This window comes from Mugil cephalus, chromosome 3 (genome assembly GCF_022458985.1).
Source record: "Mugil cephalus isolate CIBA_MC_2020 chromosome 3, CIBA_Mcephalus_1.1, whole genome shotgun sequence".
NCBI classification, from domain to species: Eukaryota; Metazoa; Chordata; class Actinopteri; order Mugiliformes; family Mugilidae; genus Mugil; species Mugil cephalus.
Genome location: NC_061772.1, coordinates 17,638,279 through 17,709,632, shown reverse-complemented (window position 1 = coordinate 17,709,632; position 71,354 = coordinate 17,638,279). Strand labels below are relative to the sequence as shown.

Below are 71,354 nucleotides of genomic sequence, written 5' to 3'. Positions count from 1 at the left end.
GTAGGGATGTAACGATTCATCCAATGCATCCATGAATCGATTTATTTTCCTACGATCCAACTACAACGATCTGTGCTCGGCAAGTTGGCCTTTTCGGACGACATACGTCGATCCAATATCGTTTTAAAAGGTAATCAGTCTATTGTATCGATAGTAGGAAATAACGCATTGGATTTAAGCGCGTCAGACTTTATAATGATGTGTTTTTTAGCACTTTTTAATGACGTTAAACGTCACCCGATTCAGTCTGCCTGTCTGTGACGTCAGCGTCACGCGCAAATCAAAACGTAGCATGATGGCGGATAGCGGAGGAGAAGCCGGCGAGCGGGAAATTATCAAACCAGCATTACGGTCCAGTGTGTGCAAACACTTCGGATTGTGCATGGACGGAGATGTCCTAAATAAGTCACCCGCTGTATGTAGACTATGTAAAGCTCAAGTTAAGTACCACGGCAACACCACGAATGTTTCCACCCACCTACTGAGGCGCCATGGGATTTAACGACAAACACCTACAGTCCCGGCACCTCTGGCAGTGCGATTCATTTAAGAAGAGAAGAGAAACTGGTGTACTACTGCTGTTTGTTTAGTAGTAGCAGCACTATTTTTGATGTTGTATTTGTATCATTTCTATATTTAAAAAAATGTTGGTTGCACTTTGTTTTCTATTTTAAAATTGTATTTATTATATCTGTGTTAAAAAAACAACAACAGGTAAACCTACTGTAAATTATATTTTATAATATTGTAATATTTTTGTGTTGGAAAAACAAAAGCAGACGTTTTAGAAGTATTATTATTATTATTTCAACCTAAAGTGTTGGTGACACTTAATTCAAGTAAAATGTCAATGCATTTGACACTAATGTTGTTTACTTGTTTGTTTATATCCATAATTATACCTGATTCCCTTACAAGAAACAACAGGAATCTAGAAAGCTTCACCTGCACTGTCCAGTATCCACGTATTTATTTAAGTCACACTGGTTTAGTTTTTAGCCTAAAAGTTACTGAATCAATTTCAAGTCACTGAATCGTTTTGCATCACATCATTCTAAATGAACCAAAATCGTCTTTGAATCGTATCGGCAACCACTAATCGTGATTCGAATCGAATCGTTTAAACGAATCGTTACACCCCTACGTGTAGGTGATATCAATTAAAGTCTTCTGTCCCCTACATTACTATAAAGCTCTTGGCTTGTACACAAACACATTTAGAATGACATTGTAATGGAGACAGGTCCCATTCAACACACATTGATTTGTTTTATTGAGTTGAATATAAATTTACAGTTTTTGCAGCATAGTTACGGTTTACATACAAAGGAAATTGAGAAAACAGGGAGACTGGCTGTCCTGCCTGTGTAAGGAAAAAGAAACCTTTATCAGTACAATTTGGTATATTCTTTGGTAAAAGTATTGTGGTTCTTAAGTTTAAATTCATTATTTAACTTTTCATTCAGCATCACTACTCTCCTTCTTCAGTAGTCTCCTCAGTGTGGTGCAAAACAGTTTGATGTGGCTAATCACCTGCTTTTAAACTCCAGGGTTAAACTATTTCCGCAAGAGAGGTCGCAATACATTTAACTGCTTGAGACCTGAGCTTTTATTTGGTATGCATTTTTAATTTCTCCAAGGTATTTTGACATTATTAGGACCTCAGGAGTATAAAAACTATGCATCATCTATGAACAGGAAGTAGTTTTTGGAAAAAATTATGCCCTCATATGTGGACATGGGGATTATTTCACTGTATATTATAATAAAGTCACCAATATGTAACAAAATATAAAACTGAACATAGTTGTGCAAAGACTGAAATGCAAATAATGAATTCCCAATATCCTCAAACTAGTACTTGTTAATTAGTGAAGCTATAGCTTGTTAGTCTTGATAGAATTCGTTAGGTTTGTGCGTCATATTAAACGAAAAAAGTTTTACACATGTTTGCACTTTTGTCATGTGATCAGCTGTAGAATGAATCCACTGAAATGCTTGCTAACATGTTTTTACACCAACTACTAACTAGTTATGAGGATAAAAGTCTAAATGAAGCAGAAGTAGCTGCCACAAACCTATAATTTAATGTCCCCATATGAGGACACAGGGTCTCAGGAGGATAATTAGTGTTGATTTAAGTATTTAGTTTGTATGATTTATGCTATTGCTATGTAAATATTAAGTGTTTAATTATAGGACGTCCCCTGTAAATAGACCAGTTCTGTTAAGCACCTGGAACAGGAGGATATAAAAGGCGCCTAGTTGCCTCTGTCAGTGTGTGTATGAGTGGTAGTTGATGTAATTGGTGGCGCTTGGGAAATTGTATGGTGTTTCACTGGGAGGAAATAAACAGAAAAAAAAATCTATGGAATTGACCTCTGTCTCAAGCCTCTTTTGTAAAAAAAACATCCAGCCTCCGCCAGTCAAAGTGACAGACATTAACGTTCCCATAGCGTTTTAATTGTAGAGTTAAGATTTTCTTTTGTTTGTCAGCATCACTGTTGAAGATAAGTAAGAACTGCAATTTTTCCTACACTTGATTTATCATTTACCTGATGGCTCTTGTTTGAGTTTTTTCCCCTGCTGAGCATCGCAGCTGCTGGTCAACCTGCACCCCAAATTTTCACCTCAGCCTATTAATAGAGACCTTCAGTTCTATCACTGATCTGCCTCTATCCAGATAAGGAGCCCTTTGTGCCGCGGAGGGAACGCATCAAGCCATTTGACGTAAGAATCCCACTTGTGTCCTTGTGGTCTGTTTATCTCGGAGCTGAGGTGCATGCAAAATTCCTTCCCTTTCTTTGCCTGAGCCTTCTCCTGCTTTTATTCATCTTATTTTCTCCATCCCTGTTCTATTGACCAACCGACGGCTAGATTATCTGACCATTGACCAGCAGATGACTTCCTGCTATGACTAACGGGCACTGCATTGACTTTACAGCGCAGTCTCCACTCTCTGTCATCATTAAACTCCTTAGATGCAACGGGCCATCATGGGACAGTGATGGAGAAATATATTTATTCAATCATTTGCTCACGAGTTCAAGCTGATGTGGCCATCATGGTGTGGCTTTTAGAGGCCCATAAATCAGCCATTGTGGTGGAGGCGGGATTGAAGCCTAATTGGCTCCAGCCTCAATATCTTCTGGTGAATGAAGCCAGTGGTGATGGACAGTGCAACAAAAACTAGTTGTCGTCACAGTGGGCATCAGTCAAGGCCAAGAGATTAGGCGAACACCTCCTCTTGTGTGGTGCCGCTTTGATGTCACGAAGTGATCAGGTGAATTGATCCCTGTTTGGCAGGAATAAAGATCATTTGGAAAGGAATACAGAAATAGCTCTGGAGAAAATGGAGCTGAACTGTTTAGCAAACATAACAAAAGACAGGTCTGTAAACGTTTGGCTTTCTACATGTACTGACACTGCGTCCACGGAGATGCAGTAGGAAAGACTGATAGTTGATTAGCTTTTTCTAAACAACAACAACAAGCTCCAGAGTTAATCTGTAACAAATGGATTTATCTTTACGTTCACCTGTTGTAACATATGCTTCAATTTACCGTATGATAGCTAGCTGGCCAAGGGGCATGCTAGGGTTAAGCTAAAATGCCTTGTTAGCGACTAGCACATGCACTCTTTAGTATTTCAAAAGTCGGATGCGTAGGAGTAGGTTGTGGTACAGTGATGTTAAGAATAAACAGTACAGCTAAATCACAGCTTGCAGCGTTCCCAGATACAGCTGAGGGTTTACGGACCATGTAATTGAAGCTGTTCAAAAAAAAAAAAAACTGCAAAAATGCACACAAACCCAGCAGCAAAAATATTAGATCAATATTTCGATCAGTAACCACCTGGAAAAACAATGCAGCTGAAGCACAGAAATCTTCAAGCATTACAAAGCAGCAGCCAACAGCCCCAGTCACTCACATCTATAGTAACTACTAAACCATTTGATGGTGTCATGTAGTCCTTTATAAATCTATGGGGCTTCTCGTGCACATCCAGCACGGTCTGGGTAAATGCACGCTCGGTTTCTTCCAATCAAGCATTGCAAAGTTATAAGAAAAATGTAACTCAGCTGGAAATGAAACTGCCAAATCTGTCAACAAAATGCCTGACGATAAACCAAGCACTAATTTGGGCTGACACTGGCTCCTATTCTTCAGGTAGAATACTAATATTAACTGTCTGTCAGTGACAGTACTCTCAGCTCTCTGGACTGACTGTGTAGTCAGTACTTGGCACTTTGTACCTTTGTCAGCATGAAATTAAAGTTTAATTCAATTTGACTGTTGTGTTCTCAAACTCTTCTTGCTTTGATTGTCAACCTGCCGAATGATAAATGATAAAATGTCATCCAGTGAGTTTTGAACCCTTAGACTGAGGCTGAGCGAAAAGAACAATCTGTACAACCCTTCATTCATCCTAGTGCTTCCATCAGCAGAGAAGTCATCACTAAAGGGCCTGTCATTTTTTTACGAAATGTTTGCATCTCGTGTTGAGGTTCTGCTCATGAAGTCTTGATAAGACTGGTCTTCCTCTGACTTTCAGCTCCTTTGCCATTTGCAAGTTTTTAATATACCTACTTTTATATTCTCTCTTAAGAGTTTTGTACTTTTTGGAATCTCAATCACTTCTTCATATTGACAGACTACTCCAGGTCAGTCTAAATGACAAGTCTCCAATTATAAACTAACTTTGAAACAACAGAAAACTACCCAAGTGTCCAATTACTTCTGAACCCTTGCAATTGATGCAGTATGGGTTAAAACAATGCTGGTCTTTCTGCATTGACATGAACCCACTCAAATGAAGTCTGTGAGTTGTTGCTTTAATACAGAGTTCATCATTTGAAATTGAATCTCATTAATCACAGACCCTGAAAAACTAATTATGTGAAAATATCCAAATGCCTGGGCTATATAGCTGAAGTTATGAAGTTATGAAGGCACTAAATACAAATCAGGGACAGTTGAAAGGTGCGAACCGCATGACATGGCTGAGAATGAAAATTTAGCCGTGACTGTTAACCTTTCAAAACTTTTTAAAATTTTCCTGCGTCGAAAGATGTTAATGAGTCCAATCTTTTCATAGGAGAACTGACTTTGAAAACCAAAATTGATTTCAGTCACCAATGATTTTTTTTTTTTTACAATGTTTATAGTTTTACATATGAAAAGAATCTAAAATTTCAGCTGTAAATTTTAGCAAACTTACTCAATATGAAAAAAAGTCGAGCTGTTTTGTTTTCTATTGATGACTGCATGCTATATATGATCAACAGAGACGATTTAGTGTCTCTGCAGCGAACAAACAATTGATCAGACGTGACGGCAGTAGTGGCAGGAGGACCATTAGCCTTAATAGGTAGTGCCTCAATTAGACAGGAAAGAATGGCAACAGTCTGCAGCAGAGAGGAAGGGGCAGTCACAGTAACCTTTTTGGCGTCTTGGAGGGTTCCTAATGACATGGTCTGACGCCTTAGCACATGAATCACATCAGTGACATTTGGTCCATAGAGAGGTTTTCACACATGGTCTGGTGGCCAGCAACACCCCCGTACCGGCAACTAAACAACAACATGTCTCTGGACAGAAAAGTTCAAGATTGTAGAGCGCAGAACAGTTATTCGCCCCCTGAAGCACTCAGAAACAATGGCTCCTTACTTTACATGCTCTCTGGTGCTTCATTCGGTTCAGGAATTTTTGTCATGTCAAATAGAGACGTGCATTTCCTCATTCATACTTGCAAAAAGTAAAACTTGAGCCCGTTTAAGGTTATGCCCCCTACCCCACAAAAAAATCTCTCCCTTCAATCAGCTCCTTGAAGACATGGGACGTGACACGCGTCCATCAGTTTCCCTTTTCCACCCCAGAACCTATTTCTTATTGAGGCTTTGGTGTAAAAGTCAATGAATTGTTTTAGCCAGGTCTCGATTGGATCAGGTCTCTCAGCGTCTGGCGGGGAGAAGATAAGACCCGTTATCTCTTTTCCAACAAATCTGCAACCTCTCTCCATCCTCCCCATGACTGCAGCAAAGGAAGGGAAAAGAGAATGAAAGCGAGAAAAGACAGAATTTGTTAGCATATATAAATAAAAATAATAATAGTCATGAGAATTTATAAAGTATAAAGTGCTTAAAAAAACCTAAATGGCAAAACTCTCCAGCAAATGTAACGTGAACTTAGCAATTAAATGAGAGAATAAAGTTTTTAGGATTTCTTCTTTTGAAAACAGCACGTGCTTTGGGGACCATTCATTGTAGTTTGTTGTAAAAAAAAAATAAAAAATTGATTGAATTTAATAAGGAAAATGAACTGCAGCCAACAGAACAGAGCAGATAGCAGAGCACTGTTGGTGGCTTGCTAACCTGTCAACTGCTTTGAATTTCTGGAAATACTGGTCTATGGGATATTTTTGAAAATTTGAAAAACAGCTTGTATGTTAATGAAATGCTTCAAGGAGTGGTACAGGGTGAAGTGCTTAAAGCTGGAGGCTGTAAAGTGTCACGGATTGTTTCTCAATGCTCCTTAAGGCTCCTGCTGCTTTTGGTGAGGTTTAATAAAGTGTGCATTAACACATTTTTTTGCGTCTCTCGGGCACAACAAAGAAGAAACTGTAAACACACAGTAACATACTAACAACTTCTCCTGTTTTAATGTTTCTCCTCTCTCATTTGAGCAGGGGGTTGTAGGAGTCGTTTGTGGATTAGGAACTTGCTTGGACATAGGTCCACAGCTTCCCCTGCTAGTTCTGTTGTCAGCTACTGGATTGAATCTGGAAAAATACTGATGAGCTAAAGGTGACATACTGTGGTGAGATGTAACCAGAACGGTTAAGGTCAATTTGTTGTTCAAGTTTATTGTAAATGTCATCATCTCTCAGGTAGCTGTGGATCTGATCAGCGCAACATGCAGCAGCACATATGACTCATTAGAGCTGCCTCAGTGTCTGCTTGGGGATCCGACCCCGGCCCACTAGAAAAGACTGTTTTTCATTCTGCATTTTTACTTCAATGTCCAAGGTACTTTTTCTCCTCAGCGTGAGAGCCACAATGACATTATCCTGTAAGATGCCTTGATAAGCTTGGGATTTCATGTTCCCTTTTATGACAGCATGCTGCCCAGGCCCAGAGGCAGTAAAACAGCCCTGAATCACGACGCTGCCTTCACATTTTCCCAGCAGCACTGTGGAGTATAAAAATGCTCTTTGGCATACTTCATACTTCTCTTTTTCTACATTTTCTTCTTCCTTGTCTTTGAGAAAACTGTTTTTCATGGACTATAGTCTCCATGCAGCCAAGCACCTTAACTTGTTAACCCGATTCAATAATTCCTTTAAGCTTTTAGCTGTTACCCCAGTCTTCTTTTTCGCTTGATTGAACAGTCTGCCTTGTGGACTCATCTCAGCTGTTCATTCACTTCTAGAGAGAGTGGGCACAGAGCTAAGTCCTCTCATTTTAAAGACAATATTTCTGTAACTGTGGATTGATGAATATCTCAACTCTCTGAAATTACTTTCCAGCTTTATGCTAATTAAAATTGCTTGAATTGTCAGTCTTCTGAGATCTCTTTCTTATTAAGCGTGAGTCACCACCGCACATAGTTAGTGAATACCAAAATCAGTACGTGTTTTAAGCAGCTTTCACTCCTCCATTGGCTCCATTTAATGGATTCCAGGTTAGCTGACAACTCCTGGAGCCATCTAGCATAGCTGAGAGATTTAGATTTCAAACATGTGCAACAGTAGGGTAGCCAACTAGCATAAACATAAACATACTTGTGTCTGTGAAGGTTCTCAGTCATCCAGGTAATGTTGTGTATAAAGGCAACTGGACTTAGAGGACTAGACTTTTTACAAGTCCCGTTGCCTTTATACAACGCCTTTTGGAATAAACATACCTGACATAAACATAGCAGCCTGCACCTGGGATTTCACCTGGGGTCTGAATAGGCTCTCAGCCAATGGGCAATTGACCTGACAGAGTCAGTGTGTAATATGCAGCCTTGTGATTGGCTCAGCAGCGATAGGGGTGGGGCCTACTGCATACAGGAAGCTTAGATTGACAGATCTCGGCTAGTGTGGTGCTCTGCGTGAAACAGTGTGCTGTTGAGGCAGCTCTTGTATTGCTGAATGAGTAAAGTGCTGACTGAAACATAACATCTTCTGCCTCCATTTATCCCTTTATTAAAATATGTTGCTTTCATGTTAATGTGCATTTAAAGAAATTGAAATTTGTGGGAGAAGATTAAAAAAAATATATAAAAAATGTCTAATCAACCAAAGACTTTGCGACCCCCATGCAGTACCTCCACGGACCATCTAGGGGTCTCCTAGCCCGAGAATATGAGCTTTGAGACCATAAACTAAAATAGTTTACCAGACATTTTAAATGACAATTAATAGCTCTATAGATTTTGTAAAAGAAAAGAAATCCTGACAATCTTGTCTTTGCAGTATGTCTATTGTACACGACTTTAAAAAGAAACATAGTGGTGATTGGACCTCTGACTAGTACACATTTTTCTGACTTCTTGTCAATGATCAAACCAAAGCTGTCTCCAAAGACAAAGGTTTCTTTAGAGATCAGGGTTTTGAGATTTGTTGTTGTTGCAGCTAATAAAGTCACTGACCATTCATTTTAAACTGATTCAACATGTTTACGCTGTTGTTGTCAATGAAGTTAACAGGTTTGTTTTCTCCTAAAATGGATGATGTAAGGCTGGTTTAAGGTATAGGTTTCTTCTTTGTCAATGTAACTGTGTGAGCGGTGGACAAAACTGCTTTGGTGAATGGTCACAAGATTGTCTTGTCTTGAAATGGTCACTGTTATTTGTCTTGAAAAATGAAAAGCCATTTGGGTTTATTTGCCTTCCACTTTAATGACAACATGTAAAATGTTAGCCAACAGTAGTTGATTTATCAGGATAGTCAAAAGGTCTTTAAATGAAATCCCCCTAATAAGGATGACATTGCACAGGAATCCATCAATTGTAATAAGGATCCGAGTGCAGGACACATGCTAGGGAATAGTGCAGGGTGAAATAATAAATCCAGTGTAATGGAAAAAAAAAAATATATAAGAACAAAAGGCAGAGATGGTGAAGGATGATACAAAGTCCAAAAGGGTAATCCAACAGATATACTCTAAGTCCAATAAGGAAAACGCAAAAGAAAGGCAACAATCCTATGGAAAGGCAAAAAGGGGCAAAAATACACAGATGGCGCATTTAGGAAGACTCAACAGACAACTTGACGAATATCACAGTATATAGGCAAATCAGCCACAACATTAAAACCACTGACAGAATAAGTAAATAACATTGACGATCTTGTGATAACATGATGTTCTACCAGGAAGCTTTGGGACCTGGCCTTCATGTTGATGTTACTTAGACATGTACTACCCACCTAAACCAGATCAGACACCCCTACCCCACAGCAATGATGGCAGGGTGCAGTCTGACGCAGACACACACATAAAAACAGGTTAGGAACAACTCATAAAACATGAAAAACAGCACAAGGTGTCGACCTGGCCTCCACATTCACTCGATCCCAAACTAATTAAGAGTCTGTGGGATGATCCACAGAGGACCCATCTCCATTCTAAGATGAGTCACAGCTGTTTGTAGTTACACGATATTAGACAGGTGGTCATAATGTTAGGTCTGATCAGCGTATCAACAAATGCAACTAATATGAAAATGAGACACGGGTGAAACTAATGACAACGAAGCGAATCATGACACAGGTTGGAGGTAACACAAGGGAAGGGAAAAGACACAGGGGCAAGTATTACAAGAAGAACAATCATTAAAACCAAAATTTAATAAATTTCATAGCAAAATAACAAAAACACAAAAAAAGTCTGAGCTCAATAAACACTTGAAGGTTAAACGTCAGCATCATGAACAAGACCAGTGAAAGACAAGAAAGAGTGCTGGAGTTACAGATGCAGTGGTGGCCTAAAGGTTGCCCTTACCAAGTGCCCTAACCACCCCCTTTGATAAGCTAATGAGAAAGACTAATAAACACAAGTGATCTCAAATGTACGTTGATATAGTTTTCTCTCTTCTGCAGTGGTTCGGTGTAATTTACTGTTTACTAACAGCCATTTCCCACAGGAAAGTCTTAACGAGTATTTAATTAATGACATTGATTCATTTGGTGGAGGAAAATGTGCTTCATGGACACGAAGATGAGATCAAGAGCTACACTATGTCTCTCCTTGCTTCATTCACTCACTATGTGCATCACCCTCTAGATTTTTTTTTGTATCTCTTGACTTTTTCTAAGAACTTTAAACATGGACCTGTGTGTTACCTTTGTAACAGGCACGGCTCTCTGTGTTGCTCGGCATTGTTTGTCTTAATTAGCGTTCAGCGAGATGCAGCGAGCTCCACAATGCAACCTAATTGCTCATTTAGCATTTTGTGTCTCTTTTCAGATTGCCAAAACATCAGAGTGTGCAATCAGGGGTGGGTATTTGATGAGGCAAGGCAAATAAGTCAGCATTGTGGACCTTCATTATTACTGTGTGGGTGATCATCTGATGCCACTGAGGTTTATTTCCCCTATTTAGCTTGGTTTCTGAAGATGGAAGAGAGTGCAACTTTGAAGTGAAGGAGATATGCATCTGATGACTGCCTGTGCTCTCATTATTACATACTATCTGCTCTCTGTTAATTTGATTTGTGTGTGAGCTGATTCCATACAATTTGATCTAAGCTAAGCTTGGCTGAGCTTAGTCAAGTCAAATTATTGCATTCTTCCTGCCACCGATGACAACCAAGCTACCGCTACTGCTGTTAATTACAATGCTGTTTGTCATATTTTTAAGACCAGCTGGGGAAAATGTCTTATTCAGTTAATTTTGAATACTTCAAAATCTTAGTATATGAGATGTGACGCAGTGAAATCATGGAACAAAATCACAGGGAACATTGGTTGACCACAATTCATGCGGTTGCTCTGTATGAACACTTTCATCTGCTTTTAGATATAAATAAAAGCCTAGGGAAACATTCAAATTTGACAAATACTGCATTGGAAAAATTTGTGTAGCTGGTTGCCACAGTGTATGAATATTCTTGTTTTTCGTGACGTTTGATTACGGGACAGTGTTTTGGATTATTCGTTGCCGTCTGTCTCTGATGTTTATCTACTAATGAACCACTAAATAGAAGAGGCAAACACTATAATGGCCTATTGACCTCCAGAGGGTTGTCTTTACTGCTGCGTCAACCTCTCTCTGAACTAGAGTTTGGCGGCAGTTACACTTCTGAATTCACTTTACAGAGACTGTGAGACTTAAACAGTGAACTTCTACTGCTTCGGAAGGTCAACTGACGGGAAACTAACCAACAGAAATTATTATCCTGTATATACTAGTCCCGTATGACGCTACTTCTCATGCTAAGCTAAGCTAACTGTCTCTGGGATGATGTAAGTAGTATTGATCCTCCCATATAAAGTGAATCAAGTTAACCAGAGTATTTTCATGTCTTATGGCCTGTTCATCAGAAAACCAAACATGATGGACGCAACCTGAGGTAGGAAATGCTTCGGAAATAGTAAAATATATTTTACTAAATAGTAAACCTCATGGTTACTGAATGAAACGTCAAACGTCTGCCTTTTGTGATTGATTTATTGCTTTTTTTTTTTTTTTTGCTTCTCAACTGTACACTGCCACAGAACAGAAGGTGAGCAGACTATGATGTGCATTATTTATTATAAATTGTGGTAGATGAAGGTTTCTGTCCTCCTCCTCCTCCTCCTCTTCCTTCTCCTTCCTGTATTCATGCTGATCAACGAGTGTGTTTAATAGCTGTTCTTTGTGGTTTGCTTGTGAGAAACTGTGCATCCTTTGTAAACTCTAACAATTAAAGACATACAAACTTTCTTCTTCAGGAAACCTTTCACGGTTTTGTAATCACCTATATGATTAAATTCACATCTAATGCCATGTTGTTGTTGTGCAGAAGGTGCAGTTCCTTGCACAGAATAATTTTCCTAATATCAATATAATATATATAGAAACATCACATAAAATATTTAATTAGATTTAATGAGATCGCTGGCATTAAGGTGATTCAACATATATTTAGATAACAGATACCAGTTACTATAAAATGCTTTTTAATCTACTTTTTCCAAAACATAATAAGAAAATACTTCTTTCCACTTAACCCACTAGTGACCAGATAATTTAAGTTGCATACATTTATGAAGACACATTTTTTTATATTACATCCACTCAGAAAGTTTGAGAATCACATCATCATGCTTACTCCTTCCACAAAACCCCATGTTTCCCTGAGTTATAAAATTCCACTGACACGTGGATCTGATCTAGGCTTGTTCAAGTAAGTCAACTTGCACCCTCTGTTCTGTCATTTACAGCTGTGGCTAAAGTTTCCAGTACAACATGGGTTTCTAAATAGGGTGGGATTGTGACGGTAGGAAACATAGTGAGAGTGTCAGAAGTCAGGTTGTTATTCTAAGTAAAGGAGGAGTACATTGTGTCTAGACTTAAATTTCCTTAGGGGACGGTGCATGATACTCTAAAACACTCTGAGAAAACTACACCAGTTGTATCTAAAGCACGCCCAAGAAGATCAAAAGTGACTCCTCCATTAGAAGATCAATACATCAGGCTTTTTTTCAGTGAGAGACAGAAAAACAACTTCATCACAGATACACAATTCACTATACACGGAGTCAGCAAAAGTCCTGTGGAAAGAAGGCTGTTCTCAAGTAGCGGCATACCAACACTTCACAATATTTACTGTTGACTTCTTTGTGGGGAAAGTTTCAAACTGCACGAAGATAGCACGACTCAAATCTTTTAAAGAATACGAATAAAGAGTACGAGGAGTTGCCTGACATCAGACAAGAAGCTCTTTGGAACCGTTGTCATCACAAAGAAGGAGGAAGACAATGGACATTGGACAATGTTCATCTTTCAGCTTAGCAGCACCTGTGCTTGTGTTATTGATTCATTGCGTGACGTCTCTAAATACAGCATACGGTAGTCACTGCTTTCAGTAAACACTGTAGCTCGCGTTTTCATTCTGTTTCATCCTGCTCGGTCATGCAGACGCATGGCCAAAGTAAAGTAAGCCTAATCAGAGAGAGAAACAGAACACATCCTCCTGATAATGAAGGCCGGACAGATACATAATAAGAAACTCTCAAACGCAAGCTTGTCGTGATTCTTTTGTTTCCAGCGGGGTTTATTGTTTGCAAGCAGAGTGACAGTAATACAGTCCTGCCACCGCCTGAAGAGAGAGGTTGGAGGACATCTGACTGTCACTCCCACAACATCGTGGAGGAGGAGTGACAGCCAGATGTGCTCCAACCTCTCTTTAAAACATCTCCGCACATAAACATGTGAAAATCTTCATGCTTTTATACAGTAAGGAGGTAACAGTGCTTTGTATTCTCTGTAACTAAGGTAGTAAATGTGAAGGCTCCAGTACATTTAAAAGATGTTTTCATTGAACAATTGTTATTTTGCACATTTTGTGAGGCTGAACATAAAGGCTGTTTTGTTTGGTTCCGGGTGTTTTTGGAACAGAGACGTACTTGCCCCCACCAGTTAAGTATTTAAAGTAATTAAAATATATCTGTTGCATTACTTTATATAGCTTACAATGCACTTAATTACTGGCATGAAGATAGCAGACTACCAATGCTCCGTGAGACCATGCTCTCTGTGAAAGAGTTGCATTGACACTATAATAAATTTTGAGAATCTCTAGGTTACAGACATGGCTAGCTGGACAAGGGGAAGCATCTCTAAACCACTGATTCTAAGACCGTATGACCCTGGAGCAGCTGGGGCCTGGGTCCATAAAAGAGAGTGATTTGTAAATCAGTCATCGTGGTGCATGCGATGAAGCTTCATTACCACTCCCACAATTATCCATGTGGCTGGGTGTGGTCAGTTGCTGTATTCCGTCTGCGCCGGTGGTTTATCACAATTATGTACCATCATCGCAGTAATATCTCAATCATCATCATTAAATGTCCAAATGATGATTAATGGTCAATCTGTGCAGTTCATGTTCATCTCAAGATCAAGCGATAAGCCTCCTTAACCAGTAGCTTGGAAATAGTGACTCAAGTGCAAATAAAAAGGATGATTAATAGACACTTACCGGATTCAGGATTCACAGATTGAATCCCTCATAAGTTCACATACTTTGCTTTAAATCTTTTTCTGTTCCAGTTGTTTGATTGTGAACAGAATAAAGTAAATTATTGCGAAAGTCAAATTTATTTGCCCAGAGCACAAGTGCCTCAGAAGTTAATATGAGCCCAGTCATATTGGTTTAGTATTTTATCTTTTGTCAGTATGACATTTATTAATGTTGTTGTCATCATGTAACTCAAATGGCAGGAGGACAAATTTTAAATATTTCACGGCACAGCCTCTCCTCCCTCTGCCCATCTTTTCATCTTTTCCAATCTCTTCCACATCCTCTTCTCTCCATTTGTTCCTCTTCTTCTCATCCTATCTCCAATGTTTCGCTCCTCCTCACCATCCGTCCTCCCTCTCTCCCTCCCACTTCCATCGCTCCTTGCCCCCCTCCCCACACCAGCCCACCCCCACCCCCTGCATCTACCCCCCCCACCCCCCCTCCCTGTTTTCCATCCCTCTCTCTAATGAAAGAGGGACTTTTGAAAGAGAGATAGAGAGAGTGAGAGAATCAGAGGAGGGGGGTTGAAGTGGAGGGGTGGGTCCCTATAAGAGCAGCTGGCTCCAGCCTCCACGTAGCCAGAAAAACCACGCTGAGACGGAGGGAAGGAAACGTACACTGACAGACCGCAACCCGCACCCAAGGGACTCCCCGTAGGCACCCGCAATCTCATCCCCGACACAGGTAAGAAGACCCCGGGGAGGAGAAGGAGGAGGAGGAGGAGCGAGGTTTTAGTGGAGGAAAATAAATTGCTTGACCTCTGACCTTTGATGCAAAAACTTTGAGGAAGGAGGAAACAGTTTTCCATCATTTTGCCTTTCACTTACTCCTTTGTTGCTTTTAACGGTGCTTATGTTTGTCAGATTCTGGGGAGCTCAAGAGATTATGAAATTAATTCGACAGACTCAATCAGGAATCAGGGAAAAGGGAAAAGGGAAGGAAAAAGGAAACACTTGATGCGCGTTTGAGAGCTCTGCTGTCCTCAGCCAGTGTTTGTCCCGTGACTTCTCCATCGTCCACAAATCTTGAAGGGTTACAGGGTATTTGTTGCATTGTGTTGTGATCTTATGATCTTCTGACCCCCCCCTCGAGCACTCGTAGTGATGCCGATCGAAGACTTTAAGCTTGACCGATTGCTCACCTCTGTGACAAACTCTTAACGATGCAGAGCGAGTTCAGGTGGGGATGAATCCATAACCTCCTAAGGAGCGATTACAGACCGCGACGTCTCCTAATGCCCGTGGTTAACTGCTACCTGTCTGAAGGGGTTAAAAGCCAGCGAGAGCAGACAGCTCGGGGTGAGGTGACCACACATGTTTGTTTTGTGAGTGCGTTGGTATTTTACGAAGAGGGAGGGAAAGGTCATAAATGGCTGGTCCTGATTAGTCATCGTTAAGGCCTGATTTACTGCTGCGCTCGAGTGGGTCCCAGTGACTTGACGTTTGGATTCACGCTACAGCTCGAGACACTGTTTGTTTTTGATAATTTCAGTGAGTGCATTTTGCTGTTGATCAGGGTGAGATTTCGCAGAACGCCCATCATCTGAGGATTATTTTTAGATTTTCTGAGGCATCTACCTGCAGGCTAATTACTTTAACCATCGTTTTGACGCCAAATCATTCGAAAGGAAAGATCTTTGACGCTAAAATGCACAACAATTAACGTTATGATGACTCTTACACATGTACTTACAGATTACTTGGAGTTAGATTTTAATTTCCGATGTTGTAATTTATTGGTAAATGTGGTGGTGGTAATCGAAGATTTCACTGGTAATAATTGTGAATAAATCCTAGGATGGACTTGTTTGTTCAAATTCATAAACCACCTGGACCCAGACTAAAATAAAAATAAATAAATGTCCGGTACACGAAGGTAGGTAAAATGAGTAATGTTAGAGGATTTTATTAATAACATATAAAACATCTGGCCACATCTGGCTCTGCTGACCCTTCATAAGCTTGAACTGTTCAAAGGCTGAAGTTATGAACCAGGCTGAATTGGTTTTATTTGGTCAAATTTACCAGATGGCACTTTGATGAATCACATGTTACATGTTTTATTACATATTAAATATAAACCATTACGTAAATGATGTAAGTTATTTGTATTCTATTGAGGACTGAACATGTATTGATGAGGATTTTTACACTGTGCTGTCATTTAATTGCTTTTTTCTATAAAATCTATTGATCATTAGAACATGAATTATTATTATTATTATTATTATTATTATTATTATAAATAGTACCAGTAGTAGTAGTGTTTGTAGAAAAAGGAGAAGTAATGGCAGCTCCTGAAGTTGTTTTATTAATATTATTCACCTTATCCTGATGCCTTAAGGCTTTTTGTAGAAAACTCATTATGAAGAGGTGTGTTTTCTTTGCCATGAAGTCAATAACAAACTTTAAAATGAATTTTACACTAAATAATTAACCAATGCCTGTGTTTTGCCTGGGGCTCAGTTTCCATTTGACCTTGTAAGACACTCCGTAAACAACTTATTTTTTTCTTTTTAGTTAACTATTTTAAAAAAAAGCTGAAAAGCTCAACAAGTCCCATTGTCCACTGTTTCTGAAGAAAACTAAAGGCTACTTAGTCATACTTTAGTGCAGATTTGAGCAAAAAAAAAACTAAAGAATTGTATTTATAGGTAGGTAACGTTTGTTGGTTGGTTGGATAATATTACAGAAGTCTTCAGTGAGGCTGCGTGGAGGATACGGAGGAGATGAACCAGTTTAAATCTAAATGTGCACTTCATGATATGAAAGTTTAATGTTGCACATTTAAGAGGAATCATTTGAGTTGAATGTAGCTGTAGTCGGAATTAGATCATGCCACATAAATACAGAGACAGAGATCTTTTCAAAAAGCAATAGTGTTTTTTATTTATATATAATCTGATGGAGATGAACTATATTGTATTATTTCGCAGTTTTCCTGCAGGCAGCAAGACAAATACTGACAAGGATACAGTAACATAGACTGAGACTGAGAGGGATGAGAGTCCAATTATATTTGAACCTTTTGGTACAGGTGCTTTAGAGGCATCTTCTCTTGCCTTATGCAGATGTGAAGAATCTATGACAAGGACCCATAAAGGAACAAAACAATACAAGCTCTGTTTTGAGAAAAGAAAAGAGTGTAATTTGTCATTTTTCGTGTTTAAAATATTTAAACTTTACTCATTATCAAACCAAAATCTTCAAATAGCTGAGTTCATGAAACATCTACAAACAGTCAATCTGTGCAGCGAATGTAGATGTAATCTAATATGTGTGGGATAAATTAAAGAAGAAAATTAGCAAAAAAAAAATAAAATAAACAAACTTAATAAATATATAGTGGATGCACCAAGCATTTTATTGAGCTACAGCTCATTTCCACAGTTCATGCCTCATGAGTTCCATGGGCTAAATACTCTTTTCAATCCATCTCCTCCCCTCTTCAGTATAAGCGAATTTGCTGGTTCTTGCCACAACTCAGCACACCTCATTAGCTTCATGTATAAACTCCCTTGACCCCGCTAACCACTCTCTTTTAAGAACTAGATGGGGAAAATGGAGAGTGGACGAGGAGTGCATGATCACAGGTCACGCAGCATAGTAGTGCTGGTGTGCGCACCTCTGGCAGCCGCAATGAATTGGCTGGGAACGTGTGGAGTTAATCCAAGGATACAATGTTCCTAACGCAGCAGGGCCACCTGCCTATTTCTCTCTTTATGTTTCCTTGTCACCCTAAGTGTACCTCTTTTACCATCTGCTTCAACACCAAAGGAGAACTGGCTAAGGTTGCATACAGTTGCTTAACCCTTAATGGGGCGATGAATCATATTTGGTAACTCCCACGCACATTTTAAATTGCGTCCCTGAGTGTCCTCTCAGTTTAGAAGCATGTCCTGAGACAACTTTCCCAGGTCAAATCAGGTTCAGATCTGGTCTTTAAGGTAAAACCTCAGCATGAGCTGAGCTCGCTTGAGTCTGATCTGCTTTATTAGGTAGCATGAAGACGTGTCCTAATGTTGTCTAATGTGATAATGTTGACAATTTCCTGAATAAGCTCTTATGTTCAAATGGTCTAAATACGTGTTTACATTTGTTTACTACATAAGGACAGGGAACCATATATGGTAATTTCATTTAAAAAAGGTTTTAAAAAAAACATCTTCTTATGTCCTATATTAACACTCTCGGGTGGAAAATAATAGAGGGTTAAGCAGAAAGACTTTTCTTTTGACTTTGTAATTTTCTTGCTGTTGATCTTGGTAATCTAGGAACTGAAAAATACACTGTGTATTTGGAAGCCAAACTGGAAATCATAGAGCAGGAGTCTTCAACATTTTTCAGGCCAAGGACCCCAAACTGAGTTTAAGTACGGACACCCTCCCTAGTGTATATACATTATTATCATTATTTTTACTAAAATATGTTGGATTTATGTTAATATGCTTTAAAGATTTTGTTAAAGAAAATATATATATAAAAAATGTTTAATCAACCAAAGATTTTGTGCCCCTCCCTGCCTCTGCAGACCCCCTAGTGATAACATGATAAACTGTCCATACTTACTCTTTGCTTTGACTCAAGGCTTTGTTAAGGGTGCTGGTCTGTATTGCAGAAGAAATTGTGTTTTTAAAGTCTAAAACTAAGTTGGAACCACAAACCAATTTTACCATAAAGGCATGGACAACGTTTTCTACTAATGTTAAATGAAACACTTGAAAGCTGTGGTGTGTAGCCACTCGTACTTCTATTGTGAAAGATTATGGTTCTTTATAATGTAGAACAAGTCCAGTGCTTGAAAACGTAATGTTATTCACACAAAAGCTATGATGTTTCACTTAACCACGATTTTCATTTGTAAAAGTTTCCCAAGGCCCAGCAAATAAACCAACGTTGAGACCAGATCAGTCTCAACGTTGTAATTGGTGTCACAGTTGGATATTCCAGAAATTTAACATCTACCAGTTCAGATACTACGCCAGTGACTAAAATTCAATTAAATAATGATCCACAAACCTATAAGCCCCTAATCAATGTTAGAAGAACAGCTAACAACTAACCAGGAATTCTCCCGAGACAAGTGGTATAGGTTTGTTATTTAAATATTTCTGACCACATGGAGCTGTTGCATTAAAAAACAAATTCCACTAAGGTGTCTGGTGTGCATGGTTAGCTTTGATTACAGTAAATGCTAATAAGTCAATGATGTCCATTCTCATTGATTGTGACAGGAAGTAGCTTCCTACTTTGTAACTGTTGTGAAGATACTTAGATATTATTTTAATGAGACATATTGTGCCAAATGCAGTTTCCCCCTTTCCCCGGAGAGTTGTTTCTTACTTTTCTTTTCTCAATGTTTTTTTTTTTTTTTTTTTTTTCAAGGTATTCATTGTACCTGTCACAAAATTATTGGGTGTCTTCTCTTGAATTGGGAGTAGGCAGTAACAGCTAATTAGCATTTAAAGCTACAGACAGTGAGACAGCTCATGTCGAATGGGACTTAACCCAGGAGCACACATTCATGGCAGAATAAAATGTTGTGTGCGTTATTATTTTAAACTAAAACTTGAAAGACACATTGCGGTGACATGTTGGATTTATATTTTCTTAAGCCCCACTACTTACTGACAACTGGCAACTGGACCATTTGTTAGCCTTCTGATTGGTCTGCTAACCACCAACCAGGTGGCTCCTATCCTTCATCAAGCCATGACTTCCTACGTTACTGTTGTTTACTTGGACAAACAATGTGACAGTGACAGAAAAATGTTGAAAACCTCCAGAGATACCAGGAGGTAACATGCAGATGAGATAACTAACATTGGTAGACACTGAAAAAATTGCTACGCTTTTCCTGACTTTACAGTTTTTAGTTGTGCTTATTTCATCCAGTGTACCCACATTTTTTCATCCGTACACTTTTTGGGCTTTTTATAATAACAATTACAGTATTCAATGCTATCTGAGTCTGCAAGGTTTCAAAGCTTTTCTATGGGAATTGACCCCAGTTTGTGTCACCTAGCAACAACACACAGAGTTGGGGCATGTTACTACTTCCAAGAGCACAAGACCCTCTATTGTTCACACTTTTGTTCCCAATTGTCCCCTCTTTCTAGATGATATCACACACATCGTGACACTCAACAAAATCACAAAAAGGGGTCATGCTGTTATTATCACCTTACCTGGCGCTGTGACCACCTAACTGGACAAAAATCTGTACTCTCTACATGACAATAATAATAATGAAATAGGAATACATTGGCAAAACTCAATAATTCACTGGGGTGGAAACACCACAGCTTATAACCAGTGTGATTTCTATTTCAGTATTTCAGAGAGCACCCCACGCCTGAAAGTAATGGAGACATTATTAGTTGCAGCTGTGTTCAACAAAAGCATATAGGCTATGAAGGTGACCCTTTACGTGCTAATGTTTCCACCAGGTAACAACGCGCCACGTCTTCAGCTACGTAGTAATAACTCACATTATAGAAATACAAGGAGGTACAAGGAGAACAAACATGTTCAGGTCACATCTGTGCAGGTGGTAATAACAAGCAAAAAAATATATAGTGCACCACCCTACCTCGAAGCATAAACAAAAAATCAATATGAAATGAGTGTGGTCCGACCCCTGTGGAGGTATGTGTGAGCCACCTCTTAACCATCCATCGACCACAGGTGATTAGATGCATTGAGAAAGGAAATTGATTTAGCTTAGCGTGTCTGCCTGTAATGGCCTCAGCTGCGCGAGTCACACAGTCTGATTGACAGGGAATATCCTGTAAAAACACTAAAGGCTTCTTCTAAATGCTCCTCCTGACCTGAGATTTGTCAAAACGCCCACTTTGCAGACACGTCCGTGAGCATATGTGCCGCTGGCACGACCTCTGACATATAGTCAACGATCATGAGTTCGTGAGCATTATGAGAGTACGTACTATTAATGCAAATAATTTAATATGTTACAGTAAATATATATTTTATTAACCTGAAAGAAAAAACATGTTTGTAAGAAAGTCATATTATGCAGGATTTAGCCACCAAAGACATTGTCTTATAACATAACTGATACAGATGTTTGCACCAAATAAGTAAATAAGTATTGTGAAACAGCTTCCTGTCTCTCGTGAAGTACATGTACAGCTTTTGTTACATAAAGCACAGAAAGAAGAGGCACTGAGAGGGTGAGGAGAAGAGAGGTAATGACAGGCTAACGAGTAAGTGCACGGTGCAGGTAGGTTGGGCGGTTTCGTATATAGATTAGATAGTCATATCAGCCTGATTGGTAGCATAGATCTGCCTTCCTGAAATGTGTCAAATCAATGGCCAAACATCAATATTATAACAAAGAGCACAATATATTTTAGGTGGGCCTCAGTCAAGTTGTCAGTCAAAGTGACTCCTCTGGCAGATGAAGTGCTCTGTCTGCAAGTAGAGGACTAAATAACATTTAATTACCTGTCAAACCGGCTCATCAACTAACAATACCAACATCACAAATACGCTCTAATCATTCAATATTTGTCTCTTTTATTCAACGAGATAGTCCCGTCTCCTCTAAGGGTTCGAAGCCATTGTTCTTTTATTGGGTTAAAGATAACACATTTAAATCTTCATTTATTAGGAAATTATAGGTATATGTACTGCGTTAGCACTTAATATAATATTTAACCACTTGAAGGAACTGTATGCTTTCACATTCAGTTTTAAATTAAAAATAAATTTTTACGTCCGTTGCTGTATACTTTAATAAACAAATATGTGATTGTCCTGGTTTGAGGTGTCTTGAATTTTCACAGACCAGAGTATGTGAGTTTAGATATTTAGACAGTTGCTTTTTGTATTTTTTTGTATTAAACTTCCAGATGTTAACAGTTATAGTTTGAAGGTGGGTTTTCATTGTATTCATTGCGTGCATGTCATTAACCTAAACCAGGCCAGTCTTTCCCACACAGCAGGCCCAAAACAATTCTATCATCAGTGGATTTGGTGTTAGAATGAGTTGGCTGGCTACAATTTAAACCCACATTGCCCTTTATTACTCAACAAAACATCACTTCCACCAATGAGGGCCTTTTTTCTGTTCTTGCAAGGACAAAACTAGGGCATGCCCTGTATTTTAAAGCAGCAACAAAGTAAGAAAAGATACAGAATAGCAGAGGTTTGTTTTTGCATAAATTCTGCAACAATCTGCATTTCGGCTTTTAAAAATAAGAACGCAGCCCGACACCGACGCACACTGCTGTTTTGTTAAATCATGCGTGGATAATCCGCGCTTCGGGACGGAAGTAATTTATTTTAAATTTTCTGTTTTTGATAAGAAATTGTAATACAGGCGAAATAATAGAGGGAAGAGTTGATAACACATTGGGAGACAGTCTGAGAATTTCTGAGGGCTGCGCCAACAATAGAGTTAACATGCGGCTTTAACTTTAAAAAGTATTTCTTTCATTGTTATTTTTTAACAGCTTGAAGATGTTTAAAAAATATTCCATTCCTAAAAGCTAAATTAACATGTACACACCCGGAGTTACACGTATAATTTGCTAAAACAGACTTAAAGCTGACTTTTCGCTTCATTTAATGGCAGCACGGGGATGTAGTGGTGAGCACTGAGCCCTATAGCGAGAAGGCTCTGGGTCTGAACTATCTGGCCGAGACCTTTCTGTGTGGAGTTTGCATGTTCTAACTATGTGTGGGTTTTCTCTGGATGATCCGTCTTACTCACACATTACAAAAACATGGTTATTAGATGAACGGGTGATACTAACGTGGCTATAGGGTATGCATGTGAGAGCGAAAAGATGACTGAGATTGGCTCCACCCCCTCTTGACCCTCTTACTATTTAGTTATTATTTTGTATGTATTCTGCTAACATCCTATCAGATTCAGAGATACTTTTGATAAAGAAACTTCCTTTCATTTGAAAATGGTCTTAATCATCATCGACTGGACTGTAAGACCTTAATGAGCAGTGCCTCAGCACAGCCCCACACAGTAATGACTTAATTAACTGGTTTATTTGGTAGTTAATCAGTTAATTAAAAGCAGAATAATTGGGGTTTAATGGCTCCCAAGGGAACCTGGCAGACTTCAGTATAAAACCCCACAGAAGATCAGGTCCGTTTTATTTTACAGTGCTGTCAACGTCACGGAGGACTTTATAGAGAAGAGAGCAGAAAAGGTACCTACCCGTGTGTGAGCACACATGTCTGTAATATCCCGAGTGAGGTTTGTGACTGCTGCTCGGCCGTATTCATTCTGTGCCGGATCTTCCAGATAGGAAATCAGGCATTCGCTGTTAACATAATTGGGAGAGTTGTAGTACGTTAAGAAAAGTATGTACTCAGCTTGGCCAAATAATTGTTTTTTCTCTCTGTTAACTGCCATGTGTAGCTTTGAGATTACTCCTTAAACAAAGTAAAATGTGTTTATTGTGTTTATATTTTGCCTTTATCTATTTATCTGTAGCAGAAATTTCTTTTGTTTGATAATGGTTACTAATGGCTCAATGGTTACAGGTAGATATAGCCGTAACCCCAGCACTAACATCGTCTTATGTGTTTGTAGGTTTACCAACTACGATAGTATATGTGAGCACAGACAGTGTCTATATTGTGTAGGTCTTTTAACACTATGACAACACAATCACGGCACGAAGAGCTGTACTTTGTTACTATAATCTCAATGATTAACACATACTCAAGATAATAAGATAGTTTTAATTAAAAGAAACAGAGTTAAATTCAAAGCAAACAACAGCCTCTCGGTTTTGTCGATCCATTTATCGACCCAAACCTCCTCCCTATGCGTACTAACTGCAATGTCTCTCTTCCACCTTTGCTCCCTTGATAAAAGGGCAGGCGCTGAAGGGGGCTGTCAATGAGACAAAACAAGCTGCTTGAACAAGTGTGCTGTGGGGTTGGAGGGTAGTTTTAAATTTTGCTGCAGACACTGTTCCACTGAAGATGGTGTGAAATCCGGAAATTTCTTAATTTTCCTTATTTCCATGTGCAAATTAAGTAATTTCTAAAGTAATTTGTTGCATGTGCCTCGTGGTTGGTGACAAATGTTAGCGCGCTAACACGTCAGTATTGCGATATAATAGCATGATGACTTTTTCATTCATTATTTGCCCAAATCATTGATGCGTTTAATTGATCAAAACAGCTCCTAGCATCGCTGTGAGCCTCATAATACAAAGCACCCCCGAGTTTGCATTCTCCGGCTGCAAAGGTGTGATGGCACCTTCACGCGTGATCCTCCTGGTTGTGGAAGCCAAGCCAAGACAGAGTCAGTGACAAGAGGCAGGAGAATGACATAAATTGTGGCCAAATGAACACACCCCAAGCTGTTTGTCTATCCACTGCCATCTGCTAGTTGCATCCTGTCCTTGTATTCCTGCCTAAAACAGCCATGTTAGTCTTTTGTCTTCCACTGACAAACCCATCCTTCCCTTCTTGCCGGGCAGAAAAATTAATAACACCCAACACACTCACTTATTGTTTGCACACACAAAGACTGATTAATTTGGATTCGTTGTGTGGAGTTACTGTTTTATGGTTAGTCGGAGACTGGAATGAACTGTGGTGCAATCTCACTTTTATCAGTTTTTAATTACTCTGAGTGTATTCCAAATTTCAAGTACCTTAGAAAAGGGAATTTTACTAAGGACAAATTAATTGTGTTTAATAGATAATAACCTACAGCTGAAAGAGCATGGGCGCTTTGTGTGACGATGCATGTATTTAAATGTCTCTCTGCGGCATCGGTGTGTGCGCTGCAGCGCGTATTGTGGCGCGTGAGTTTGAGGGTGTGCGTTTGCCACCAAGAAACAATGACTCAGCTTGTTGCCAGAGGCATTAATTGAGGCATCAATTAAAGGAGTTAACGAGTTTGTTTAATGAGATGAAAACTCCAGTTGTGTTTCTGACGTCACAGTCAGCCGACTGGGTTGTTCCTAACAGAGTAAGGTCAAATCATTTTATGTTCCCCTCTTCGTCACTGTTTGGGTTTACTTTGGTCGCTGTCTCGCTTCCTACCCCACCTCACTTCAGTCACGTCTCTTTCTGCTCTTTAACCGTCGTATGGGTCCTTCATGAAGTCCTGAGTAAAAATAGATAGAATGAAAAACCGAAGACTTTAAGCTCTGTGTATCATTAGTGTATGTGATGATAAGTGATTTTCCGATTAATGGTTGACATGTGGTTGACTGGCTTATTGGGAAAGCCGTGGTCAGAGAAGCAGCTTTGGCACCCTATGGGGTGTCCACAACTGAAAATAAAACAGCAGAGACCCAAAACCTTTTAGTAAAATTAAACCTAAAAAAAAGACAGATGAGCTCTGAAAACGTGGACAAAGACAGTTAGTAAACCAGGATAGGTGGCACATTTAAAAGACAGATATTTCCCTCAGGGCTTGGTAAAGAATGGAGCACAAAAACACGCCTGAAGTATTAAATGTAAAACTTTGTCGGTTGGCCAGAAACACAAGTCCAAGACAATAGTGAAAAAGATAAGTTGCTGTCCAAAGAACACATCTTGGATATCATACATTCTTCATTTGAACATTAACTTTTAAGGTTGGAGCAAACTTTTACAGACTCTCAGTGTCTGACAGTGACACGTTAATTCAAATGCCGCTGCATTACACACAGGGAGATGTTGAATTGCTGGACTAAACATGTGTACGTGCTCTGTCCTGTGCTGTGCAGCAGACGGTGGGACCATGAAGACCGTGGTGGCTCTGCTGCTCCTCTGCCTGTGTGATCCTGGACAGAGTGACTGCCAGACAGACTGCCTGTCCTGCAGCAACATCTTGCCAAAACAGCTCAGTTTCAACACCATGGTGAGGAGTCCACACGTGCACACACACACACACACACACATACACACATTGTCTGAGACTGTCTGAGGCTGCAGTAGAGATAAAAAAAATAAATAAAAAAAAAAGTGGTATATTTAAGTGTAAACAAGAAAACTAATCCCAACGTCAGGTGAGTTCCATTTAGCTGCTTCGGTTTCAGGGTGGTGGTATTGTTCTTGGTGGCTCATTGGCCAACCGCAATGACTAACGATGACATTGGGAAAAGAGCAGAGCTGCTGTAAGGTCTCCAATAACTAAGAAATTTTCTTTCCCTACTGTGATAAATCAAAATGTCCTCTGTGGGAGTTGTTCAATTAAACTCTCATGTTGAAATGTGCTTTAAAAATCATTTTTTGGAGAATTTAATTTTCTGAAATATCCAGATAAAACTAGACTGCACATAAACACATACACACATTAAAAAAAACAAAACAAAAAAAAACAAACACACAATCTTCCTCCGCTCCTTGACTCATTTCATTAGGTGTTAAAATAAGTGGAAACCCCCACCACCACCCTCCCATCTTGTACTCACGCCGTCCCGTCACTCTCTCTGACTCAACAAATTACCCTTTTGGCATTTCAGTTTTAATTTGTTGTGTCTAATTGATTCCTGTGGATGGATGCGTGTTTCTCCTCTCTGCGCTTATGCCTGGTGGTTGTTTCTCTCTAGTTAATGGCACGACTGCTTCTCGGGTTTTTCTTTTCGGTGGAGTGCAGTGGAAAAGAAAATGTATTTATTTTTTCGAAACACAAGGCTTTGTGCTGTTAGAGTGACGCAAAGAGGTCACAGTGGTATTTAAAGGGACCTTAAGTCAGCCTATACCCTTTGGAGTCCCTGCTTTCTTTAATTTTATTGTTAATTTCTGTCATTTTACTTCTAAATCAATAAGGGACCAGAGCTTACGTAATTAGCTTATGTCGTGTTCAAGTAACCCCATGTGTTGAAAGCTATGTAGTGTTTAATGCATTAAATACTCCTGTAAATCTTTCCACACAGTCACATTGTGAGGACTTGTCTCCCTTTTAGGGACATAATATATATGTACCATGCAGCTTAAATACTTAGGATGAATGGTGTATGTATGGTTACTTTATGTCGAGATAAGGATTATTGTTAGATAAGTGGCAGGTACGGCTGGAGTAAGCTTCATGGTAATGGATATGATCGTTGTAATACCATCTGATGTGATGGTATTATACACAACCTGCATGCACACACACGCACACACACACACAATCCCACAGAACCAGTGAAGCGGAAAATAAAGGTGGTCATCGAGAAATCTAATCAATCCCCTGACGTATTGATTTTGCTATTTTCTGAGTCAAGAATGGACTTTCTACTCTAACAGCCCTTACAAATCAAAGGCTTGGAGTAACCGTGCAGTAAGAGTGCTTATGAAAAAGCAACGTCAGGCGTGCTTACGTGACTGGTTTATTAAGTTTATTAGCATTAAGTGCTTACTTGTAGAATTAGTAAACCGGGTATGTGGCCATAATCCAAAGTACTGGATGAAAAACAAAAGTCTTTTCAAGTGATCTTGAGGGGAACATGAATCCATCCATCCAGTAGCTTTAAAACGGGACTTATTTATAAATATACATTATTATATATATCATTTTGCATTTAATATTAAGCTAGCCTTTATCCCTTTACTAAGAAATTATATAAAAAATGTCAAATCAACCAAAGGTTTTGCGAAAATGAAAATGACCTCTTGTCTTTGTCTCTGGCAGGTGTGTCTCATTGAGTGCGAAGGCAACATTTCCCCGGCCTTCTCCTGGGACTTCTGTCGTAAAGCCCTGTCATCACCCATTTCCTCTCTTGGTGGCACCATGCGGAAAAGATCTCAAGAGGAGGTAGAGGCCCTGTTTCCTGAGGATGAGGAAGCAGTGGAGGGAGGTCTGTTGCTGCCCATTGCTTTAGGGAGGTTTGATCACGTGACCAGGGCACTCGGTGTGGACAGGGACCTGGGTGGCAGACAGGGCAGCCAGCCGAACGCTGCCTATAAGTCCCTTGAGGATGAGTACGAGGATGGAGGAGACCAGGAAGGAGTAGATGGTGACTTGGCAACGAGAGGACAGGACGATGCAGGGCTGAGCGTCTCCAAGAGGTTCGGCGGGTTCGTCAAAGGGAGGCACGGCTACAGGAAACTGATGTCTCCAGGGAGGTCGTACCAGAAGAGGTATGGCGGCTTCATCGGGATTCGGAAGTCAGCCCGCAAGTGGAACAACCAGAAACGTTTCAGCGAATTCCTTAAGCAGTATCTGGGGATGAGCTCTCGGGCCACTGAGTTCAACAGCGTGTCAGAAGACCTCACCCAACAAAATGAAGTTTAGCGGAGTGCACCTTTGAGCCACTGCCATTAAATCAAATTGTCCCTGACATGTTTTCACTGATCTTGTTTTGTTCTCCAGTCGCTCACATGTAAAAGTTTTCAGCTGTAAAACTGATGTCCTTAAAAATTGACCTATGGAAACCAAGCAGCTTACCAAATATTAAGCCTGTAATCTGAATCCTTGTTGTCCCACGTCATAAGAATTGCTGTTTCTGTTGACATCCCTTTTATTCATATGAATGATTAGATCCTTTTGTCTGCATTCCCATCCAGGTTTATCTTCCGATTGAGAGGTACTAGAAATATTTCTCGCCTCTGGCATCACCCACAGAGCTGGGTCCTCAGCCCAGCTCTGAACACCCTGAACTGTTCAGGCTTCCCACTCTGTAACACTTGTGAATGCACCAGTTCACTTTGATTAGCTGGCCAAGCTTTGTCCCTTTAACCTTTGATTAAAGCTCTTACTTTGGGAATTCTGGGTAGTCCTACAGAGATTTGCAGTAAAATACATGATTTATCTAACTGGTTAATACGATTTGCCCGATAAATCAACAATTAAAGTTAGTATAATTGCTTTCCTGATCCCCTTTCATTCATTAATTTCTGTGTTGGGTCATGCATGAACATGTGGACCTCTTTCTTTAGGCTTTGCATTTTACTGCTGAAAATGTGTAATAGTCTGTTATTACACCTCCATCTTGTGGCGATTTGCATATCGCACTCTCTGTTAAAGGCTTACACCAGTGTTTTTCATGTTTTGGCATTATTTTTGAGGTAATATCAGTTGTAATGTTAGGTATACTGTATGTGATTTGTGGTAGATAATTGAAACCCTGTTAAAAAAACAAATAACAGCTAAAATTTACTGAATGAACACTGTGCCAAAACACATCTGAGACAGAGCTACTGAGCGAGAGGTGAACGAGTAGTGAGCTATAAGACGACCAAGCACTCAACAGTCATAGATGCTAATTATCTGTCTGCAGAACTGTGTGCAAGTGAGACTGGACACCAGAATTCTTTGTGTGCAAACAGTATTTGCTCTTTAAACTGTATCGGTGTGAATTTCTTTTTTTGTCGCCCACTATGAGAGCTTGTAAATAGTCGAATTTAAACTTGTCAATAAATATAGTTTACTATTTCCTCCGTGGCTTGTCATGCAGCAACTGATTCTGTGTCATGAAGTGTTTTGTTCTTAGTAGTTATGGTACATCCAGACATGACAGCGTGTTAGTTATTTTAGATCTTATGAGCGACATTGTAGATTCAGAGCCACGTTCGCCAGGTTGTGTGAAATTCTTCCTTCTTCCATTTTATTTTATGAAGTGCTTATATATATGTTTGTGATCCATTCACTCATCTCTAATAAGCACCGAGTCTGCAAATGGTCTTGGTTTTGTGGTCTAATATGGGAGAGGGACAGTAATGGTAATGGTGTTCTGACCTTCATATCTGAATTAAACACTTTAATGTACAGCAAACAGGAGAGCTGTTGCATACAGATTCAACAGAGAAGTCACTGAGAACAAAGCCATCATGCTCAGGAGAAATCCAGCACCATCAGATCTGCTAAATTTTTATAATAAGTAAAAGTCCATTATTGTGGCATTGTATCTTCATTCCTCAAATTAATTATCATGTATTAGTGTTGCTTATTAATTGCAAACATATATAAGTAGTATAGACAATTAAGTTGAGCCAGTGCGAAGATATATCTACTACTACTACTACTAATAATAATAATAATTGTAGTATTATAGTGTGTCACCACAATAAACACTGTTTAGATTGATTTAAAGACACCTGACAACATCACAAAATCTATTTCAAAAATCGAAGCCATTGTTATTCCAGACAATTTACATCCACAGAACACTATGTGTTCAGTTTTCTTTGCAGATAATAACCTCTAAGGAAATGTCCAGGGGCCAAGTTTCACTAAAATAAACTGCAGCAGCTACAGACTCATGATTTACCTGCACATTTCCAGAGGTCTTTGGCGCCCCTCGGTGTTCACTCAGTGCTGTACACGTTAATGCTGTTTCTTCACAAGGAGCTCAAATGACAGTGACGTTGTAGGTGTGTTATGTGTATGCTGTCCACCAATCCAGACGCGTAGTTGAGTCCCAGTTCCCTATTAAAAAATATATTAATGTAAAAATAGAATTTGTCCTGGCGTGCAGATTGAGATCTTTGTTTTTTAGTGCCGACCACAAGTATGAGGGTTTATGAGACTAAAGACTAAAGTATAGGATATAGCACCGAAACAAGTTGTTTGCCATGGTACTGTATTTCAAAATGTACAAGCGTGTGTTGGTATAGTTTTCATATACCCATACCAAATAATTTTATTTCTGTAACAACAGGGCTTTCACAACATTTCCTAAGGAATCTAAATGGTGTGGTATCTGAACATAATGCCACAGAAGTCTCCACACCAATATTATCACATAAGTACGTGATAATAAGTCATCACATAACATGATATTGATCTGTTTTATTATGTTTTTTTTTTTTCTAATTAACCCATAATCTAAAGACGTGTCACAAGAGGGATCAGCACAACCATCAACATCAATTGTTGTTGTTTTCAAGATGTTCTGCAGACGTGAAAAACCTGAGTTCTGCTCAGTTTCTTAAAAGAATGTGAACTGACTCTCCACAATGTTCATAAGTTCGTGAAAAATGTAATATTACCTGTAGGGGCGCCGCCAGGAATTTTGGGCCCCATGAAAGAAAAACACATTGGGCCCCACCCCCTCATTGTAAAGGCTGAAGGGTTGGTCCGTGTACCGTTCAGTCATCTGAATTTCAATTCAGACCAGAAAATCAATCAAATGGACATATCAAGACTTTTATACTGTTTTGAAATTGTTAAAAGATTTAAATTTTCATGTACAAAATCAAAGTCAATGAAGTGACCATATATGGTCACTTGGCCTTATGTGGTAAAACTAAGTCCCAAAACTAAGTGAAATACACACGTGCGTACACGTGTCACATGCACACACATACGAACCTACACGCACACAGTGCTCGTGCCAGCACCTGGCAGGGTTGGATGCTGTCAGGTGCAGATACAGATACGCGTGTGCGTGTGTACACATGCGCGTGTTAGTGTGTACGCGCTTGTACGTGTGACGCGTGTATTCACCTGTGTATGCGCGTGTGACGCGTGTATGCCCGCGCATTTACGTGTACACAAGCCATAGTTTATTATGTCTACGGATCAACTGCGCACTGTTCGCTGCGCAACCGATGCGCTGAGGCAAGAACAAACCATTTCTTGCAGAATCACGGGGGTGGTTGGTCAATATTATTTACCTTGTGATTAGCGGATATTTAGCTTTTACTGCCACTATCAAGTGAAAGCAAAGATACCATTTAGTTTACTACTACATTTTATTATTCCATTATTATTAATTAGCATATTATTACAAATTGTATTTTGTATGATGGTGGTTCAATATTTTTTTTTAAATTTTTTAATGTACTTTTCTTTTGTTGCCCCTGACTGTCAGGGGCTCTTGAAATAGTCCTACTTTTTCACCACTTATTGCCTGTAACACGCACCAGTCACATAAATAGAGTATATTTTTCTTGAGGCTGAAGTTGTGCCCATTCAAATTAACAAAGAAATGTCTAAAAGCACTACTGCTTCTCGTTATAACACACATTACAAAGTGCCGAAATTCTTATTTTTTTAACGTTATATGTTTATATATATATATATATATATATATATATTATATATATATATATATATAATATATATATATATATATATATATATATATATATTTACAATTAAACCCATATTTAAACTAAGACTATTAATAATGCACAACCACTTGTATATTTGCTGTGTTGTTGTGCCGTATTAATCAAATTTAATTGTGAAGACTTAGACCGGAAGCACCACTTGTTTTTGACTCTACTCTGACATTGACTGCGGAACCCAAACAAGACTTTCAGTCATATCACAGTCACTGGTGTTCACGTCTGTCATTATAAAATCAAAACGCCTGGACTTGGCTGATTCGGTGAGTTTAACGCAGTTTGGAACAAAAGAAAGAAACGTCGTGTTTGTCGTTTAAGCTGTGACGAATAACACAGTAATCAACATTAGCTAGCGCTTCGTTAGCCTAAGCTACGCCGTGTATCTGTTACCATTACCACTAACAAGACTCAACCCAGCCGGCACGAACACGGAGAAATATCAGGGAACTTTTATGCAATTTTGAAAATTTACAGAGAAGGCACTCTCTTTGCCTGTAAGTGGAAGATCGTGATGTTTGTAGCCACGCTGCTAAAGCTAAGGGTGTAAACATAGTGTGTCTACAGTTACGCTGAGGAGCTAAGGGTAGTCTCTTGAGGGGTAGCTACAATATAACCTCGCTGGCTTCTCTCCGGCCTTGTCTGCTTTAAAAAGTGTTGAGTGTTGTTTTTTAATGTCACCTTGGGTTTGTCGAGCCATATACTTGCTGAATAGCCTTAGCATTCTTGAAACATCTGCTCCTACAGTAGGAAAAGCAACGCCTCTCTGTGTAACCTTGTATAAACTAGTCTTAGGGTGAGACACTTGTGCAGTGTTGACGGTTTAACCTACCAATAACCTTTAATTCTGAAGTACTTGATCAGTATGTGAGATTGTTGTGGGTATATATATATTTTTTTTTTTGCAGAAAGCACAGCCATGTGCAGCTGTGTGCGGAGCTCCAGGGCTCTGTCCCCTGTCCTGCTCCCCAGGCTGCTGCTTCCCCAGACGGGCTACAGGTTGGCTGTGAGGGGCCTCTGGACCTCCCCCCAGTGTTTGAATGTCACTGGAGACTCCCAGCCGCTCCCACTGCCCAGCCAAGCCCGGGTTGTGATCTGTGGAGGAGGTATTGTGGGAACATCGGTGGCCTACCACCTGGCCAAGCTGGGCTGGACTGATATTGTGCTCCTGGAGCAGGGCAGGTGAGCTAAACGTCTTTCATGTGTTGGGGATGTTCTGACCTTTCACCTTAATGAACTAAAGTTTAGATCAATTGTGGGGTGGGCTGAGAAGGTTTTCCCTAGTTTTCTCCCTCCCGCTGTTATCAATACACGCAAGACAATTAAGAAGTGATAAGAAGTGAATCTTAAAAGACAATTTAATATTGTTCTGCTAATGTTTTATTTGCTTATTCAGACTTGGTGCGGGAACAACCAGGCTGTGTGCTGGCATTGTCAGTGTGGCCAAGCCTATTTCCATTGAATGTCAAATGGCCAACTATTCCAGTAGTCTTTACCAGCAACTGGAAGAGGAGACGGGGGTTAAAACAGGTCAGACACTCTGAAGTTTTGCTTTCACTCATATGTAACCCAGCCTGGTGCTATGTTAAAGAAAAGCACTACAACATAAAGATGTCATTGCTTTTACTGCTAATATATTAGCACAAATACTACACAAAATATAGCATGTGCATGGCACTATGAGTATATTTCTGTGCAGTAATCTTTATTGTAATGCAGCTGCAACATTTGCATGTGGCCTACACTACTGGCCATTTTCTACTCAAGTCCAAGATATCATTTTATGGGTCTTTGGTTATAACTGACAGTGTGTTTTTGCTAGAATGATAACAATGTATTCCCTTAATGTATTTGAGCAGGCTTTGAAGAAACTACAAAATGTGGTTTGGTTTGTGTTTGGTGCGTGCTGCAGGTTATGTGAAGACGGGGTCTCTGTGTTTGGCGCAGAATCAGGATCGCTTCATCTCTCTAAAGCGTCTGGCATCGAGACTCAGGCGAGACCTCAAATCAGCATTTATTAGAGATGCGTTAATTGAAGACGTTTTTGCTTGTGGTGGGAAATTATATCTGCACTACTTGGGCTGAGCGTTCGTGTTGCCTGACCAAACTGTTAAATAACATTTCTTTCCGTTTTCAGGATTATGGGAATCACCTGTAACATAATTAAACCTAAAGAAGTGGCCAAACTCCACCCTCTGGTTAACATTCATGACCTGGTGGGGGCGCTTCACCTCCCTGCGGATGCTGTGGTGTCTCCGCCTGACATTAACCACGCCTTCGCTGTGGCTGCTGCTGGGCAAGGTAACATGAACTCACAATTTGGTTTTGATAGGTTCGATCAGAACCGGATCATTTTAGGCAAAATATTCATCAGGGAGCGCGGACCTGTTTATTGATCCTCATCATCTCCTCCATCTGTCCGTCTCTCACTTTTCTCCCCTTTTCCTGCTGCTCCATCTCTTCGCCGTTCTCACCGTATCCAGGGGTTCAGATCCTGGAGCGAACCAGTGTTCAGCAGGTTCTGGTGGAGAAGGGTCAGGTCGTGGCTGTGGAGACTGACCGCGGCTCCATTGAGTGTGAATATTTTGTCAACTGTGCTGGACAGGTAAACCTCAGAGTGGGATTATGTGAAACAAATGATGAGGTATTAGATTAGAGTGAAATCCGTGAGTGAACACATTTGCAAACAATTAATTAAATTTGGATGAATCTGACGCACATGCTGTAGAGTTTCACACAGGGAAAATGTTGTGTGTTATTTGACGCTTAAGCAGGTGTCAGTTAAATATTCAACATACTGAATGTGCATCTTTTCTCTGTCTGCGTCCGATCTAGTGGGCTTATGAGCTGGGCCAGGCCAGTGAGGTGAAGGTGTCGGTTCCCCTCCACGGCTGTGAACACTTCTACCTCCTCACCAAACCTCTACAGGAGCCACTTGCACCCAACACGCCAGGTCTGAGATGTCATAACACTCGTGAAGATTAAATCATTTTGTCTTTAGTGGAAAGAAAATTCTCCTATTGCACAGTACATAAATGCAATAAACATCCCTCAGACAGGCTCTCATTCTTCACAGCACTCTGCACCTTTGTATAGATATTAACTAATAACTGAAAATGAACGACAGTCATATGGACATGGCCTCACTGAGTCTGTGTCTTGTCTTTAGTGGTGATGGACATGGACGGCAGGATATACGCACGGCCGTGGCAGGGAGGCCTGCTGTCGGGAGGGTTCGAGAAGAACCCCAAACCCATCTTCACAGAGGGCCGCAACCAGCTGGAGATTCAGAACATGCAGGAGGACTGGGATCACTTCGGTAAAGGAGGGTGGTGTGCAGAGTGGGAGGGGACATTCTTAGTGACATGTAGTTTCTCGAAGTAAGGACACGGTTAGACTGACGATCTCTATTTTTAGGCTACTGTGAAATGTTTTTGACCTTACACACCTCTCTGCACACAGACACACACACACAAACACACACACACACGTACACACCTGTCTTTTAACCTTGGCCTTATACTAGTCGGTGACATTCCTCATACAGTTTGACACGCTGTCGTAAACAGGAGTTTATCACCAGACGTCCGTCAACTACGCACATGAGCAAGCTGATCTCTTGTGGGTGAAGTTATTTTTCACGTGTTCATGTTATATTCAGAAGCAGTACTTGAAATTAATTTGTCCTGGAGTGTGTAAGAAAGAATGTATTTGACAAAAAACGAGTTCACCTCTTTTATTAGAGTGACAAAAATGAGTCAATAAATCAGTCAGATCCCACAGTGACCCCGCTGTTAGCTGCCAAGTAAAGTCTCAGGAGCCCATTAATTAGAAGCCCTTAATTGTATTATGTTGTTCAATTTGCACTTTAATGTTAGTCATTAATTAACACGGATATCCTTCCTCGTATATTATGTGTTACTTGCTGCATTTCACAATAGAAACTGGTAATGGAAACACCTACATTTTGGAAGACCTCTCAAAAAAAATGTTTAAGCTCTCATGAGATGTTTCTTTCAGACATATCGATATAAAAGTTAATCACAAAAGTGGAATGGAAACACTTTTTTTGAATTTCCTCATCACCAGTGTCACCGGAGATGACACTTTGGGGGGGGGGTCATGTGACCAGTTCATATGAAGTCACTTCCTCAAAGCGAAGTCTCATGTGACGAGAATTTAAGAGAACTATGGGATATCGTGAGATGAGACTTTACGAGAGTCACAGCTCATTCGCAAAACACCTTTCAATGGAAGCACATACAGAGTACTTTAACACAATGTTAGAAATATGGCTTTTCTTTTGCAAAAAACTGACGCTGAGTGAGCATTAATGCTGGAATAATGTGCTGTGCTGTTGATGGAATAATAAGGAATAATATGGGAAAAGGGGGCTGATCGTGTCGTACGCGAGGAGCTGTAGCTTCCAGAGTCTCTCACAGTCTTACATGATTAGTGGCGGGTGGTGGTTTGGTAAAGCTGTTTCTGTCCTTGAGAAAGGGAAAGAATTAAAAGTGAAGGGCAAGAGGACAGTCTTGTGTTCATGGCAAGAAGCCCAGGAGCTTATGGAAATATGTGTGTGTTGCAGAGAAATATTACAGCTCAACAAATGTATGTTAATTGCTGTATATAGACAAAAGTACTGAAAACTCTGATCTTGTCTTCTACCTTCAGAGCCCATCCTCAGTGCCCTGCTGAGGAGAATGCCGAGTCTCGAGTCTGCTGAGATCCATCAGCTGGTCAACTGTCCCGAGTCCTTCACACCTGACATGCGCTGTCTGATGGGGGAAACTCCAGGCCTCTCCGGCTACTTTGTGCTGGCAGGCATGAACTCCTCTGGTCTTGCCTTTGCTGGAGGGGCTGGCAAGTAAGCAATAAAAAAATATGTGTGTTTGCCAGAGCATAGCATACAGTAGTATATGTGAGGACAAACAGGAAATGGTTCCGATAACCACACTGATAATGTTAGATAAAGGGTCGGCTGAAAAACAAAACGATTTGGCTTCAAGTTATTAATTAAAATGGTCGGCGCTGTGATTTGGACAATGAACCACAAAGGCTCTGTGGTGTGGTTTGGTTTCCAGGTACTTGGCTGAGTGGATGACCTATGGCTACCCCACTGCCAACGTCTGGCCGCTGGACATCAAACGCTTTGGCAACCTGCAGAGCAGCCGGACCTTCCTGCGACACAGAGTGATGGAAGTCATGCGTGAGTAGTGAACCCTTTACAAATGATGTGTTGGGTGATAAATTTGTGTTTTTAATCAAATGCATCAAAGTCGATAAAAGACTGCGACGAAGAGGACAATAGTTTTTGTTCGGCTCTCGTATAATCTACCGATGATAAGTGTTTCTAACAGTTTGGTGTGTTTTGTATCCAGCCCTGCTCTATGAACTGAAAGTTCCCCGGTGGGACTTTCAGACCGGACGACAGCTGAGGACCAGTCCTCTGTATGACCGTCTGGACACCCAGGGGGCTCGCTGGATGGAGAAACATGGCTTCGAGAGGCCCAAATACTTTGTGCCTCCAGGGAAAGGTGCAGAGATCTGAACGTCAACACTAAACATTTTCTTTATCTAAAGTCATCAGAGATCCTGAAGAAACAAATTATTTAATTTTCATTTTATTCAAGTTATTGAGAGAGTTTTCATGTACAATAAAAGTCACTTTAGATGCAATTCTTTATATTCTCACGGTGCATTCTTGTGACAATGTCTGTCCGTCTCGTCTTTGTACGCTTGCACTTTAGATCTGCTGTCTCTGGACCAGAGTAAGACCTTCTACAAGCCAGACTGGTTCGACATAGTTGGAGCGGAGGTGAAATGCTGCAAAGAGGCTGTTTGTGTTATCGACATGTCGTCCTTCACCAAGTTCGAACTGACTGTAAGTGATGATGCACGACAAAGAACTTGTGGTGCTGCTGAACTGCTCTCTGTGACTTTAAACTTATAAGCAAACAGTACAAGGCTCGTGTCTTCTAGATCTGTTCTAGAAATGTATTATAAATTCAGTAATAAACTAAAATTATGTAATGTAATTATTATTTTAATCAAACTTTCTGATCGGTCCCGTTGTCCCAGTCAACAGGGGACCAGGCTTTGGAGCTGCTGCAGCATCTCTGTGCCAACGACCTGGACGTTCCAGTGGGACACATCGTCCACACCGGCATGCTGAATGAAAGGGGAGGCTATGAGAACGACTGCAGTGTCGTCCGCATCAGCAAGAACAGGTCTGAGTCATCTGTGCAGTGACACCGTAAACACTGAGTTTATACCGTTTATTTAATGACTCACATTTTTGTTCGATCCCTAGCTTCTTCATCGTCTCTCCAACGGACCAGCAGGTTCACTGTTGGTCCTGGATAAAGAAACACATGCCCAATGACCCACACCTCCACCTAGAGGACGTCAGCTGGAAGTACACAGGTGAGCACACGGCACCGGGTTCTGATGTGATGCTGTCATCTTCTGCACACACAATATTATACGTATTACACATGAAAAACACATCCACGGTCTGCCGGTTATTTAAGCCGCCTGGGCAGACGCTGATTTATAAATTAAACATCAAAGGAACTAAGAGGTGCTTTATACTTCTACACGGAGCCTGTGCAGACCCTATCACCATAATTGACATGCACATCCCCAGAAATGTAACTATGCACCGTGGCAACGCAGAGTGCAAGGGCTGTGATTGGTCCTCTTGGTAGTATCGTGTTTCCCGCTTCGGTATTTCAGGCAGTTTCTCCATCTCTGCAATTTTCTAATTCATTGTTGATTGATTAATTAATTGTTTTTGGATCAATGAAGAATCAGTACAGTTAACTGAGGAGGTTTGTTTGACTCGTGTTTGGTGAAATTTTGGCACAAGTGTCAGTCGCTGCTGTTGAAAGTGAAGCAGGAAGTGGAAAGTGAAGAAGGAAGTAGAAACAAAAATTAACCAGACTGTCAAAAAAGACACAGCACTGACTAGCGTTTGGGTGGTGTTCTTACAGAGTGAGCCAAACATGCGTAGGTTACGGCGTCTATGTCTCGCAGTACTCTGAAAGCACCTTAAGTGGGTGTATGCAGGGTGATCAGTCAACATGTTAAATTCTGTTTTTGCATACACAGCTAGATGATACACAGATGATTTGGGAGATCTGCAAGCTAGAAGAACCTAAATGAACTGAGCTTTATTAATCGTATTGAATCCACTGTTGATAATTCTGGTCCTTTACCTCCTCTTAGCTTTAAACCTAATTGGACCTCGTGCTATGGATGTTCTGGCTGAGCTGTCGTATGTTTCCATGACGCCCGACCACTTCCCCTCCATGTTCTGCAAGGTAGGAAAGGCCCCGTTATTATTAGTGGTTCCTTTTCTGTCCTTCTCCTCACATCGTCTTGAGCAGTAACTGACCGTGTTTGTGTGTGTATGTGTGTGTTTACAGGAGATGAGTGTGGGCTATGCCAATGGGATCAGAGTAATGAGTATGACTCACACCGGAGAACCAGGTTTCATGCTCTACATCCCCATAGAGGTGCGACCTGCACCTCACACAGAGACACGTTATCTAACCACCTTCCGACAGGATACTTATTAACGGCAGCTTTAACAACCAAACCCAATGCCTACAGTGGTCATTAATAACCCAGGGCCATTTCACAGGCTGTGTAATTCATCCTTTTTGATTAGACTGTTAATCCGCAAACTATATGTCTGACATGCTGACATTACACACACAAAACAAGCGTAACATCACTGTCCCTGTGCTCCCCACAGTATGCTCTGCACGTGTACAACGAGGTCATGTCCGTGGGACAGAAGTACGGGGTTCGTAACGCAGGGTACTACGCACTCCGCAGCCTTCGCATAGAGAAGTTCTTCGCCTTCTGGGGCCAGGACCTGGACGCCTTCACCACCCCGCTGGAGTGTGGACGAGAGTTCAGGGTCAAGTTCGACAAGGTCCGTAGCCAGTTTAGCTCTGTGGCCTCATAATGTCTGATCTCAGCCCACGGAGGATATTCCTCCGCGTCGCGGTGTTTCAGTCCTTTGGTGGAGGGGTGATTCAGCGATACAGCTGTATTTTATTCCATTTTATCTCTTACTTTTACACAATGATTTGCCGACCTGAAACTCTTAAATCTTGACGTTCTCGCTGTAAAACGGTTGAAATACGAGAGGGAGGAACGGAATAATTATTCTGCTCGGCTGAAACCTCCAGCATCTTGCGGGATCTTTTATGTGGGTGTCGGAGGAACATTTGTCACCGGGCTGCACCTGCAGGCACAACAGGTGGCAGTAAACTATCGGCTGTAAAGTTTACCGTCAGTCTCATTTTGAAAACGGCGGGACGTCAGGTGTGATACGTCTCGCTCGCGGCCGTAATGTCGGCGCGGTGTTAATGAAAGAGCCCCGCTGTTTAACGTCGGTTTCACAGATTCTTTTCAGATGATCTTTATGGAGGAATGTGAGAAATTAAAAGGAAGCGCTTTTCTGTGATTATGTCTGCTGAGCTGAGCTGTGCGGGGCCACGCTCTGTGACCAGCGTCCTTTTCTCAACGGCCTCCTCTCTTTGACCTTTACCCGCTTGAAACCCATTTCTCTCGTCTCTTATCCTCCGTCTAAACCCCCCCCTCCTTTCCTCTCCTCTCCGCCAGGACACGGATTTCCTGGGCCGCGAGGCGCTGCTGCAGCAGCGTCAGGACGGCGTGTTCCGCCGCTTCGTCATGCTGGTCCTGGAGGACCACGACACAGAGCTGGACCTGTGGCCGTGGTGGGGCGAGCCCATCTACTGCAACGATCAGCTGGCCGGGACGACCACCAGCAGCGCCTTCAGCTACACGCTGGACCGCCACGTCTGCCTGGGCTACGTGTCCCCGCCGCCGGGCCCGGAGGGGCTCCCCACGCCCATCACCCCGGACTTCATCAACCGGGGGGACTACGAGGTGGACATAGCCGGCCAGCGCTACCCAGCCAAAGCCAAACTGTACCCCTTCAGCTCCCTCTTCACCCAGCTGAAGCGGCGCAGGGACGACATGGAGCTCTCAAACTTCCAGGGGAAATGAGCGATAGAAAACTTCCCCGAGTACGAGCATCCGCAACACTCCTTTCAGTTCACCAAATCCACTCCTGCTCTGACCTCGCAGTGCCAACATTTCCTCCCTGTCTCAGCTCCTAATGAGAGGGGCCGTATGCACACTCACTCCTCGTCCCTCTGATATTCAAATTCAGTGTTGCGTCTCCCTCCTTCAAAGTGCAATATTCAAGAGCCACCAAAAGCACGAGCTGTATCAAATACAGAGCTCCTGCCTCGCGAAAACCCGCAGTTTATTTTTCGGCCCCGCTCCGCTTCACACTCTACACAGTCTCGTACCGAGGCAGTCTGTGGTTAAGTGCCTTTGTCAAGGCAAGACCGACACTAGGTGTTGAAGACTCTTTCACTTTGTTCACTTTAACCCATTCAGAATGGACTTCGGTTGACAATCTCCTCCGGCGGTTTTCCGCGTACTATAAGTTTCCACGCTGCACAGTCTGGACGAGTGTAAAAAGAAATGTTAGCGCTGATGTGAAAAGGCTTGCACGCCCCGGTGTAGTTGTTGTCGTTTTACAAACTGTAAATTTGCTGCTGTAAAGGATTCGAGGGGCGTGACATAAATAGCGTAGTGGCCTAATTCAGATACTTTATACTTTCCACTACGATTAGTCTCTTTATATTATACATGACACTGAAGGAAAGTATCCTTTTCAGAGCATTAAGGAAGGCATTAGATATTTTATTTGAATGAGAAAGCACCACTCCTCCACCACTCCAGTCTTCAGACGTCCCCGAAGCTTAAAGGAAAGTAAAGCCGCTTCCCGTCCCTCAGTACTGTCTTCGTCATCAGCTGTGAGTTGTCCTTCTGTCCCGTGTTTTCTGTGTGGATTTCGGGGTAACGTATTTACAGTGATATACCCCGACCGGTTATTTATGTTTCGTGGTCGTTTTGAGACATTGTAGCACTTTGCCGATGCTCATCTTTAGCTTTATTGGCGTTTTTGTTGAACGCGTGGTTCACCGCAGATGACGGAAAGAAGGAGGGGAGAGGGAATCTTATAACTGGAGCTGTAATCCCAGACTTGTTGTTTATTTTAGTCCGCGATGTCTGCCGATGTGACTTTTAAACCTCTGCAGTTTTGGTGTTTGTGTAAAGGAAGGACGTCACCGCGCTCTGAATTAAAACGATGTATTTTTGTATAGCTAGTGTGTATAAAATCTTTATTTTCAACACCTCCCTTTTTTCTATAACAGTTATATCAGCCGTAGGGATTATTATTCTTTCCTAAAACTCTGGCATCGTCCTTCAAATTGGTTCACCAATTATAAATACATGTAAATATTATCTATCAGTAGTGACTGACATTTTCATACGTGTGGATTTATAAACGTCTCATAATCCTCCCGCCGAGGTTAAAGGTTAGGCAGAGCTACAGAGCAAGTATATATCACTGATATGCCAAGAGGCAGTTGAAAGTTGGGATTTCATCACACTTGACACTGATGTGGCAGGACACTATCTGGTGGATCATCTTTAATACTAGACTACATCAGCCTCCGCTGTTTCTTAATATTGTGTCTGCAGTGTACGTTGTTAAACATTTGCTGAGAAAACTCAAGATTTATTTATTTTCTTTTTCTGCAAAATCCTCTTGAACTCAGTTAAACGTGTCCCCTAAAAAGCCCCATAAAAAGCACTTTCATCTTTGAGAGGCGAACGATAGTACGTCCGCCGAGTCGATGAGATAAGAGCCTCACCGAACGCGTTGTAACGGGAGAGCATCTCAGCCTCGCGTAAGGTGCCGCGTGAGGACAAGCGCATAAAATGTTCAGCGTGCAGATGGCGTTTATCAGTAGACCTCTCACCAGCAGGACAATAAACGTTCACTACCGTGTTGCCCACAGTGGTTATCACTCCCAATCTCAAGCTGCGGCAGGTACTCAGACGCTGCAAGTTTAAGGGCTAAATTTCTTTGTGTCTGTCTTGTTTGTTTAAAAAAAAAAAAAAAGAAGTGTTTATATCGAATGAGGCATTTGCATGTGAGAGGAGTCTTTGTGCAGCCTGGATCCGGTCGGTTTGGGAGCCGTTAACTGTGGCGCAACCTCACCCGAGGCCCCAAATGTAGAACGGACGCATCTTAAACATATCATCAGTACTTTACCAATAAAGCCCGAATACATTGTACACTTCCAACTAAGGATTTGTATGTTTAGTTTAGAGAGCTATGTGGGGGCAAAAGAGAAGTGGTCGCCTGTGTTTGCATGAAACAAAGTCTTCACAGGTCACAGTGGAATGTCTTAAAAAGGTTTAAGACGTAAACGAACGATATAAAATTGTAGGTCCGTCCATGCAGCACTCCAGCAAAGAGACACTCCGTAAACTGGAGAGTAGTCTGGTCCATGCTTGTCCTGTCTCTCACACTAGACTTACCTGTAAGCAGCCTTTTCTTCAGAGCTTTATCCTGATGTATTTACACGATGTTAAACAGATGTCTGCTGTCTAAAGTCCTTAAAGTAAAAACAAAAAGAGAACCAAAAAGCTGTATTTGTGTCATCTGTTCACGTCACACGTGTGACCGTCAGTCCCTGCTGCCTCTCTGTCTGTGAAACCCTCTCCGCGCCGTTCTCTCTTCCCGTTCAGAGCCGTTGAGCTCGGTGTTTTGTGCAAACATCCGTCTACTAATGAACCTCAGAGTGCCTGCAGTGAGACCAACAGTTTATTTATGTGCCAACAAACAAAACACCTGTTCTCTGCTCATAAACAACACCATCAGCAATTATTTCTCCAAAACACGTTATGCAAGGTCAGCTCAGAGCTGGGGAGAGTTACACAAAACAAAACACTTTCATTAGCACGCAACAGCCTCCTCCTGTCGCGGTGAGTTAAGGTGCTACATCCTTCTGGCTTTACGTGGGCGGCATCCGTTGTGTGGGACGGGGGTGTTGTCGGTGATAGATACCACCTCCAGGCCTCCCATCGTCAAGCCTTTGACTGCAGACTGCGCGACACAGAAAAGGGCTCATTTATTAAGAAAGCTAATGCAACAGGCCGAGCCAGAAATTAATTAGGGTGCTGGTTCTTTATGCGGTGACAGGTTTAATGGAGCTGAACGCCCTCTCTTGGATTAATAGAAAGCAGGTCACTGGTACAACATCTCACCCCTTTAACATGCCGGCCTGTAACAGCGGTTGTAACAGCAAAGGAAGAACCAAGGAAATGTTAATGAGTTGTTTGTCAAAAGGTTAAAAGCTTAAAAAACAATCGCAGTGTATGGAACAACTACATTAGACCGGAGGCAACGACCTCGATGAAGGAAACAGTTTGTGTGTTGAGGAAGATCCTGTTTCTTATAAGTGGCTTCCAAGCAACTTCTTTTAATCTGTCTCTAATCACATTTTCCCTTTAAGCTGCAGACAGACTATCTCAAGACAAGGGCAACAAAAGCAAAAGATAAAAATAAATATGACGGCAAACGCAAAAAGGATTTACAATAACTACTCACCAGACGTCCAGGACCAAGACCTTTGACCATCACACGAACGAACTTAACTCCCTTCCCCGTTGCTTTCTGTTCAGAAGACGAGACACACAGAGGATTAATGTTTATACATGCAGCTTTCATCTGTTCAGAAAAGCCCAGTGCAGCCAATAAAGAACTCAGGACACCTATCATGATCTTAAAAACATGAAGCCTAACATATATAATGAGTTCAATTAAAATACAGCTAAAAAGGTTTTTCACTGTTTTGCTAAACACCATAAACCTCAAAACACACAACACAGGCGCAATAGTGAAAATGAACGCATCAATGTAACAGTCATGCACAAAACCTGAGCTTCAAGACTTTAACGTGCAGTTCATGTCAAACAGACGGAAATTCAACTGTATGATGATTTTAGATGAGTGCTGATTGCAATGATGTATAACTAGATTGAATTAACTGCAAAAATGCCTGTTATTTAGCCTAGCACACAGACTACAATGGGTCAAAATAATAGAAACGTGTGTCGGTTCAACACAACACTACGGCCACCAAAATGAAAACAAAGCTGAATCCACGGCTTCTGGAAAATAATAATCAGCAGATGAATGGATAGTGTAAAAAACTTTCGGCTTCTGTCCAACCCGTGTCTACAGCAGTAAAGAGGGAGCACTGAAGTCAAATGAAATGACAAATTAGTGGTTGAATCAGCTTTCAACCACTACTAAGACGAGGCGCTCCATCTCCTTGTCCCTTGTCTTGTTAGCATTTGGAAGGTCGAATTAATCGCCGTTACCACCTTCACATCCTCAGCAGTGAGACAGATCAGAGTCGGTTTGAACTGTATATACACGCCGTAAAACTTCATCTCTCTCTCCTCTGTTCACTGCAGAGACAAAAGGCTCTGTGACCTTAAATCTGGTAGCCAGCAGCCTGAATAAATCTCACTAATACGGAGTCTAAATGAGCTTTTTAGCACCGACTTCTCCACTCGGTCAAAGTCCTTAGAGGAGGCTGTTATTTACAACGGACGCTTAATATTCATGAATTAAGAGTTGTCACACAGAGTGGAGAAGCGGCAGAGGCTGTATCGTCTTGACTGATTCTACTTTAATTGCGACAACATTCTGCAGGGATAACAAGCTGTCCTGGCAATTAGAGAGACTGTCCATCGTGACGGTAAATGGTCCCGTTTTGTTGAACCAGTCCTTCTGTCTGAAAATAAGTTACAGGCGCGCATGGTGGAGAACTCACAGCAGCAGCAGAGATACCGGCAGTCTGAGCCGCGACTGGCGTCGATTTCTTGATGTTCTTGAAGCCTTCTGTGCCGCAGGACGTCCTCACCATGGACTGTCCCCCGCTGTCCACCACCTGAATGTGTGTGCTGGTGCAGAGCAGAGCGGGTTACTAGGTCGGTCACTCAAACTGATGAGCACCGTCAACACCACAACACTTACACCGACACTTCACAGTGAGGTCGCTCTGCATTAATTAAAACAGCTTCCAGCTATTTTTTCTTCTTCCACCAAACACCAGCCAAACGTCTTCATTTGCAAAGGACAAAACACACCTGTGCTTTGAGTACCAATAAGAAGAAAGGCTATTTAAAAACAAGAGCATTTACCATTAACCCGGACCAGACACCCCCACCCCAATGAGACTCCATGCAGCCTGACACAGGCACACACACAAAAACAGTTTAGGAACAACTCAAAACAAAAAAAAAAACTTAAATAAAACAGCACAAGGTGTTGACCACCAGCGTACTTTATAAGACACTTCCTGAGGCATGAATGTATCCAAGAAACACAACTCTGATGTCGTCAAAATAAAATAATGTAACTGAAATTTTCAGAAACCTGCAGTGTCCACTTACTTGTTGTACGTGGCTTTGATGTGAGCAATGGGCAACTCTTCAAACTTTTTCCCATCCCACCTCAGTGGACTGTCCTCACCAGGCAGGGGAGGTAATTGGCTGAAGGATTAAAACTGAGATTAATATCTCATCATGGCACTGCAGTATGATACGGTGCTATGGATAGGGTCAAAGTAAATAAAAACAAAAAAATAAAAATAAATTTCGAATCATCACATTAGTAAACTTTTGTCAGTAGACAGTTAAATTAGACAAACATACAGACCTGAAGTCTTTATTTGATGTTGAGGTCTCCTGGTGTCTGACAGCACTGCTACACAGTGTTCTCTGTAGCCCACCGCTTCCAAATCTACACACAGGAGACACACCGTTTCACTACTCTGGTTTATCTATTAGCTTAATAATGATATTGTTCCATCTTAAAATTATGCAGCGTTAGGATGAAATGCAGGAAACAACCGACTGACTTTTTCAGAACTAGCGTTAGCTGTTAGCTAACCGGAGTGCTAGTCAAATGTACCCATAACACTACTCACAGAGAGGCTCCTTTTACATTTAGGGAGGAGGTCAGCTGTCTGCATACGGAACTCGCGGAATTAACAAATATACAGCTGAATTTATACATTTTTGATACGTTCATAGACACATTCGCAGTAAGACGTTGAATAATTTCACACACAACAAACGTGACATTGAAGGGGCTGCTAAACCAGATCAGACCAACAACACGTTGAGGGGTGGCAGGGTCATGTCAATGTTATTACTACTACAATGTATGCGATTATCGCTCAAAACTTCATGAACATTTTTACTTTTAAATAAATAAAGTATTTAATGGTAATAGGGCTAATAATTGTGCGTGTGGTTTAATTTTGTTAAAGTCTAGTAGTATAAGCACCCCTCACTTTAAATCAAATAGATCGTCCGCTTTTCTGCACAGAATTCTGGGTAGCGGTTGTAAAGTGCTGCCTTCAGGTAAAACAAAAACCTTCGAAAATTATATTTTCAATGAACACTGACTTGAAGTCGTTATTTAAATAACAACCAATATTTGTCATTAACCATATTAAAACGAATATAGAACACTATTCGTATGATGCTATCCTTAACATTATTGTTTAGTATTCGAGTGTCTTTGAATTACGTTGATCTAAAGCTCTCTGCCATAAGTAGTCCCGATTTATTTATTTTTCTGCACGTACACTGAATGTATCAGAAGAAGATGGCTGCGCCCTGCAGAAGGATGGCGAGTCGGTGTCTCTCGCAATTTTTGTCATGTTACAGCAAGACAGTGGTCAGAAGCGCGGAGTTTCGTCACTTTTCTGCCACTTCGGCTTATCGAGCGTCAACTCGGGCCAAAAATGTGACTGAAACAGCGAAGTCTCCGTGGAGTTTGGTGGCAGCGGTGTGTCTTCAAAGACTGCCAGTCATTTCAACGGAGTGCAGTCCCATCGAGCAGAAATTCAAAGACATGATGTTCCAGGTACCTACGGTGTTTTGTGAGGGATCAAAGTGGTGTAGTGTGCCGTCTCAGTATGGTATTGAGTTACATTACGTGGTTTATAGCCATAATTTTATTATATAACCCAACTCACTATAGTCAAGAGTTAAGAAAATGTACTGTCATATTTAAATTCTAAGTACATAAATTTTAAAGTCATAATTTAATAGATTCGCTGCTTAATTAAACACAAAGAAACATCTCTGTGTGCAGGAAAATACTACTCTGTGAATTCTTGTAAATGGGTATCGAGGATATTGTTTAATACATTATTGGTGAATGAAACATATTCAAAAATATAATGTAAAGGCAGCTTAACCACGTTAAATCACAGAACAACCACAGGCTGGTGTGCTAGGCTAGGCAACTAGTCACTTACTTAGATACACTACAACTTTGATATTCTTGGACAGTGTTATTACACTCATTATGTTTGTAACCAGACGGCACTCAGCAGCCGTTTCTACAGTGACATGCTGCACTTTGAGACACGAACCTGCTCTGAATTCATTTCAGATCGAGCTGGAGAAAAGCAGGCTCTCGGACCACGAGCTCCGGCTGCTGGAGGACGCTGAGATAATGAGGCGTAAGCAGGCAGACAACTATGACTCCGACGACGAGTACGATCGCGGGGACCAGGATATCATCTTGGCTCAGGACTTGGAAGACACATGGGAGCAGAAGCTGAAGAGGTTCCAGCCGGCGCCCAGGGTCAGAGGTCAGTTCAGGAGATAGACAAAGTGTTGTTTTTTTTTTTTTTTTGTGGCTGATGAAATGGCTGTATTTTTTGTGACATATTATAATATTTAGCGTTTTGTCTTATTCCAACCATCAGTCAAGTAAAACAAAATGAAAAAGTAAATGAGGTTATGTGAAGGAGTCTCGTAAAGCCATTTTTAAATGAAATTACCAGAGAGGGAAGAGACTTTAATGTGTTTTTTTAGACATTCAGAAAATCAATGTTCTGCAGAACTCTCAATTTGCATTTTACTTCCTGTGACATTTCAAAACTTAGTGTAAATTTCTCAGACCCAGACGTAGCTGTTGCGCTGCAGCTGATGGTCATGTTTCTCGTTTAGCTGACGTAGATAAAGACTTGACCTCCGTGGAGCGCTGCCTGGCCGACTCCTTGGTTCTTTTGGCCGAGCATCAGATTGGTGAAGAGAAGCTGTGGCTGCTGCCTCAGACTCAGTGGCAGGAGGGAGAAACGCTACGTCAGACGGCCGAGAGAGCCCTCGCTTCCCTGCCAGGTAGGTTATTAAAGCTGATACACAACTCCTGGGCACCAGATTTATTAAACGCACTAACTAACTCTGCCCCAAGTTACAAATATTACATGACTATGCTGTTATTTTATTCCCATTCTTTCCTTTTTGATATAAAGAAGCTCATAAAAGATAGTACCCATTTAATTAAATAGTCATTTAACTGGTACTTATATTATTTTGATGATGTAGAACACAAATCAGTGCTTTCTGGAACCAGAGAATTATGAAAGCAAAAAATGAAAGTATCTGTAACTACAAAGTGATCATTTTCATTAGAATACCCCTTCAGATCTATAGAGGGAATAAGTCCTTTTCCATTCCACCATGTTTCTACAGTTAGTCAGAATGGGAAAACCAAACATTAAGTCTTAGGCATTTTTTACGTGAAGTAAGATCCCCTAGACATCTGGCAATGGCATGAAAACCTTCACCTCTAGATTCTACTAAATCGTACACACTGCTCTTTTTAAGACTGACTTACCACTAAAGGAATGACGCGTACTCTACTTCATGTTAATTTAATGAATGGATTCTAGTACACAATAAATCACAGTTTGTTTCCCACTTCATGCTTTGTGACCTATAATGCATTACTTTTACTTTTACTTTTACTTATGCTCCCTTAATATAACTGTGCCATTGTTTAGAATGAATATTAACCATAAATCTAGATATAGATGTAATTTTTATTCAAAAAAATATGAATACAAGTTGGGAGGTGCTTTTTACTGTCCTGGACTATTGGCTATTAATAATGCCTAAGTATTAGAAGTAAGGAAACATGTTTTAATATGGTTTCTGGATAAAAATATATTTGACCTCTTGAGACTAAGTATTTGTTTGGAATTAATTTTAATTTGTTTAAAATAAGATTAAGATCTTCAGGTATTTGGGATTAGTTGGACCTAAGAAGTACAAAAATTAAGAACACAGGGATTATTTCACTGTATATTACAATTTAACAATTTATGTCACCAATGTGTACCAAAAATGCAAAACTGTATTTAAGTGCAAAAGCAGAGTTAGAAATTGAAATTCCAACATCCTCAAACGTGTACTTGTAAATTTTCCAGATTTGCATGTGATATCAAACTACAAAAGTTAATAAGCATAAATAAACAAGTGCACTGACCCTTTGCTACCAGTACATGGCAGACAAAAGTGTCTCCTTATGAGGACAACAGGTCCAAATGAACCAGAATAAGCTGCAACAAACGTAAAACATAATGTCCCCATATGAGGACGCCGGGTCTCCGGAGGTAAACAATATCTACATTATAAAGTAATCTTTATTTTGCAGTTTGTCGTTTTAAGAGTGGCCTCTTGGTGACAGTGTCGTTTCACTGTTGCAAGCATTTGAGGTAGACACAATGAACCACAAGTGTGGCTGTGACAACCCATAGTCTTGGGAAAGCTTTAATGTTGCCCGAGAGGCAAGAACTGGGCATGAAACAAGTATCTGAAAACCTTTTATTAACTTCTGACATTATGGAAGTTTGGCAGCGTCACAGGAGGGTAGTGTAAAAGAAGAGTGTAACATAAAAACCCTCTTGGTAGGGCTGGATTTAAAAGCACTATTTATATCCTCAAGTAGTGTTATTGTCAACACCCCCTGTTTGCGGTGTTCTTACTGTATTTATATCCTCATCCCTGTTATAATGACCCACTTTTATCCTAAGGATCATTAAGCTTTGATGTTGTCTTCTTTAAAATACCACTGTGGTACTTGGAGTACACTCGTGTATTATCCACAACAAGAAGGTTAAATACCCTTTCACACCACCAACGATCAACTCATTTGCATACACAGTCATACTCCAGTAATTGGCTCTAAGCTGCTGCCTCCACTCAGACCGCCACTGATGTCAGCTGTAGATTAGGCTCCATTTCATAGACTGGAAATAATAAGCAGATGATTGGAAGAATGTTACGGGTCAGAGGTCAGAGCTGGAGATTGATTGTGCAAATGTTTTTAGTGACCCATTAATGTTCCCTCGCGTTAAAGATGTTAACTGTAAAACTGGCTAATTCTCTGCATACAGTTGAGTGAAGCGTCCCGACTTCAAAGCGTTTAAATAAAACACCATTTACTGATGATGTCGAACCTTTTCGCAACATTGCCCATGAACCAATAATGTGCAGACTGCATAAATCACTTCCCATTACGACTTTCCACTCGACGTTAACGTGAGCCACTTGGTGGAAGGCTTTATTTAAAGTGTCCTGCAGGAGCAAGAAGTGATCCATTTTTAATACAGCAGCGCTCAGTGGGAACTGAATCTCTAACATGATCGTGTTTGTGATTCTCTCCTCTGCTGGGATCATGAGGAGTTACATGGCATGAGATGAGATTAAAGAGCGTGTTGTTGCTGCAGAGAATGACAAACACAGAATGACTCTTCAGCTTGTGCAGTCAAACAGTGACGAGATGCTGCACAAAAGTGAAGAACGTCCGCACTTTTGCTCACCTTTTGTCTCCAGCCGAATGAACTCACAGCCTGTCCTCTTACCTGCAGCAGCTGGTTTCAAGGCGACTTTCCTCAGCAACGCCCCCTGCGGAGTGTACAAGTACAAGCTGCCCAAAGCCATTCGGACGGAGAGCTCAGTTGGGATAAAGGTGTTCTTCTTCAAAGCCATTCTGGCAGGCCGCGCACCCCCCGCGGCCCCGAACGCTCCTTTTCTGTGGTTGAGGAAAGCCGAACTGGAGCAACACCTGAAACCGGCATACATGATGAAGGTCCGCAGCTTCATCTCTGACCTGTGACGGCTAAACCCAGGGACTAAATACCAGGGACACTGACTTTAAAAAAAAAAATATCTATGAGGCCCAGAAATGTGTCACCTCCTATCATAAACTAGAAATGTCATTCAGTGAGATATGTATGTTTCATTATATGAATAAACCATTTTCCACACATACTGTGAACCAGAACTTCAGATGTTCAATTGTTGACCATGTAAGACTAAAGCAGGTGAGTCTACAGTCACGTCAGAGCGACCTGCAGTGTCTCACTAGGTTTCCAGATATCATACTGCATGTCACATCAATAACCAAAGCCTCATTTACACCTGGTCATAGGTGAGATGTTTATTTAGAGTGATTTCATCCATTTCTGTATTTTGATATTCATTGTCAATCACCGCAATTAAAGCCGGTGCCACAGGTGAGACTTTCCCCAGAGGAGACTGATTTTATTATCGCATTCACTTGCAATTATTATTCACTATCCGAATGTTAACCAAAAATACAATCACACCTCTATCTGTCTCGTATAAATTGCATTTCAAGATATCCGTGACTTGGATTATACCGGCCAGAACTACATCCGACGTCTCTCCTTGAAAAGTTTAAGTGGACGTTTTAACATTTTAGACCAGGAGCGGATATGTGGAGCAGATATCAGTAATTCAGTTCTTCCTAGTCACTTGACATTTGTGTGTAGCACTTAGATATATACAATTGGATTTCACATGTCCAGAACGAACCTTCTGAATATCTGAAATAGAATTGGTGATGGGAAGAACTCTCATTTCAGTTATCTGCAGTTCAGTTGTTGCCGGTCATAAATCTAATCATATTCAGAATGAAAAACAATATTACAGTTATCCGCTATGCAGTTGTGACAAATATATTGCAGGTGGTTGTCGACTTATGTGAACTGTATATAGAGACATACAGGATGTACGCTGATCGGCCAAAACATTGTGACCACTGACGGGAGAAGTATATAACATTTACCATCTTGTCACAATTCAATGTTCTTCTGGGAAACTTTTGGGCCTGACATTCATTACTTAGACATTTACCACCTGCCTGGACCAGACCAGGACCTCAACACCTTGATGGCAGCAAGTTATAATGTTTTCCCTGATCGGTGTAAGTATATATTGATTTTTGAGTAGTTTGTAAAATGGGAAAAGAAATACTATTATGAATATCCTAAATAACAACTTGAATAGTGGTTAGGGCTTTATGGTTCCGTGGTTTTATTTTAAAGTGACATCCTGTCTTTTGTCAGCAGAAATCTGAAGCGACAGTTTGACTAGTTTCGGTCATTCAGAATTACATTAGAGGTATCTGGCCTTGTTTTTCATTTTGGACGTCTGACATTAAAATTGGGACTAGTAACAATTGAATCTTATATATCTGACATGAGAGTATTTCCTATTAAGACTGCTATTACAGATCCTGGACATCAGATTGTGGACATCTGAAATTGAAAGCCCAACACACACAAAAAAAGGACAGTGTAATGTAATTTGTCCTGGGGAGAATGATGATGTGGAAGTCGGAAATGTTCATTTTGGTCAGACGGAACTGTGTAACCGATACATCTGCGATGCAGATCTGCTCCAAAGCTATTAAATGTTAAAACGGCCTTCCGTTGGCCAGGAGGTCTAGGAGGCTGAAGTTGAGAGCAGCTGGAGGGGAGCGGGCATCTGTTGCCTGTCACGTGGGTGGGAAGTTGTAAACCACTGGGCTCAAGGCCTCGAGGTAAGCCCAGTCACTTCTGGCGCTATTATATCCGTGGCAAAGCTCTAAGACACCGGCCACTTACACTTGAAGAGCATTTCTAAAGAGTAATATCAGCTCAGACTGTGGTGTCTGTGACACTGTTATATTTTCTGCGGCGTATTGTGCTGCTGTGTGGTCTCTACAGGATTCATACGTGAGCTGTTTCATCACATTTTCTCAAGCAGCAGGTCAGAAATTTCCAAGTCAGACACAGAGTGACGGCATCTTTGGGGAGACCGGATTTTTGTTGTGAAAAATCACACTTGTTAAAGAAAAACTACATATATTTTGGGAAGGGGAGAAAATACTTGGCAAAACCTGAGCATTGACTGTTGTTGCTGCAGCTTTGAGAGCACACTTGATGCTGAACAGCGTGGGCCTGGACGCAAGTTTGGATATAAACTGTTGAGCTTCGGCGACGTTCTCACTGTCAACAGTAGATGGCAGTATGTGCACACCAGCCACATTGGGGCACCGTGAGAAGCAGCGTAATTAGGCCTGTGTAGTGACCTCAGAATACTGCTGCAGAGCTTTTCTGATCAGCTTGGCTTCATCTTACACATACCAAAAATATCCATCATAGCAGACTAATGTTCCTTTGGAATAGCTACGATAATTTGTCTTAGGTAAGAGCATTCTGATGTTCTGGACCCATTCTCTGCCTGCAGTCAGCCTGTTCTTTCTATTTGTGTCTGCTAGGACGAGGAGTTATTAATGTTGTAGACATTGACATTAGAGTTTTCCATCTTTCCTTTCAGGTTTTGTTAAAAGCTCCCAGCCCAGACGGTTTGTGAGACTGGCTGAGAGCAGATCAGCTCCACTTCGTCAGACGCAGAGGTCAGCTAAAAATGGCCATTTCTAACTGACGGCCAGTCTGGTTTGCACACAAACCAGAGCTTACTATTCTAAAGGGCTAACAGCAGTCTACTGCTGCCCTTGGTCCGGCTGGGGTAGCTGGTGTCGTATCAAGGCAATCACGGGTACAAAGAGAGTAACAATTTCCACTTTCATCCCTAAGAGGAGTCTGATGAAAGTGTCTTCACTCAATGTGTAGTTAAAGGCCCTGAGAGAAACTGGTTTGGGAAACCTTCGTGGATTTGTTAAGTGGTCAAATGAGTCTGTAGCCTCCTTTGAAAATGTCTTTTCTCAGGTGGAGACTAGTTGTGTTGTGCAGGAACGAATAATCCATAATAAACACAGATTAAAGGGCCACTCCACCAATTACAAAAGATTAATTTACTAGCTTTTCAAGTTTACTTTCTTCAGTGGACCTTGGAGAGCTGGTATCTGTAAGACGCTAGGGAGTTGCATTGTGGGACGTGTAGGACTAAAAGTAGGAACATGTCTGCCGCTTTTGACCCTTTTTTTCTAAATTCCATCTCCAACTTTTTTGAAGTAAAAATCTCATGAGATATTCCTAAGCATTTTAAAAATATTCTTCTCCCAATTAACATACTGTCTCATGCTCTGTCAGTATAGTTTTGCACTTTCACCGAACAGAGAAACAAAGCAGCAGCAGCAATTTTTTTAGCCTCTGCTCTGGGTAAAGCTCTACAAACACTATATCTATGTATATATCTCATAATGCAACCCAATACACTTTTCCTTTACTTTAGATACGCTCAAATCACTTTATATTGACTCTTCCTGTGAGGTATTTTTTTTTCCAGTGCCACAGTTTGAAATACAGTCGCCTTGTTCTCATTTGTAATCTCAAAGAACAATCGGATAACCCTGAGGACATCACCAGGTTCACTTTAGAAAATTCCCTCTGGACGCACAGAAGACAACTGTAGTTTCCACTTCATAAGATAACAGACATGAATGGGCTGTTATATGAGATACTGTAGGTATAGACGAGCAAACCCCAAATCACCTATACAGGTAGAGGCAGCCAGAGGCACAAGACCATGACTTAGCTCCAATAAAGAAGCTCAGCACCTCTCGATGCTAGAGGGAAGCTTCACAGTCCATTTATATGTTCTGATAGAAGCAGGATAACAAATATCAGAGATGAGTCATTGTGGTGTTTTGCCACTGAAAGGGCCCAAAAAGAGACGATTCATTTCATCAACAATTTGTTCCTTTGGGACTTGGCTGATGGCTGCTTTTAGACTTTAGACTTTATTTGTCCCAGAAGGGAGATGTGTTTCCACTTGACTGTACACATATTCAACACAACAGAAAATTGGACAGGACAAGAAAGAGCACAAATCAACAATCACTGACATCAGACGTCAGCTAATCAGCCAATCACATGGCAGCAATTGAATGCATTTAGGCATGTAGAGGCATGGAGAAATTCAAACCGAGCGTCAGAATGGGGAAGAAAGGGGATTTAAGTGACTTTGAACGTGGTATAGTTGTTGGTGCCAGACGGGCTGGTCTCAGTATTTCAGAAACTGTTGATCTACTGGGATTTTCACGCACAACAATCTCTAGGGTTTACACAGAATGGACTGAAAAGAATAGGTAGACTGGTTCTAGATGATAGAAAGGTAACAGTAACTCAATTAACAGCTCGTTACAAACAAGAAATGCAGAATACTGTCTCTGAACACGTCCAACCTTGAAGAAGATGGGCTACAGCAGCACAATACCACACCAGGTGCCACTCCTGTCAGCTAAGAACAGGAAACTGAGGCTACAGTTTATACTGACTCAGCAAAATTGGTCAACAGAAGATTAGAAAAACATTTCCTGGTCTGACGAGTCTCGATTTCAGCTACAACATTCGGATGGCCGGGTCAGAATTTTGGCGTAAACAACATGAAAGCATGGATCCATCCTGCCTTGTATCAATGGTTCAGGCTGCTGGTGGTGGTGTAATGGTATGAAGGATATTTTCTTGGCACACTTTGGGCCCCTTTGTACAAACTGAGCATGGTTTAAATGCCACAGCCTACCTGAGTATTGTTGCTGACCATGTCCATCCCTTTATGACCACAGTGTACCCATCTTCTGACGGCTACCTCCAGCATGTCACAAAGCTCATATCATCTCAAACTGGTTTCTGGAACATGACAATGAGTTCACTGTACTCCAATGGCCTCCACAGTCACCAGATCTCAATCCAATAGAGCACCTTTGGGATGAGGTGGAACGGGAGATTCACATCATAGAGGTGTGATGCTATCATGTCAATGTGGACCAATATCTCTGAGGAATATTTCCAACACCTTGTTGAAAGTATGTCACGAAGAATTGAGGGTGACTATGGCTGCAAGTATTAAAGTCTTTCCCATGCCAGCTCGACAGAATTTAAAAATCCGGTATCTCCGACCTGATGGTAGTGGGATGAGGTGTTGGTTAAGTAGGTGTGTATCGTCTTGTGGATCTATCGTTCAGTTTTGTGAGGTTGGGTGAAAGTGTGAGATAGGTGTTAATTTTGTTGGTGACTGAACGCATGGTGTAGAAGCAGATGGAGCAGCAGAGGAGGATTTTCAAAAGCTGCTGTGGCTTTGGAAACAGAGCGGAGGATGTTACTACCGCCGCTACACTGTCACATTCAGTCCGGCCTGGTTTCAAACTGATTTTTAAAGCTGCCACTGAATTTTTTAACCTTATTCTTGTGAAACTTTGAAGTTCAGTGCACAGAGAGAGGCGCTGCTCTGCTGAGGGGGATTCAGCTCCGCTGGGGTGACCTGCTCTAAGAATAGTACTCTCACTTGTGGCACTGTCGAGCACTATCAGGGGTAAAAGCCTCCAGCAAATGGTGCACTGTCTCCCCTTCAGTGATACCTGTGGTGGATTAGATCCAACATTATGCTCACGACAGTTCTTATTGAAATGACTGTGGAAGTGCGGCGCACATAAAATGTTCTTTGGCAGCAGCTCGTCAGGGCAGTGAGACCGAGCGCAGAGCGAAGGAGCACACAGTCAAACCTCTGCAGTCTGACTTGTCAGTATCATCTGCAGTTATGAGCAGCAGACAGCAGCCATCTGTAGAAAACAGGGCAGCCCCGAGGTCAACCTGAGTTAGCGAGGACAGCTCTAACATCCGCTCACTTAAAAAATACAAACACCCCCCTCCTCCCCCGTTGCCTCACCAACCGTGTTTACACACTGCTGCCTTTTTATTTTATGCAAATCTCATAAGACTGAGTGGGATGTAAGCAGGCCAGTTGTTCACAACAGCGTACCAAAACATTTGATAAAGAAGCTCATTAAGACTCTTTATGTAACACACAATAAACTCACAGAAACCTGCAGGTGAAGTAGTGGGGCTCTGAGCAAGGCCTATGGATCCGGGCCGGACCACCTTAGGCGCCTTAGCCACCACCCTCCTTGGTCTCGATCTCCCACCACACAGTTAAACCAGCACCGCGCTGTATTTCTTACCCTTAATCATTCTGGGACAGCCGGCTAAGCACGCGCAGTTTCAAACTCGTCCTGCTTTGCTATTAAACGGCAGCACGCACCGAAACAGACATCTGCTCGGGGAGGTTTTTTTTCCCCCGTTTGTTTACTACCATTAAAATGCATTCACAGTGGAGAATGTCTTTAAAGATTAATACGAATAAACTTGGGGTATCCAGCCTAAGCATGCCATTTTGTAATCTACTGAAATCTATTTGCATCAAAGAAAAAAAAATAAAATCTACAAAGTGGAAAGAAAAAAAAATCATTTAATATATTTACTATAACTTAAAAAGTATAATAACGTGCCCACTGTAGCTTGCAAAAAAAGACACATTAAAGCAATGGAAATGCATAAACAATAAAATAAATAAATAAATAAAATGAATCTATTTCATATTTAAATAAATTTATTTTTTAAATCTTTATTTTATTCACATTTTATATATCTCATCTGTTATGTCATGGCTTTGTGGGTGTGGTTTGGTCCGATTTGATTGATGGTGAATACTGAATCCTGATTGGCAAATGGAGGTACATGACATCATCTCCTTTTTAAACCTTGGACCCGCCCACTTTAAACTTGGGGAAAATGACGCAGGAACACAAATATTTAAGAGTTTCCCTCAGGAAATAATAGGAACTTTTCTAATTAAGGCAAGAGGCAAATGATGTTTGTTGTGTTCATGTAGGATCTCATTGCTTGTAGCAAGAACCAGATTATGAAAATATGTTTTCAGGGCCTTTCATAGCTTACACCAAGCCTCGAGGTTAAGTCTTTGGCAAACAGGAATACTTTGAAGTAAGATGTTTCACTGAAATGAAATTCTGACTTAAATTGGAATGTTGTCAGCCCAGTTACTCCTACCAACCTTAGCAATACGTAGCACTTAGCACACTCCAGAGCTTGGGTAGTAATAAGCGGTGAATATTTAAAGGATCAGATGGACTGATGGGAGACAAGAGTCTGGCCTGGGGGACTCAGCCTTTTGTTTTGACTGAGATAGACGGCATCATGCTGCTATGTTTAAATGCGTGACCATGGTCATGTCATGGTGACTGGACAACAGACGGTAGCTAAGCTAAGTCTGCTAGATAGTACGACCTCTATCAAAAAATACAATGACCTGCTACTTACAGGCACCCAGTTAAATTTTCATGCTTGTGCCACCGTGGCTGGCCAGTTTCAGATTACACGTTTGAGACACCACCTTGTCGTCGTGTCATTGCTGAATTTAAAGTGTTCAAACACAGCTCAGATCCTGGATGTCGCGTTGGGTTTAACAGCTCAGGTGAACTGAAGCATCTCTGGCTGCCCTGCTGTGAGTGCGGGGGATAACAGGCCCCCAAGCAGAGATTGTATAAATTTCCACATTTTAACAGTGCGATTAAAAAGTAGAAAACATATTACGAGACTGTGCTGACAAAATGCAAAATTTAACATGCAGCTTGTCTTAAGTGAAAGCTTATTTAGCCCCAGATTAAAAAATTAATATCTACTAAAATAGCAAATAGTCGAATATTTGGGTCAAGTGTTGCACAGAAGCCACCGTTTGCACCCTAGCAGCCAGGTTTACCACCTCGGAACACAGTATTCTTACCAAAGGAGCGCACCGTTAACCGGTTATATATGTATGCAACAAATGCAGTACCTGCTGCATCACAGAGGAACATCCAGGGTGGCAGACTGGAGGAGGAGGAAGGGTAGGTGGGACAAGGTGTCGTATTCCGTGATGATTGCAATCTGTGAGGTAGCGGGAGGTGATGTGAGCCATCTGAACCTTTGGTGTACCATCCATCACACCTGACAGACACAACATGGACAGGCAAAATGAGATAAACTATTTATTTATTTATTTTTTTTGTATGTAAATTTGAAATGTTTTCCGTTTTTGTCCATCCGCCGCCTTGGAAAATGGCTTCATCAGAAATGATTGTGAGGCTTATCATGAGTTTTATCTTAGAGAGTCCTTTACAGTCATAGACCCACATTTTAGCGAAAGAAATATAGCTCTAGCTGCTTTGTTCTTTGTAAATCCCATTTCCACTCTGCAATAAAGCACACTGCGAATGTGCTTTAGAATAATTTTTAAAAGAACATGTTTTGAAAGAGGCAGAGGCTGCAGCTGCATTAGCCTTGAAAGTAGATACAACAGCGGGGACCTTTCAGCAACTGAACGGATTTGTGTTTCAGTGTGTCACAGTTGTTTCTGTCAGCTTTATGAGGCAATGGACAAAGGAGTGAAAGCGACGTCGTGCGGGTCATCTCTCTGGAGTGGCTCTGATTGGCTGGGGAACAATCGAGTTGAGGGTAGAGGTATTTTTATTTTCTGTATCAGCTGAAACGTGGGCTGTACTGAAATTCATATGAAGTGTTACCAGACTTATATTATGATAAGAATTTAATTTGGCTACACTAGGCTATATTTGCATGTAAAAATGGCAAAACATACCTTGGGGGCTGATGTGTTGGCTTGTGTCATTTTTCCCCTCCACGCCATATTTTAAATTCCACCCAACACACTTTGTGGGATGCATGCCCACTGTCCTCGTGACTGGCAGACACATCCCAAATGGAAAGTGTTCATCATTCCTGCCTAAAATAGCAAGTCTGTTTTGGTTTTTTGGGGGAGGGGGGTCCATCTCTGACATCTTGACAACAGTTAAGCTAGTTAACTCTTCAGCATTCAGGTGGCCTGTCTGACTGCGTAGAGATCAGCCGTACAGGTTGCTGTGACAGATGGACTGAAATTGTATGTAGGTGGGTCGTGTTTGTGGGTTAGATTTCGAAGACGATCTGACGATATAACATCGGACAGACTTTATAAAGCCATGGATCGGGATGGTTAATAAACTGGGAAAACAAAATGGGAACGTCAACCTGAGGTGCTCATAATCAACTCTGGGTTTCAAAGTTTTACCTCCTGGTCACATTTCATCCACTGTTAACACGAATATATCAGCCGTGGCTACATCAAAGCAATCGAAGCAAGACAGAGAATCTTTGGGGCTAAGGTCATGCTCAATGTGCCATGTAACTATTGCTCGTGCCCACAGCGGCACATCGCACTTTAAATGCAAGGCACAGTTGACAATGTAATTATAGATCATATAATCTCTAGGATCAGTCATAAATGGGATTGTTTTCAGGACCATATTTCTTAACCTATAAAGTGCACGTTCTTTCAAATGGCCAAGCATAATGTTGAAAAATGTAAATGTGTGAATTTATGTGTGAATATGAATTTATGAAAGATGATTTATATGCGACGGAGTTAGTGCACGCTGATGCAGGGCCTTTAGTTGATGCAGTGCGTTAAATCATCAAGTTAAATGTTTCATATTCACTGTTGGCTGTTCCTCCTTTTGTGTCTCAGTCCACTCCGACTCAGTCTGCATGTATTAGGAAAGAGTGAGAGATTGCGTGCGATGTTGTCAGGATTGAACAGTTGGAGATGGCAGACGCTCCTCCTGCTTCCTTCCCCCTGTCCCGGTCTCCACTCTGGAGGAGGAAGACTTAGTCCTCCACACCTCCATCTATCCTTCTTTCTCGCCCTCCTCCTCCCCATCCCTCAATCTGAGGCTGTGTCTCTGTAAGTTAGCTGCGTTACGAACATTGTTCCTTCTGCTGTGTAATTTTTGTAAATGCCATCTCTTTGTGTGCATTTCATGTGTTTGATATCCTTTCACCACTTTGTCTTTTTTTCTGTTATTTCTTCCTCCTTTCTGCCCATAAACCCATCCAGCCCCCTCCAACACACACACAGATCCGTTCATACTGTGTCTGGCAGGCAGACCTCCGGCCTGGAGGGCAAGTCCTCCTCCCCTCCTTCGACTGTCTGGATCTGCCACCTCCTTCGTAACGCCAAGATCCTTCCCCCTTTCCCTGGGAGCTGTCAATCCAAAACAGACTGTTGAGCGGGCTCGGTGGTGTGGGGGCGGAGGACGGATGCATGATAAATGGGGTGTTGGGTTTGGAGGCGGGGTGAGGAAGAAGAGAGTGTGAATGGACAGCAGGAGTTTTAAGGTCACATCGTGCTGCGCAGTAAGATGGCACAGTATCAGGGCGGATGACCCCTTCGCTGACCCCGACTTCCTCCATCACCATTACCCCTCAGAGAACTCCTTCCTCCATCTCCTCCTCCTCCTCCTACTCCTCCTCCTCTTTCTCTTCGTCTAGCCTACAGGCCGTCTGATTGGCTGCTGGGGTTAGCGGTTCACCACCAAACACCAGCTGGACGTAAGCGTCATCTCACCTCCAGGTCACTGGTAGCATATGGAGGGAAGGCTGGAACAAGTTCACTGGTTCATTACAGTATTATAATGTTTAAAGGGAGAGCGAGAGGCGTCTGACCATCTGACTACAAATATAGAACACACGCCAACACAACATACAGTGAAGCCTAATTAGAAAAGTTATCTTTAGGAAATGTAAATATAAAATTAAAACCTTGCTGAACACGCTCTCAGTACATTTACATGCACATGAAAAAAACAAACAAATTATTGCCTTAATCCAACTTTAACTGGACAACTTACAGTAAGTGCATTTCAACGCGTTACTCCAACTAAAATAGGAGTTCGCCTTATCCAACAAAGACACCCAGATAATGCGACTGAAAATCGTTTTTCTCTGGCATGTATACACTTAATCGGACTTTAACTGGATAATGCGCATGCGCATGCGCATGCTCATGCGCCACAACTGCTGCGCTGGAGTGTGACCCAGGAACAAAAGCATCCAAGAAAGACGCTCGTAGAAGAAGAAGAAGAAGGTAAACAGAGCCAGTAGGAGAACCACCTGAGGGATAGCGTGCATCTTATCTGCACCATAAGTAGCGCACACATTACGTACGAAATTAAAAAGACTGTACTATTATCCATCTTGTTGTTGTTTGAAATGCCGGTCTGCCGCATGAACGGCCCTTGTTTATTATTTGACATAATAGGTCAAATGGAAAGGGGGCCCATATTAACCCGCTGACAAGACACATATCGCCACCTAGTGTGTAGGAGGAGGACATGTTCCAGTCAGTTATTCGATTTTCTCCTTTGCATGTAAACTGGGACACGCATTCGAGAGGGAGCATAGCTCGATTAAGCTGTGCATGACGCACTGACTGACTGACTGACACAATGCCCATTGAGACGTGTGAATATTTTGTCGGCAGCGACCTGTGAAGGGGCGAGTCCCCTTCCAAAGACCTTTCTGACGGTGATCAATGGTCCCTGAGGGTTTTCTCAATGGCCCCACTTTGGCAGCAACTCCTGCATCAAGTCTCTTGGGATCGGGGGGGACAACAGCTGCTGCAGCAGGACCAAACATCTGGCAGAGAAAGGTAGGAAAGTCAAAGTCTTGTCCAGAAGGTTGTTAGGAGAGAAGGTGCCACTGAGGATCGTGTAAGATGGAGCTGTCACTGTTAACATAGACTGCAAACAGCACGGCACGCTACTCCCCAGACGAAGGGTTCGTCTGTGTCTTTCCTTCATGGTGCTGCCGAACATTTCTGCAATGATGAAAGACACAGCCGTTTTGGTAGGAAGGCCTCAGGGACTATGTTAGACTGTGTTGCATTGTGCATGCACAGTGGCAGCTGGTGAACAAGATTCATTTTTAACGGCCTGTCTGCTGCACTTCAGCAGCTGCATTTCAGCTTATTCCCCAAGAGCAATCAGGAAGAACATCTACTTTCCATTCATTTATTGTAACTCCACTGAGCTGTCTATGCCTTTAACATCTTTAAGACCAATAAGGTCACGGAAGAGTCATCGGAGTCATGAGGAGAAAGGTGTGATTTGTTGTGAATAAAACCTGCGATGGCATGAAAGAGAGTTTTTATGACATACTCGACAGCTGAGAGAAACGCAGTTACTGGCTGTGAGTCAGTTCTTCAAGGATTTTTGATCAGGATGAATGTTAATTCAGTCTGTTCCTGCAATATTTGCCTAGATCTTGCTGTTTCTCCAACATGCTGCAATGTTTTTCTTTAAAAAAAAAAAAAATCAAATGTAAAGCAGCTTAAAAAAAGACAAATGCACAAGAAAAATGATGCGTTAAAGCTCAAGTGAATGAAGAGGGGATTTTTGAGACCATCTACAACAGCATGAAGACAAGAGAGCAAATACAAGCAGGTAGATAGAGTAGACAGACAATAACCACCAATGCCAATGGTTAGAGCAGGCGTCTCGCTAATATATCCACTAATATCAAAGTCACTCCAGACTCTGCAGTCAAGTTCAGCCCGTAAGCCGAGCTTTATAGACAAAGGAATCTATAAATCGACCTATATGAGCTGACCACTCAGTTGAAGCAGTATTGGTCAGTCTCACTCAATGAACCTATTGAGTATTGCTTCAACTGCCCCTCTTTGTTGTTTTTTGGTAAACTGCTCCATCCCAGCTCCTCCTTTTATGCTGTCTATACTGTGTCTCTGACGATCTCTCTGATACGTACCAGGGTCTATGATGGTGTTTTCGATGTAGAAGAGCAGGGAGGTCTCAGAGCAAAGCCGCACTCCCAAAAATGATTTACCGCAAATGCAATACGCTTCTTTGACTAAAGTGGTCCTGACTGATCCACAGAAATTTACATTTAATGCTATTGTTCTGCAATATCTCAGAGGCAAAAATGTTTTGAAAAATTGTTCTGTTGCCTCAAGGTTCAATGGTGTTGAATTGTCGTACTTATTTATTTATTTATTTATTATTTTATTCATTTTTACTTATTTATTATTTATTCATTTGCACAATACAACAAACCAATATAATTAAAAACATCCAGAAGAGCCAGATTGTGCAGGTGAGATCAGAAAATCCGTTAGGGTTTAAAGAATTAATCTTACCTCCCTACTTCAATACAACATTAATAGAAAAATAATGATCCATATAAAGATACATATAAAGACATATAAAGATAATAATAAAAAATTACCAGAGGCTTTAAAGAGTTTCCAGCATAAAATCAACATGCAGAAAAGATAACAAAGAAGAAAAAAATGATTTATGTATGTAAATACTTGCGTTCATGGGTACATATGTGTATGTAAGTATGTATGTATATCTGCATCATGTTTTTGTATTACTTATTTTACATATCTTACATATTTCGTACTTATCAGGTTTTCTTCATTTGATTTGAAGTAAAAGAAAACAAGGGTTTGGCATTTATAAGCTATGCTTGAGCCAAAACCCTTTTTGTATATGTTTGCGACTGTGTTATTTTGATCTCGACCAAAATAAAGCACATTCAAACAGATTTTTGCGTGATCACAGCAGTTAAAAGCCAAAGTTAAAAGCCAGTTTCAAATTAAAATCAAGACAAAATGATCTTGTGGAAAAGCTTCATGTATTTGTTAGATGTATTTGATTTGACTAAGTCTTGAACTAACCATTTCCGCGGCAGTATGCTGAATAGTAGGAGTCCAGTTCATTTTTTGAGCTTGTTGCCTTTTATTATGAGGATGATATTTTTCGCAAAACACCTCTGTCAGTAGTTGCGGGGTCAGGTAACTTACTGTCAGGTTACGATAACTTCATATTTATATGAGATGTTAACTGCGCCTCATGCAAGGTCTCTGCCGGCAATAACAGCCCGACTAAAAAAGATCAACTCCACACATTTATCCCGCCTCGGATAGTGATTTCAAATACTGTTTATGGCAACATCAATGTCTTGTAGCTTCCATCCCATTACGCCCTATGCATTATTATATCTAGTCAATGCTCTTCCAGCCATTTTTATTTCATTTACCCGTGTCAGTACTTAGCCCTCTTCACTCTGATGGAGAAGTTCTACAGGAGGTTGCTGAGCATACATTCCTAACAGAATCCCTTTTCAAATTAAATTTAAATGACCCCCTCAGCTCATAAGCAGAGGCTCCACTGACAAGTTAATTCATAATTCAGTGCTGAGCCAGGGCCTTGAGGGCTATAATGCCGGCCTAAATGGAGGAGAGATGCTACTAAATGGCCTGTTTGTTTGCACCTAAACCTCTTTACAGGCCACAAGTCCACAGCTCAGCACTGTGGTGGTGGGGAGGAGAAAGAATGATGTAGAGAGGGGGCGGAGGGCCGAGCAGATTTGCTGACCAGTCGCTTTTCATGTCTCGGGTCAGTGCTCGCTGCTTGACCAAACCGAAGTTTCGGGAGGTTCTGGGTGTTTTTAGTGGCGCCTCGACAAGGCCAACAGATGCAAGGGTGGCGTAGTTCTTTCAACCTGCATCTGCTGAGCGTAAAAGAAGGCCCACGATGGAGAATGAGAAGAACAGTGTAGTAGAGGAGATCATGATGGTATGTATGATGATGATGATAGTGGATTTAAAACTAGAGAAGAATTAGAGAAAGCCACTTCTGCTAGAAATTAAAAAAAAAAAAAGAAAGAAAGAAAGAAAGAGGTGTTTGAATGATCAGGGGAGTCATGGGGTAGTGGTTTGAAAAGCTGTTTTGGGACCGTATGCATCCTTCATGTCCATGGCTCAGGGGCCTTGAGCAGCCTAATCTAACCCCCAAACTGCTCCCTGGTGGCAGTCCACTGCTCCAAGTGTACAAATGCTTGGGTTAAATGCAGAGAAGGAAGAAGAAAAATGGACTTATCTTATTATAAGGATTATTATTTATCTCAAATAGACCAGAGCAGGAGCCCCCACTTCATAGCAATGACACTCCTTGATAGCGGCAGCCATCCCCAGCAGGATGCAGCCTGACACAGACACAAAAACAGTTTATGAACAACTTAAAAAAAAAAAAAAACTGGCCTCCAAATTCACTAGATCCCAAACTGATCAAGCATCTGTGGGGTGATCCACAGAGGCCCCTCCCCTCAACCCATAGGACCCAAAGACCCCCACTAACAACATCCTGTTGCCACACACCACAGGACACCATCAGAAGGCCCATATCCATTCTCTGATGAGTCATAAGGGAACCATACACAATATTAGGCATGTGGTGTTAATGATATGCCTGCCCGTTGTATTAATGTACAGTTAACCATATCTACAATATGTGTTCTTGACACACATGTGTTTCTGAAACCAGGCTCTGGTTTTCTATACAATACCTTATTTCTAGGTAATTGCACACGAAGAAATGTCTGACTGTGATCCAACGGGAAATGTGACAGCGACACAGATTTATTATCGCTACAAAATGTGTGAAACGCCAGGAAAGCTGATTTGCATTTTGCATTTGGGTAAGTGTTCTCTCTATTGGTCTGATAAGCTTCCCGACATAAATCACTGGGAATAACTGGGAAGCTCATAGAGCACTAAACATGGAGGTATTAAGAATAGTGCGCGTGCCACCACTCAGCCTCGCTGCTAATTCGTCCCAGTGGCCACTCGTGGTTTTGCAATAAAACAAAGCTCGTAATGCATTTCCTCCTTAGAGGCCATTAAGAGCCATCTGTAAAACTGACAAGACACCAGAACGCTTACTCTTAAATGCAGTATCTTTAAGCACGTTATAAAGGTTTAACTGTGGGCGACCCACATTCAGATGTTAAACGGAGGGACCACAATTTCAGGTTTTTGGCAGCCACGTTATTACACCGTTAAATGTGTGAACATTCGTCATTTGTTTGTGTCTAGCTATGTATTGTTCTTTGTTGTGCGTCCAAAGCTTTTCGCTGTGGTTTGTGGCTTCTCTTAACCAGAGCACCAGTAAAATAGCCACAGGTGCAGCATTGTCTTCTAATCCTTCATTTGCGACACCACACACCGAAACACAACGCAGGCCGACAGTGAGAGGAATACACACAGCAATGTAGTGGCTGAGTCACGTCCACTTGAACTGCTTGAATAGAAAAACAGAAGAACGGTGACGTCACGTTGCGCCGCTACTCTGTTGGTACAATTTCTACGTCCACGGTTAGAGAATGCAATTTAAAATGATTGACCACAAATATGGCTTTTTATTCCAGAAAGTTTGGAGAGACAGCCCAGAGATGCACACTTCCTCACAGCACCTCATCTGACCCGTGGTAGACACACACATGAGACTGCTCTCTGGCAGACTTTAGAATAAATGCAGACACCCGGCTGCCTTCCCCGAAGGCCGCGCAAGCCGAGGCTGTTGCCGCCTGAGGATCGACTGAGGCTCTGACATCCTGGTGCAGAGGCAGCACTCTGTAAGCTGTCTCCTGTTTCACAGTTTCATTGCCCATTCTCCAAATTCAGAACAACAATAAAAACGTTAATAGCATTTGGAAGGAAGGATCGGTACCAAAAATGATGATTCACTCTTTAAAAACTAAATCCAATTCAGACAGCACATTACATTTTATTATATTGTTTCTGAAATGTCCAATTTTAAACCTGATGTTATTACTCTTAATTGTACTCCCTCTCTTGCTCAAACAGCAGGCAGGGAGAAGGAAGCGAACGGTCTGCGCAGGGGAAAGAGTAACAGATATCTGATTACTGTTCAGGAAGAGCATCACATCACCCTTCCCAAGAGCAGACTCGCCAACCAGGTGGGATACTGGTGAATAAGTCCTGAAGGTGTCCTACATTAAAGCCAGAGCTTTCTGCCTTTGCAGGAGCCTCTGAATACCTCAGTGAACAGAAAACAGCTCAAAGACAACGCAAATAAATCTTGATTAAAAAGCCGTGACCTGGAAAAAAAAGGACAGACCTCACGGTGTCGTAACATTAAGCGAACCGCGTTTTAAGGCATAATAATGCACTATGAATCAGCCTAAAAGTCACCCAAACAAGGGCTGGCGATGAAAACACGGAGGGAAAATGTCATGCTTTATACATAAAATGTATGAAACATAAAGCACACACCGTGTATAAAGCGCTCTCTCCGCGCAATGTTCAGTCAGAGAGGAGGAGACGGAGGAAGAACAAGGACGCGGCCTCACAGCTGTAGAAAAAGTAGACAAGTGCGTTTGCTGACAATCAACAGTTATCAAAAGCTCGCACATTATCCCCTGTTTCTCCCTGCGCTTCTGTAACCATATTACAAAAATCAGAAGCAATATGGTCAGAAAATAGAACAACAGATTCTATGTAAAACTGTGAATGACACATCGTTATTATTCAAATAGTATTTGTGCTGGATATGACATTTCACTGTATGCCACCCAGAATCGATTTTTTTTTTGTTACCACAAATAACAGGTTGAAAGTTTCTCCACACTCTATATTTTTTTACTAAGAAATCAGTGCTCTTCTCTGTTTGTTAACCGAGGGACCCAGAGCGTCTGCATGGACTGTTAATAAGTCCGTGTTCAAAGAGCCTGTCTTCTAAAGGTGGGCACTTTGCTCTGGATTTTGTCCACAATAAAATAATTGTTGTCTCGAATTTGGAGAGTACGCAGTGAAACTGTAAAAGAGGAGGTAACTTACCCACTGCTGAGTGCTGCCGCTGCCTTGAGCGCCGAAGTTCGGTGCAGTTGTTAAATGTCCTTCACTGTGTTTGTCCTGCTGCCTGTCGAGACACAGCCCCAGGATGTCAGCGCCTCAGGTGAGCCTTGGGCAACAACCTCGGCTCCACAGCCTTCAGGGAAGGTAGCTGAGTGTCTGCATTTATTCTGAGGACGTGTCGGATGAGGAGAACTGTTTTGCGGCCAAAGGTCTCACATTTGGGGTCACTCATTTCAAACTGCTCATTTAATGTCCCCCCCTTTTCAACCGCGCATACATAAATTATGCTCGCGGGGTTTGAAAAAAAGACAGAGCGCGAGTGATGTCACTCTCCTTCTGTTTGTCTATTCAAGCAGTCGTCTAAGTGGAAGTGACTCAGCTCAAGGGTCGCCACTACAGCGCGTGGTGCTTCAAATGAAGGATCAGAAGACAATGCAGCATCTGTGGCTGTTTTGTGGCACTTTGGTTGAGAGATTTACAAACCACAGCAAAAAGAAGATGTGTACACACACTATTTACCAAAGAAATTCTGAATAAACAGGCTCCTATTTATATCCACAAATAACATTAGGAATAGGTCTTCAACAGGGGTTCTGTGGCCCCTAGGGGTTTCTGCGGACGTAAAAATATTTGGTTGATTGGATATTTTATATATATATATATATATATAAGTGATATATATATATATCACTTTATATTAAGACACGCATATTCACCATTAATTAGCTGCTTACTAACATGTATATTAGTAGCATACTAGCCATTTGTTAGTCATTATAAGTCACTAATTAATACCTTATTCTGCAAGACTTTATTCTACCCTTACTAGACCCTTAATTAAGAATTTCCCCTATGTAAGCTCCTAATTACCCCTTATTCATAGTTATCAAATAAGTTGTTGCATATGAATTATGACCTAAATATGCATGGCCCAGTAAGGGGCTTGTAAGGTGGTAGTACCACAAGAACAGTTATTCACCCCTAATAATACTTATCAAAGATGGTCGATTCATATGGAACTGGACACAAAACCACAAGTGCTAATAGTGTACAAATAACTCTTAATTAAGTCTTTGTAATGCAGAATATGTTCCCTATTCTAAAGTTGGGCCTTTGTTCACATTTAATTCACAATTAATTTGGCACTTATTAACGCCCTTCTAAAGTGTTACCATATCTATATATATATATATATATATGTATATATTATTTCCCCCCACAAATTTAAATTTATTTAAATACACATTAACATGAAACATAATAGAGTCACATGGTGGAACCACTTCACAGCCAGATGCAACATTGTAGATAGGATGTGTTACACCACAGTGCTCTCATGACTGTCAGCTCACACCTCAAACAACTGAAGATCAGACAGCGTAACGGCTTTCAGACCGTCAGCAAGATGTCAGTCAAGAAAGTCTTACCTGTTCACGCACTCTAAGACCTGTAGTCGGCCCCTTAAGTGAAGGCTTGGTAGTTATGTTGTGACTCAAACCACTTACAATTACTGTATATCATAATTAGATGATAGGATTTTTTTATTTAGTACTATTACATGACTTGAGTTCAGAAATAGGTCAACAAGCAAGTTCGTTCCTGTTCCTTCCCCCGAACAGGTCAGCTGGGTCAGTTTTTCTAAAGTGGTCGATAGCGCATCACAACACTTCCTCGGTTGCTGTTGTTGCAGTGTCCGTAGCGGGTGATCTAACCGTTCATTTCTCAAGTGGAGCTGTCAGAGAAAAATGACTCTGTTTGT

General features: G+C 41.3%; 4 protein-coding genes across 6 annotated transcripts; 3 read left to right on the top strand and 1 right to left on the bottom strand.

The window, feature by feature from the left end:
• Positions 1-14,792: 14,792 nt before the first annotated feature.
• On the top strand, positions 14,793-29,599 carry pnoca (prepronociceptin a). Of its 2 annotated transcripts, none has more exons than XM_047580727.1 (3): positions 14,793-14,897; positions 25,936-26,069; positions 27,828-29,599. In XM_047580727.1, exons 2-3 carry the CDS (start codon positions 25,950-25,952, stop codon positions 28,428-28,430), a joined length of 723 nt encoding a protein of 240 aa, XP_047436683.1. In that variant the 5' UTR covers positions 14,793-14,897; positions 25,936-25,949; the 3' UTR covers positions 28,431-29,599. The 2 variants fall into 2 exon arrangements, with proteins under 2 accessions (XP_047436683.1, XP_047436684.1); XM_047580728.1 differs by having other exon boundaries at positions 14,802-14,897; positions 25,939-26,069.
• Positions 29,600-32,338: 2,739 nt separating this feature from the next.
• On the top strand, positions 32,339-43,762 carry pdpr (pyruvate dehydrogenase phosphatase regulatory subunit). The gene is made up of 18 exons (XM_047580104.1): positions 32,339-32,472; positions 33,115-33,388; positions 33,603-33,736; positions 34,119-34,200; positions 34,344-34,507; positions 34,690-34,811; positions 35,042-35,159; positions 35,376-35,525; positions 36,881-37,073; positions 37,291-37,415; positions 37,588-37,743; positions 37,957-38,090; positions 38,288-38,436; positions 38,520-38,632; positions 39,437-39,531; positions 39,637-39,726; positions 39,969-40,151; positions 40,847-43,762. The coding sequence occupies exons 2-18, from the start codon at positions 33,126-33,128 to the stop codon at positions 41,252-41,254; spliced, it is 2,679 nt and encodes an 892-aa protein (XP_047436060.1). The 5' UTR covers positions 32,339-32,472; positions 33,115-33,125; the 3' UTR covers positions 41,255-43,762.
• Positions 43,763-43,922: 160 nt separating this feature from the next.
• On the bottom strand, positions 43,923-47,312 carry mrps11 (mitochondrial ribosomal protein S11). The gene is made up of 6 exons (XM_047580108.1): positions 47,119-47,312; positions 46,848-46,931; positions 46,583-46,681; positions 45,961-46,090; positions 44,727-44,792; positions 43,923-44,222 (listed from the first exon to the last, which is right to left on the bottom strand). Exons 1-6 carry the CDS (start codon positions 47,220-47,222, stop codon positions 44,115-44,117), a joined length of 591 nt encoding a protein of 196 aa, XP_047436064.1. The 5' UTR covers positions 47,223-47,312; the 3' UTR covers positions 43,923-44,114.
• A 470-nt stretch (positions 47,313-47,782) lies between these two features.
• On the top strand, positions 47,783-52,519 carry mrpl46 (mitochondrial ribosomal protein L46). 2 transcript variants are annotated; one of them, XM_047580107.1, is made up of 4 exons: positions 47,783-48,065; positions 48,600-48,801; positions 49,163-49,333; positions 51,871-52,519. In XM_047580107.1, the coding sequence occupies exons 1-4, from the start codon at positions 47,790-47,792 to the stop codon at positions 52,113-52,115; spliced, it is 894 nt and encodes a 297-aa protein (XP_047436063.1). In that variant the 5' UTR covers positions 47,783-47,789; the 3' UTR covers positions 52,116-52,519. The 2 variants fall into 2 exon arrangements, with proteins under 2 accessions (XP_047436063.1, XP_047436062.1); XM_047580106.1 differs by having other exon boundaries at positions 47,784-48,065; positions 51,868-52,519.
• Positions 52,520-71,354: the final 18,835 nt, after the last annotated feature.

What these genes read in the sequence shown, in the direction of transcription:
- pnoca (XM_047580727.1), top strand. Translation starts at nt 25,950, where the DNA reads ATGAAGACCGTGGTGGCTCTGCTGCTCCTCTGCCTGTGTGATCCTGGA. An exon ending in AGCTCAGTTTCAACACCATG is followed by an intron (nt 26,070 to 27,827) that starts GTGAGGAGTCCA and finishes TGTCTCTGGCAG; the next exon opens with GTGTGTCTCATTGAGTGCGA.
- pdpr (XM_047580104.1), top strand. Translation starts at nt 33,126, where the DNA reads ATGTGCAGCTGTGTGCGGAGCTCCAGGGCTCTGTCCCCTGTCCTGCTC. An exon ending in TGTGGCTGCTGCTGGGCAAG is followed by an intron (nt 34,508 to 34,689) that starts GTAACATGAACT and finishes CACCGTATCCAG; the next exon opens with GGGTTCAGATCCTGGAGCGA. An exon ending in ACTTGCACCCAACACGCCAG is followed by an intron (nt 35,160 to 35,375) that starts GTCTGAGATGTC and finishes TCTTGTCTTTAG; the next exon opens with TGGTGATGGACATGGACGGC.
- mrps11 (XM_047580108.1), bottom strand. Translation starts at nt 47,222, where the DNA reads ATGAACGTATCAAAAATGTATAAATTCAGCTGTATATTTGTTAATTCC. An exon ending in AATGTAAAAGGAGCCTCTCT is followed by an intron (nt 46,932 to 47,118) that starts GTGAGTAGTGTT and finishes TCCTGTGTGTAG; the next exon opens with ATTTGGAAGCGGTGGGCTAC. An exon ending in ACATCAAATAAAGACTTCAG is followed by an intron (nt 46,682 to 46,847) that starts GTCTGTATGTTT and finishes TTAATCCTTCAG; the next exon opens with CCAATTACCTCCCCTGCCTG.
- mrpl46 (XM_047580106.1), top strand. Translation starts at nt 47,790, where the DNA reads ATGTATCAGAAGAAGATGGCTGCGCCCTGCAGAAGGATGGCGAGTCGG. An exon ending in TCAAAGACATGATGTTCCAG is followed by an intron (nt 48,066 to 48,599) that starts GTACCTACGGTG and finishes AATTCATTTCAG; the next exon opens with ATCGAGCTGGAGAAAAGCAG. An exon ending in GCCGGCGCCCAGGGTCAGAG is followed by an intron (nt 48,802 to 49,162) that starts GTCAGTTCAGGA and finishes TTTCTCGTTTAG; the next exon opens with CTGACGTAGATAAAGACTTG.